The 60,948-nt window shown below is 37.2% G+C and overlaps 5 protein-coding genes and 1 pseudogene across 6 annotated transcripts; 3 read left to right on the top strand and 3 right to left on the bottom strand.

The window, feature by feature from the left end:
- Nucleotides 1-10,987: 10,987 nt before the first annotated feature.
- Nucleotides 10,988-14,106, bottom strand: LOC132140548 (protein FAM104A). The gene is made up of 3 exons (XM_059549329.1): nt 13,577-14,106; nt 13,183-13,294; nt 10,988-11,925 (listed from the first exon to the last, which is right to left on the bottom strand). Exons 1-3 carry the CDS (start codon nt 13,591-13,593, stop codon nt 11,695-11,697), a joined length of 360 nt encoding a protein of 119 aa, XP_059405312.1. The 5' UTR covers nt 13,594-14,106; the 3' UTR covers nt 10,988-11,694.
- A 1,268-nt stretch (nt 14,107-15,374) lies between these two features.
- Nucleotides 15,375-31,588, top strand: LOC132140531 (protein HID1-like). The gene is made up of 19 exons (XM_059549303.1): nt 15,375-15,554; nt 16,662-16,811; nt 18,434-18,604; nt 18,808-18,930; nt 20,726-20,832; nt 21,043-21,159; nt 22,122-22,329; nt 22,466-22,522; nt 22,615-22,755; nt 22,836-22,926; nt 24,487-24,638; nt 24,744-24,822; nt 25,140-25,304; nt 27,789-28,016; nt 28,135-28,280; nt 28,358-28,450; nt 30,126-30,217; nt 30,298-30,456; nt 30,642-31,588. Exons 1-19 carry the CDS (start codon nt 15,489-15,491, stop codon nt 30,703-30,705), a joined length of 2,409 nt encoding a protein of 802 aa, XP_059405286.1. The 5' UTR covers nt 15,375-15,488; the 3' UTR covers nt 30,706-31,588.
- A 47-nt stretch (nt 31,589-31,635) lies between these two features.
- Nucleotides 31,636-35,516, bottom strand: LOC132140541 (proton channel OTOP2-like). Its single transcript, XM_059549316.1, has 6 exons — nt 35,045-35,516; nt 34,798-34,934; nt 34,654-34,712; nt 34,134-34,282; nt 33,008-33,822; nt 31,636-32,175 (listed from the first exon to the last, which is right to left on the bottom strand). Exons 1-6 carry the CDS (start codon nt 35,406-35,408, stop codon nt 32,005-32,007), a joined length of 1,695 nt encoding a protein of 564 aa, XP_059405299.1. The 5' UTR covers nt 35,409-35,516; the 3' UTR covers nt 31,636-32,004.
- A 3,251-nt stretch (nt 35,517-38,767) lies between these two features.
- LOC132108607 (pre-mRNA splicing regulator USH1G-like) lies at nt 38,768-44,248 on the top strand. Its single transcript, XM_059515255.1, has 3 exons — nt 38,768-39,102; nt 42,082-42,532; nt 43,214-44,248. Exons 1-3 carry the CDS (start codon nt 38,939-38,941, stop codon nt 44,018-44,020), a joined length of 1,422 nt encoding a protein of 473 aa, XP_059371238.1. The 5' UTR covers nt 38,768-38,938; the 3' UTR covers nt 44,021-44,248.
- Nucleotides 44,249-46,155: 1,907 nt separating this feature from the next.
- LOC132108487 (protein amnionless-like) lies at nt 46,156-47,682 on the bottom strand (annotated as a pseudogene).
- Nucleotides 47,683-48,480: 798 nt separating this feature from the next.
- On the top strand, nt 48,481-51,381 carry zgc:112148 (uncharacterized protein LOC550424 homolog). Of its 2 annotated transcripts, none has more exons than XM_059515060.1 (7): nt 48,481-48,552; nt 48,766-48,836; nt 49,269-49,413; nt 49,735-49,824; nt 50,651-50,776; nt 50,939-51,067; nt 51,151-51,381. In XM_059515060.1, exons 1-7 carry the CDS (start codon nt 48,541-48,543, stop codon nt 51,175-51,177), a joined length of 600 nt encoding a protein of 199 aa, XP_059371043.1. In that variant the 5' UTR covers nt 48,481-48,540; the 3' UTR covers nt 51,178-51,381. The 2 variants fall into 2 exon arrangements, with proteins under 2 accessions (XP_059371043.1, XP_059371111.1); XM_059515128.1 differs by having other exon boundaries at nt 50,939-51,080; nt 51,173-51,381.
- Nucleotides 51,382-60,948: the final 9,567 nt, after the last annotated feature.

The following is a 60,948-nucleotide window of genomic DNA, read 5'->3' as shown; positions in this document are numbered from 1 at the left end:
AATACTAAGTCCAAATGCTCCCGAGTACATTATAATATGGACTTTGACTCGAGACTGAAAACCAAGGACTACAACACTGTCACGAACAGCCAAAGGGGAGTCACATCCCGAGCTGTTGCTATTTCAGACCTCAGCTTATCATCTCTCGCAGTAATTCAGTTGAACTGGGCCTTGACTTTATGTAGGTCATCTCTATAATGAGATCAGCGCAGGGTTGTCATTCATCGCGATACACACAACATTCACATAGTGCTTTGTGACACTTCTTCTGTTCTTTTCAGGATGATTTGATTATTCCCTGTACATAAATCAGAATCTATACAAGCTCCTTCACTCGCATACTTCAGCTGGGCTTTTGACCAAGGGATCGATTTGGCAGCAGTCGACATGGAGATACATTTCACCTCGGGTTGTATGTTGGGAAGTAGATGAGAAGAGTTTTGAAATTCTAGCCTCGAGGATCTACTGTAAGAGCATCTTGAACAGCATTCCTCTCATTACATGCTGCTAGCTTCCTTTATGCTGTCCGTGTCGTTCTGAAAACAGGAAGCTGAGAAGCAAGAGCATTTGAGGAGTACTCCTTGTCTGTTTTAGACAAGAGAAAGCAAGAGTACAAAACCTGTTGGAAGTGCGAGGGGTACAAGCGATGAAACGCCAAGCTCCCTGGAAATGTTTTGTTTTATATTTGCTGCCAGGAAAGAAAGCAGCGTCGTGTAGCGTCGAGAAAAATAACTAAGAAATGCTGTGTTTGTATGTGTTGCGAGCGCTGATCTGTTTTGCTCTCGGCATGAGCGTGGGGCTCTCACTGAAGCAAAACACTGGAGTACAGGCCACTTATTAAAATACTGACTGCGGTGAATGTTACCGCTACATGATAAATGTTTTTAATAAAGGCTTCACACCGCCTGCATTTGCCTCCATTTAAAGTTGCTTTCATTAAAGGCACACTTTCATTATGGTACGGTACGATGAGGAGTGCAATGATACACGTGTCTAACGCTGCATTATTAGCAGTCTTTTTAAAAGAACAATACATGTCAATGCTGTTGGGTTTTGATTGGCAAAAGATTCTTCCTTTTCTGGACTATTCTAGGCTGAAATAATAGAAGATTTGAAGGTTTCATGCTGAAAATCTCTAATAGACATTGTTGGGGAAAGTTACTTAAGACGGCTATAGCATGGGTGCTCCGATGGTGTTTATGGTAAAGCATGTAATGCAGTCTTTTTGACGCAATCGTCCCAAGTTCGAATCTACCTTTTGCCAAACTCGTTCTTTTTGCTTTTCACATCACATTAGAAAGGCATTTATTTTCAATAAAAAATAACAGAAAGAATCGAAAAGTTAAAGATAAAGTACTGGGTATAGGGTAGGAAGGCTGTTTTTGTCCCAATAAGGCAGCTTCCATTTTATAATTTTAATAAAAATGATAATTTACACAATTCATTATTGCATACTTTTTATAATATATCCTACTACCGTATATTTGCACATAATAGCATCTATCGCTAAGAAAAAATGCAATTTTTACTTAGTGTAAATAGCATATACCATTACTTACACTTAGTGAAAATAGCCACTAGCTAAAAACAAAACGTAAAGGTTATATTTTTACCAACTATAAAGGCCGTTTCTCATCAAAATTGCAATGATTATGCCTTAGGCTAAGGAAATGCCTCTGTCTGTGCAATTCACTTCCGATTTCTCTCAACATGGAAAAGGAGATGTTTTAGTAAATAAATGGGCAAACAAGGTAACTTATTTGAAAATATTTTGTTGTACATTTAAAAGTAATGCATTAATTTACTAGTTAAGTAATCTGATTGCATAACTCGTTACTTTTAATGCGCTACCCCAACATTGCTAATAAACAACCACAAAACCTGCGGACAGACTTCTTTTTTGGAAGAAACAAAATATATTACAAACCAAAATAATTTTTTGCTGCATGGTCCCAGATTTTGTGTTCTGATTAATGCCCATTCTCTGCCCCTGTATCCATGTGCCTTCAGCTGTAATGTGGCCATGCTTTGGGGGGCCTATGTTTTATTAATTTGGAGATGAGCTCAGCTATTGATGGGGTTGGCAGCCCATGGGTTCAATTAGGATAATATGGGGAGTGGAGGAGATTATGGACTGCTATTTAAGTGGGGGTATATCTCTTCCTGACAGTTATAGTCCAAATGGTACAAATTGCACCTTGTCTGCCGCCAGTGTGCAGCTCAGGAATGAGCACATGGTTACTACACAGATGGGACATGCCAGATCTACCCTGCTTCTGAACATGAGACGGTTTAGGTGGGTCTTTACAGATCTGTGTGAAATACTGAAATGCTCTTAAAAGTCAAGACTCTTGAATGGTTCCTTACAGCACCTTAGGCTCAGCAAACAACTGCCTTGTAAAGAAACTCTTTTGGCTGTACATATAGAAATCTTGAGTTGCTCAATGGTTCTTTAGAGATGGAAATGTTCTTGGTGTTACATTTTTAGGTTCTTCAGATCAGTGTATGGAGCATAGTTGGTTAAATTCACTGAGCAGATAAGTTCATCCAAAGCAACTTACAAATGAAAAAATCTTGACCAATGACAAAATCTGGTCTGATTTGCAATGTACTCATACGACGTCTTACTAGAGAACTCAGTTGTTTTCGGTCAGGGACATCACACCTACTGGCTAAAATCTGTCTTTTGTCAGAGATTTGTCACACCCTCTAATCAAGAATGTAAAATCAAGTTAATTCTCTGACTTTACTCTCCAATTTCAAAACTTTAGTATAGGAACCAATCCTTACTATTAACTAGTTGCTTATTAGCATGCCTTTAACCAACATATTGGCTGTTTATTAGCACTTATAAATCACATATTCTGCATGACCATATTCTACACCTCTAATTCTACCCAATACCTTAACTTAACAACTACCTTACTAACTATTAATAAGCAGCACATTAGGAGTTTATTGAGGCAAAAGTTGAAGTTAATGGTTTGTTAATAGCGATTAAGTCCAATTAAGGTCCAATTAAGTCTTTATTTTTCCAATTGCTTTCTTTTTTTTCTTTTTTTGTGTCATTTCTTGATTATGTGGTTTAATACAGTTTTTTATTAAAAGGACTGTCTAATCGAATGGATTTTAATCAGCATTTGTTGAGATTGACAGATTGTAGGCATGCTGTATGAAGCTGAGACTACTCTTATAATGAAATAGAGAATAACAGAGTGCACTAGAAGAAAAAACTCAGTCACACTAGACTTTTCACAGTAGAATTGTTTTGAAAATTGCAACTGTCATAAGAAATAATACTCTATGGTGTCTTTTATATAAAAAATATACAATTCAACATGTAACACATCTAAATTAATATATATATGTAACAACGTACAAACTTCATATTCACCGAAAGGAGGAGGCGGGAACCGGCGGACAATCAAATCAAGACAACGCATCAGCCCCTCACGGACGACTGACGACTGAAAAGCGTAGTGTGGCCGGCACTTAAGTTTACAGATATTTCCTTCAACCCTAACACAAAACACAAAAATAAGCAATGCATAATTAAACATACAGGTAAAACATGAGATTAGTACTGTATGGAAAATTCCTTATTAACTCAGTAGGGCCCTATTTTTATGGACTTTCTTAGTGTTATGCCAACTTACTAACATTACATGCAAACAGACCTTACAGTCAAGATGGATTGTAAACATGTGGAGTACGTGACTAAAGTCTTGATGTCTTTAGACATTGTTTTACATTGTTTATACCCAAATGTTTAAGCACTCACACCTATCTATCTGAAACAGTAACAAAAGAAAAAAACTGGCCCACCACCATCAGCGCACCTCACGACCCTGCAAGTCAGCCAAAACAAACAACAGCAGACATGGAAAACAAGCATGTGTTTCTAGAGAAGTACAGCACACAAGTCACTTCAGCAGGCCCATCACTCAAGAAAGCCCAGCCAAGAAAACAGGCTGCCATCGCTTTTGCTCTTCCACTAACATGAAACAAATGTAGGTTTTCTTGACATAATGGGACTCTTAAAGAAAGTTTATCCAGAAATGATATGTCTGTCATTTACTCACCCTCATGTTGTTCCAAGCCTGTCGGACTTTCTTTTGTGGAGCACAAAAAAGAAACACCATAAAAGTGCTTAGAGTGCTTTTTTTTTTGAGGGGGGGGGGGGTAGTTGTCTATCACTTTATTTCTTATCTTTTTCATGATCAATTCACAAAAAAATTTTTTGGAGAGGGTAATAAAATACGAGATGGGAGAATACTAGAAAGAGCCTTTCAGAGTCTGCAGTCAATCAAACATTTAATTGTGTTTAAAAAAAAAAGAAAGAAAAAATAAACCTACATCTAGACTTTATCACTTGACTTTTTAAAATCAATGCACATGGAGTGCCTCAAATATTTGTGAACAGAGCTAGAAATCATGTGCTACACATCATATATTTAAAATTGGAGATTTTTCATGTTTACCATATTTGATGCACTCAATGCATGTCGATCATTGGAAAATATCGCCATTTGTGTTTCAAAGATGAACAAAAGTCCTATCCTATATGAAAATTAACAGTGGTTTTGACTACAAAAAAAAAACAATCTTAACCATGGTTTTGCTACACTAATCATAGTCAAACCATAGTAAATCTGTGGTTATACAAATGGTAATCAATACGCCAAAAAACATGGCTACCTCACTTTTACTGTAACAAAACCATGGTTAATTTTTGTAAGGGATATATTTGGAACACTTTAAGGGTGAGCAAATAATGATGGAATTTGCATTTTGAGGTGAACCAATGCTTTTATTTCATATAAGTCATCATATTATGGAAGCTAAAATGATCAAATAAAATGTTTCCCCTTTTTTGTGTTTTGCATTATCAGCTTTGCATGATAACTGATAAAGGGAACTCTTTGATTAGCTAACAAGATATCTGTAAAAAAGCTATTTCAAATGTGTATGTCTAATGGGTTTAAACACTATCCTGTGGAAAGTTATTATAACATCCATCTAGCTGATGTTAGGTATGCATTTGATTTCTATGAGAAGCCCTGAACAGTTCCCAGAAGTGTTCATTAGATATGGCAATATAGTTATCCCAATCAGAACATCCAGCCATTAATGTTTCCATCTAACATTAGACTGCATTTGCATTCCTCTCTTCTCTGTATGGAGTCCTTCGGAGGTTATAAGGCTTTAATGACAGGAGTGGCCAGTCATTAGCTGGGGATGGAGGAGGCCGTGAAGAGCTTTATTTCCACTGATGGAGTAGATGTTAGTGTTGGCTCACGATTGAAGACCAGCAGCTCTTGTGCCAGCTTCACACCAGGCTCGAAGAAAAGTAGCTAAGCTGTGTGTACAGTCAGTCTGATACATCCTTTCAGAGCTGTGAGAATCCAGTTTCACATACCGGCGTATAGCATGAATCTTTTTGCCAGAGCGAAACTTTTAAATGTGATCCGCGTCTGGAGAATGAATTCTATGAAATCTATTTTCTAACCAGTGTCTATATGTGACATGTTACTCAATGGGAGGACTGGAAAAGTATCAGGGATTTGTGACAACAGCAAAAACTGAAAGGTGTTGTCTTTGAAATAAATTGCATTGATGCAGTATTCACTGTAAGAGAAGAAATGTTTATTAAGAAAGTAAATCACAGATAGAATCACACGTTGATTTCATGTTGACTGTGATGATTTTATTGGCCTTGATAAATATGCATTCAGGCCTTATAAACTGCTATAGTCGTGTATTCTGGCTGCAGTCTCTCATTTCAGGAGCGGGACAAGGACCAAAAGGCCTTGAGTGTAACCCAGATTTTACTGGTGGATGGTAAAAATAAAACAAGGTATGTGCAGCAGACACCAGAATAAGGACAGCTGATTTAACTCTCTCCTTCCTCGCTGCGTTACACACTTTACCACAACACACGAGCGTCAACATGGAGTTAATATATTAATCATAAATGCTTTTTTGTCATTTGTTTAATGTTACAAATAAAATAGCTGTTTTGACTTGAAATGCCAGAATTTCACTTTCACAATGAATTTTAAAAATGCTGCTGCCATCTGCTGGTCATCTATTGTGATGCTTTTAGAAGGGCATGGAAGTAATTTTGATAAAACACTTGATTTAATACCATTTAAGTTTTAGCTAAAGTAGAATTTAACCAAGACAAGACATTTCTAACGTAACGTCATTATTTTTCTTTGCACATAAAAAGAAGATGAACAAATGTATTAAATGTTTGGAACAACATGAGGGTGAGTAATTAATTACAGAATATATATATATTTTTTTTGGTGAACTATCCCTGTGTTAAATTATAGTGAATTATTTTCAATTATAAATTATAGTGGTGTACAACATAATTAATTAATTAAAGGGATACTCCACCCCAAAATGATTTTGTCATTAATCACTTACCCCCATGTTGTTCCTAACCCATAAAAGCTTTGTTCGTCAGAACACAATTTAAGATATTTTGGATGAAAACCAGGAGTCTTTTTACTGTCCCATAGACTGCCAAGTAAGTTTCACTGTCAAAGTCCAGAAAAAGATGAAAGACGTCGTCAGAATAGTACATCTGCTATCAATGGTTCAAAAGCAAAGCGACAAGTGACAAGAATACTGTTTGTAAGTGAAGAACTATGTCAGCCGCACTATGTACAACAAAACAAAACTAGAGGTATTTCGTATTGCTTGGTGGGAAAGTAACCTATCCTACAGAAAAACATTAAAAACCACTAGATCTGATTACTTTTCATCTATTTTAGAGGAAAACAAACATAACCCCAGGTATTTATTCAATACAGTGGCTAAATTAATGAAAAAGAAAGCATCAACAAGCATTGACATTTCCCAGCATCACAGCAGTAATGACTTTATGAACTGCTTTACTTCTAAAATCGATACTATTAGAGATGAAATTGTAACCATTCATCAGCTACAGTATCGCATCAGACAGTGCACTATAGACCCCCTGAGGAACAGTTCCACTCATTCTCTACCATAGGAGAGGAAGAATTGTATAAACTTGTTAAATCATCTAAACCAACAACATGTATGTTAGACCCTATACCATCTAAGCTCCTGAAAGAGGTGCTTCCAGAAGTCATAGATCCTCTTCTGACTATTATTAATTCCTTATTGTCATTAGGATATGTCCCCAAAACCTTCAAACTGGCTGTTATTAAGCCCTTCATCAAAAAACCACAACTAGACCCCAAAGAACTAGTTAATTATAGACCAATCTCGAATCTCCCTTTTCTGTACAAGATACTAGAAAAGGTGGTATCCTCACAATTATATTCCTTCTTAGAGAAAAATGGTATCTATGAGGATTTCCAGTCAGGATTTAGACTGTATCATAGTACTGAGACTGCTCTTCTTAGAGTTACAAATGATCTGCTCTTATCATCTGATCGTAGGTGTATCTCTCTATTAGTTTTATTGGATCTTAGTGCTGCGTTTGACACAATTGACCACAACATTCTTTTGCATAGACTTGAACACTTTGTTGGCATTAATGGAAGTGCATTAGCATGGTTTAAATCGTACTTATTTGACCGCCATCAGTTCGTTGCAGTGAATGAAGAGGTATCATATCAATCACAAGTGCAGAATGGAGTACATCAAGGCTCAGTACTAGGGCCGCTACTCTTCACGCTTTACATGTTACCCTTGGGAGATATCATCAGGAAACATGGTGTTAGCTTTCACTGTTATGCTGATGATACTCAGCTCTATATTTCTTCTTGGCCCGGTGAAACAAACCAATTTGAAAAACTAATGGAATGCATAGTTGATATAAAACAGGATGACGAGTAATTTCTTACGGCTAATTTCTGGAAAAAAAAAAACAGGAGGTGTTAATTATAGTACGTAAAAACTCTGCTTGTAATTACCTAGAACACTGTCTAAGACTTGATGGTTGCTCTGTCAATTCTTCATCATCTCTAGGTGTGCTATTTGATAGCAATCTTTACTTAGAAAGCCACGTTAGCATTTGTAAAACTGCATTTTTCCTTAAATTATATCTAAATTACGGCCTATGCTCTCAATGTCAAATGTAGAAATGTTAATCCATGTATTTATGACCTCAGGGTTAGATTATTGTAATGCTTTATTTGTTGGTTGTTCTGCACACTTAATAAACAAACTCCAGCTAGTCCAAAATGCAGCAGCAAGAGTTCTTACTAGAACTAGTACTCAAAACTCAAAATACCTAGAATATCAAAATCAACCGCGGGCGGCAGATCCTTTTGCTATTTGGGGCCTAAACTCTGTTCGGGAGGCAGACACACTCTTGCAGTTTAAATCTAGATTAAAGACCCATCTCTTTAACCTGGCTTACACATAACATACTAATATGCTTTTATTATCCAAATCCGTTAAAGGATTTTTAGGCTGCATTAATTAGGTAAACCGGAACCGGAAACACTTCCCATAACACCCTATGTACTTGCTACATCATTAGAAGAATGGCATCTACGCTAATATTTGTCTGTTTCTCTCTTGTTCCGAGGTCACCGTGGCCACCAGATCCAGTCTGTATCCAGATCAGAGGGTCACTGCAGTCACCCGGATCCAGTACGTATCCAGACCAGATGCTGGATCAGCACCTAGAAAGGACCTCTACATCCCTGAAAGACAGCGGAGACCAGGACAACTAGAGCCCCAGATACAGATCCCTGTAAAGACCTTGTCTCAGAGGACCACCAGGACAAGACCACAGGAAACATATGATTCTTCTGCACAATCTGACTTTGCTGCAGCCTGGAATTGAACTACTGGTTTCGTCTGGTCAGAGGAGAACTGTGATGTGTCTATATAAGACTCAATGTCACAAATTTTACATTTCAGAAATATAATGTTCTGAGTGAATATGGTCCATTGAGTCCTGAAATCTTTATTCAGCCCTTTATATATGGATCTTTGGTTGTCTAAATCAGTTAGCAGGGAATTCTGGGAATGTCAATTTAAATCTTTTTCATTGCAAATTATATTATGACTTCTTTATAACTTCCTAAATCTGGAAAGGTAAGTTGTATTTTACTGTAAAATTGCATTAAATGTAAGGTTAGACCTTTTACAGTTATTCACACAACTTATTTAGTCTTTTACCATTGAAATTGCAATCACAATTTTTTACAGCATGGGTTTAGTCATAGTTTATCTGGGTGATAGAGAAGCTCTGTAAAGAATCATCTTGATTTTGAAGTTAAGCTATGACATTAGAAAGATTGATTTGGTTTGTTCACAACTGCATCTGCTGAACTCTTTAAAACATCCCATAGACTTTAATCATTGCTGGAGACTCTGAGATGGGCTATTAAGCATCTGCATAAAATACCCTTCAAAATGAATAGCAAATATATAACATAAAGGTTTAGAACACTGCTGCAACAACCTAATGTAGACCCATGGCTTTTGAGGCTGTACTAACAATACTAACATTTTTGGCAAAAATCTTGTGAGTCAGTATTGAATATCAATATAAATAAATGTATTCCTCAGAGGACTGATAAACTGATCCAGGGTCATTTTAGAGACATCTATCATGCTTGTGCAGTGAAGGAAGGCCTGTGATTTCTGCAAGAGCTGTAATGAGGACGCAGAGACAGGGAGCCGTGCTTACCAGAGACAAATTAATACATGTAATCTGTTATGCAGCGCAATGTGACAAGGACATGTAGTGCTCTAATTAAAGTGACCTTTTCCCACAACTCCTTGAAGCACAGGTCATCTCTCATTAATGGCACTGAGCTGTAATTCACGACACATCCAGAAAAAGGACGTTTTTTTCCCCCTTGCCTGTCATTTATTGCACGCATGTGCTAATGCAGGAATATAAAAGTAGGAGAATAAAGCAGAGCAGCCACGTATAACAGAGCTCAACTTTGACTGCCCACTTTTTCATTCATTTCATATATGAAAAAAAAAATCTGTTTGAAAATCAGACCTAAAGACAAAGATACTCTGTTTCTGAGTTGTTTTCCTAAGTAATTTCCAAGAAGCATTCCAAGTGGCAATCAAATCAGAAATGACAGTACAATGCCTCACCTCACCTTGTGGTGTATATATATATTTTTTACACATTTTGTTAAAGATAATCTAAATATATGCCATTAGATACCTCAATACCTCAAATAATCTCCAAATGTATTATGAAATATTATGATTACAATTTCATATAATTAAATGCATATATACACCTACTATAATCCAGAATTTTTCAATTTAAAATGATTCCATAATAAAAAAAAAACAATACCTATCTAATACCATTTTAAAAACAGACATTTTATAAAATGTTCAAGAAATCCTTATATAAAATCACAAACTGGCTTCTCTTCCCCTTTCCATAAAATTGAATTAATGAATGCCATTTTGTATGTATGACCTGGTCATATCTATTATAGAAGTTTGTTATATCATTAATTATTTTTCATTTATTAAAAAGTACAGATTCTCTATGGGTTTAATGTCAGATGGTGGAACTTTAAAAAGCTAAAGTTATATTAATGTCATCACTATGAAGAATGACAAATCTTTTAATCTTTTTATCAAACTATGGAAGTTGCAAGGTTTGAGGTAAAATAAGGCTGTAAAACTGGACTAATCCATTTAGACAATTGTTAACTTGTTAGTCTTTTTCAGGACAAGACAAAAAAATAAAAAATAAAGGCTAATACAGATGTATTTTATATTGTAGAATAATACTTGAAAATATCCTGAACTCGTGTTAACCACAGACCTTATTTCAGGCATTTAACCAGAAAAAAACAGACTAACTTAGGACTCGTTCCTGAAGAAGGTAGCAGTAACTTCTCTAAATGCTTCAGTTCAGTTCAGGATTACTGGTAGTGTAGCATTTAACTGAGACTTTTTTTCTTTTTAAAACATGGACATATCACTTTTACAGGATTTGTCTTCCTGATGTTATTCTACAAATCACACAGGTTAAACACACAGGTTTGCTTAAGAACATCCATCTTTATTTAGAAATGTAGATGATCTGAATGTAAAATGCAATGTACATCTTTCAATACAAAAAGGTATAGTAAAATAAACAACAATCTTTAAAATGCAGAATTTTGACTAGCACACAAGAAAACCTCCGCAGGGCTTCGAAGGCCTGATGCCTGGATGAGCAACCAGCTTCAGTGATGGTGGGGAGGAAAGAGATCCGGCAGATTACAAAGACATTTTCCAGATCCGCCCATCAGCGCAGTCTTTGATATTCAATCGACTGCTGTCTCTTTAAGCATTAGTGACAGAACTGGAATGGAGTTCACTAATCAGAGGTGCATGGGAATATTTTCGCCTCCCATCTAAATGTGCTCAGCTGGATTGCTATATGCTCCACATCAATATCCCATCAAGTGCAAATCCCCACTAAACTGCATTTTAATTCTCAAGAGCTGTTTTCAGAAGAAACGTACACAGTGTGAAAGTCACAAAAGTTTGCATCATAGTCAAGCCGTTATTGCTTACAATGAGCACTTTTGTGCTCTAGTTAGTCGAAGAGCTTACAGTACCAGGGCATTTTTTCCATCCAATAAAAAATTAACATAACATGAGCTTTAGCAGAGAGATCTAGAAAGTAGGAGCAGGTTTGAGCGAGGATGGAGATGAAGAAGTTTTACCCCGGTCTCTACGGGGTTTGTCTGTCCCTGAAAGTCACCTGTGCTTGGATTGAGCCCGGCTCTGTAAGCTTTGGAAATGGGCTTCCCTCAGGACACGGTTGATGTGCTGGTAGGACAGCAGGTCCCCGGGGTCCGACTGCTTCAAGGCACTGTGGGGACTGCAGGGGCCGGGGCCGCCGCGGGGCCCGAGAACATCCACTCCGCTGCTGCTGCTCCCTGCGGCGCGATCCGGACTGCTGATCCAACTGCTCTCGCTACTGGAAGACTGCATCACATGATCAAGATCATCAGTGAGAGGGGATTCAAAAAACAACAGCCCTGGAGCTGTCAAAAAAAGTCCCTTTGTACAATTCAGACAAGATTCAGAAATGTGTAGCTCAAACGGTTTAGATCAGATGGAATTGACCGGTCATCTTGTTCAAAATAAACTTGAGTCACATCTTTCTAGCACTGAGAGCTTCTGTCAGCCTTTAGAAGTAAAATATTTACTTGGAGCACCCCTGAGAGAAGTTCATATCTCAGTCATTTCAATGTTGACACTTTCAAAAGTTTTCAGCTCTCCGTTTTAAATGACAAATAAAAATAAGTATTGAACCCGTCACCATTTTTCTCAGTAAATATATTTCTAAAGGTGCGGTTGCCTTATAATATTCACCAGATGTCAGTAACAACCCAAGTAATCTTTGCATACCAAGTAAACCAAAACACTTAAGTTCAGAAATTAAGTTATGTAATAAAATGCAATGACGCAGGGAAAAAGTACTGAACACGTGAAGAAAGGGAGGTGCAAAATGACACCAGCTAAAATCTATCAGCATTTAGAAAGCAACCCTGCCCCAAGTCAATGGAAATTAATATTAACTGGTTCAGTCCCCCCACCTACAGTACCAGGATAATGAAGAAACAAGGGCAGACATTTCAACAGTGAACAAACCTCTCGATTGGTTTCAGAGAAAGAAAATAAAGCTGCTAGAATGGCCAGCCAATCACCTGACTTCAAATATAAAGTAAGAACTACAGATCAGAGATTATATAAGAGGCCCACAGAACCTTCAAGATTTAAAGAGAGTGTGGGGAAGAAAGGCCAAAATCCCACCTGAGCAATACATGTTTCTTCCCACAGGAGACACAATCCCATTCATTTCAGCTGGTGATTTCCGGTGAAGCAACTTCAATTTAATGCAAATGTAGAGCGATTTTTTGGAGCAAGAGCCAATAGGAAAGAAGAAGATAGAGCTTGATCTTCCTCCTCTCAGCACCGTAGATAAACATACACAATGGAAGAAACTATTCTCTGGTTCTTATTCATTTTTGTTTGTATGTACGGATTTAGTTTAGATGTAGAATATATTTAGTATTTTGCCTCCAAAATGTTTGTGCTTAGTGGGAAGAAACCTGATTCACTGTTAAGGCAACCAGTATTGAGACGCCCGCTAGAAAACCTCTTCGCCAGACAAAAGTCGCTGCTAGTGTGAACGGGGCTGAAGAAGTGTAGTGATGTGTTGTTGACTGCGCTCCCTACCTCAGACTCCCAGGACTCTCTCCCCGTCTCTGAGCTCTGGAGGGCTGAACTCAGTCGTTTGGCCTGAGGCATCTGAGCATCTTCATCATCTCCTTCAGCGCGCTGACGTTTCCTTTACAGCATCATTACAGGTTAAAGACTATCAACACAGTACTAAAGCAGCTTCTTAACACTGATGGCACACACTTACACATATTAATCATTGTGTATAACCATATTTATGTTTTTCACATACCATTATGTAAACTGTATTATATTTGTTGCAACAATGTTACATTCTAGCGCATGCCACTTTGTCACAATCTGTCTCTAGACCTAAAAATTGCCCCTCTGTGATTCATAAAGACATGTTGGTTAAATGATGAAGGAATGTATCAGCAGTTTGTAGACTCACCTGTTTTCTGTAAGCATTTTTGCGACTCCCACAGCAGATTAAGGGTCTTGAATGCTGGTCTTGAGTGTGTGAGTGTTTTACTGAGCCTCATTCGCTGCTGGATCAGCTGTGTTTCTCTGATCAACAACCTGCTGTGTCATGCTACACTCAATACAGCACAACACGTTTAGACACTAAATACTCTCATCCCCGTCCAACTGAAAGCGGGTTTATGAATTAGTAATGAGACAATTATAAATCGAAATAAGTGAAAGTCGTATTTAGTTGATTCTACAGTGATAAATGTGTCAAACTCTAAGTCCTCCGGCTAGTCTCTGTCATAGCTGCGTGCTAACTGACACTTTCACAAATTCACGCGTCCTGTTCTACTAATTTAACAATTTAAATACTTCTTCTTCCAGACTTACTTTCATGAACGAAGCAGATATAATAAGGTTCTCTGTAAATATAAACCGATTGTTCGTCTATTTGATGAGACTGCGCGACACCAAACACACCACCGCGGTTGGTGTTATTTACATGCTGGTGCGCATGCGCGGACATCAGACTGTAACACGAGGGCGGCGCCGGATTGGCTGGTCGTGCGATGACGTCACGTCCGATGCCCACAGCGCTTCTGCTCAGCCAAGAAAATATATTTGACTTTTATCTGGATCGGCACCAATTCAGCTTTACCCTTATTTATTTATTTATTTACTTAGTTGCTTCTTTAAATTATTGAAAAACATGCACATAGATAAAACAAGTATAATCAGAAACAACAATTTGCTAAAGGAATGTATTTAGGCTACTATTACATAAAGACATGAAAGGTAATACATGCTTGTACAGTTTTTGTTATTTACACAAACACACACACACATATATATATAAACTAAAATAAACCATGTAATATATATATATATATATATATATATATATATATATATATATATATATATATATATATATATATATATATATATATATATATATATATATATATATATATATATATATATATATATACACCCACACACTCACACACAAACATATTTTATTTTAATTCATTATTTATTTTATTTTTGGGGGCAAGATTGATTCGACAATGAATTACTTTTTTAAACGCTAAAAGTATGCTTTCTTTTTATGTATATTAGAATTAGTCAAATTAAATTAAGTCAGTTTGTCTCTCTGTTTTAGCCATTAGAATTAACTTACTCAAATTAAATAAATTCCGTTTGTCTCTCTGACTTACAAAAATACCCAGTATAATGCATCTGAACACATTTATGACAACTGATGTTTCATTTAAAGGCTAAATGACTAAACGTTTGATTATTAAAATGTGTCCAATGCTTTTTTGTCACTTAGATTTTATTAAAACGGAAATGTTATTACTTCAGTTTAGTTATGCTTTTTGAATATGGATGTCTCTGAAAAGTAAAATATTCTGAGGGTGAATTAGCTAAACAGTGTTTTCCTAGCAACTGCGTTTGGGATTTATTAATCCTACTATGGTAATTTAGGCAGAGGCCTGGTTTATGAATATTAATTTGAGCAGACTGTCGTTGCTTGGTAACTTTTCTTAGGCGTCTAGTTACGCAACCTAAGTAATATATTTAGTAATATTGAAGAGTCAGTCCTGCTGCGTTATCAACGCTTCATTAATTCTCAGACTGAGCCGCTAGACTCGCTTCTTGTCGCTCTGCCCAAGTGCCGTTAAGCCAATCCGTTACGCCTATTACCTTGACGTCACACCGCCTAATTAATATTCAGGAGGAAGCCCTGACCATAGTAGGTTTATCAGATCCTCATCCCGGAAGTGTGTGGATTTAGCGCAGCTCCGCCGCCTCCGCAGATGACACACGCAGAGGAGGAGGTGACGGGGATTACAGCAGAGCCTCATCATTAAACCAACATATCAGGAAAAATGGGAAATACGGATTCGAAGCTGAATTTCAGGAAGGCGGTGATCCAGCTGACCACGAAAACACAGGTTTGTGTCTTGGCTGATACTCGAGGCTGTTATCATGAGCCTGTGTGTTTCCAGATGGATACTGCGCCTCACTCCAGACCTCTGCAGCACCTCACATCTCACATAATCAGGATAATACAATCAGAATTTAGTCTTCATCATACACTGGGTATGGCTGCGATGGTCATGGTATTTAAATCAGAATAATGATGCTTGTGTTCGCCCATAATAAGACAGCTGTGCAGGTGTCATGTGTTTATCTGCAGATGTAAACATCTGCGTTATGTTCCTCATTCATATGGAACGATTTCATTTTTTATTTTTTATTTATTTTTTTTTTTAATGCTATCGTAATAACAATAAACAATGCTGTTTATTTTATTTTATTTTTTTTAATCTATGTGAAAATGTAGTAACCGCTAAACATTTTTAAAACAAAATGAATTTACGTAGAGCTTAACTGCATGTGAGAACATATGATTTAATATAACTGTATTTTATGTACATTTTATTTCCCTTTGGTTTCAGGATAAACCTCTCTAAATAAATTAAAACTAAAGCTGTATATCTTGTTTTATACCATTTATTTGAGTTTTTTTGGTTGTTGTTGTATGTTTGTTTGCTTGCTTTTATTTATTTTTTTTGTATATGTACAGTAGAAATCATAAAAAGAAATGATGAGGTATGTTAGATCCCGCCCCTCTTGACGTGACGTCGTTTTTTAATTATCAATTCATCCAAAAATATCTTAATAATAAGTGTATAGGGGTCGTTGAGAAATGAAATATTTTATTTAAAAAATATTCTTTATAGTCACTCAGTCAGTATGAGCTCACAAACCTGCGTTTACGATAATCATATAAAAATCAGTCAAATGTTGTTTAAAACAGTTTTTAGAGGATAATACCATGTCAAGACCTGACTGTCATTTTTAAACATGATTTTAACTGAAAATATGAAATGATCAACTGTTTCTTGTCCTCTGCAGGGTTAACGTGAGTGCTTTGTTATTTTCAACTGGTAATTAAATATTGATGTGTAGATCAGCCCAGCTGTTGCTTCGGTCTGGTGTGTGTTAAAAGGATTTACATATGCATTAAAAACCTTATCCTCCTCACCCATCCCTAGCCCGTGGAAGCCACAGATGACGCATTCTGGGATCAGTTCTGGGCTGATACTGCCACCAGCGTGCAGGACGTGTTCGCCCTGCTCCCCGCCGCTGAGATCCGAGCCGTCCGGGAGGAGTCCCCCTCCAATCTGGCAACACTGTGTTACAAGGTAGCATTCAGTGCTGAAACATGACACCTGTTACATACGTGCAGCACTAACAGTCAGTAATTAGAAATTGCCTCATCAGTAACAGGCAGTGATTGCATGAGTTTAAAGTTATCGGTGGGACAGGAAACAGCTGGCGTTTTCCCCTTCCTGTCTCAGTCCCTGGACTTCCTGTTTAAGGCTGTCCATCAGAAAGGAAACCTGATTAGAAACCTTCATAGTCTTCAAGTGCGCATCCTGCCAGTGGAGTTCGCAAAAAAGAGAAAGAGAGACGTGTTGCTTTACTGTGTACTCAAGGAATAAAAGCGTGACATCAGACCATAAGTAAAGAGATTATATTGTGTAACAGTATTTAGAAATGATTTAACTTGTGTGCACATGCACTCCGTTTAGTTTCACAGTGGGCCCAAATGTATTTAGCACTTATCTGAATAACAAAAGGACATCAAAGGGAATGTAATAAAAAAAAGTAGACTTTCAGCTAGGGTACTTTATAGACTTTAAAGATTATATAAAGTTGCAAAAATCAAAGAATCCTTTAAAAAGTATTACATTTTCTATTGAAATATTAAGGAGCACTGATAATAATCAGAAATATTTCTTTAGCAGCAAAATCAGCATATTAGAATGATTTCTGAAGGATGATGTGACACTGGAGTAACAATGTTGGAAATTCAGCTTTGCATCACAGGAATAAATTACAATTTACAATAGATTTAATAAACTGTTACTTTAAATTGTAATAATATTTATCAGTGATTAAATAAATGATTAAATTTGTTGAGCAAAAGAGACATCTTTTAAAAACATTTAAAAAATAATAATAATTCTTACCAACTCCAAACTTTTGAATCCAAACGTTAGTGGATCATAGTTAATATGTTTTATTTGACATATTCAACATAGTTTTTTTTTTTTTTAGAAATCAAATATAATATCCTCATCCTATTTTTCCCTTAAGTTTTGGTTTTAAACAATATACGTATATATATATATATATATATATATATATATATATATATATATATATATATATATATATATATATATATATATATATATATATATATATATATATATATATATATATATATATATATATATATATATATATATATATATATATTTTTTTTTTTTTTTTTTTTTTTTTTTTTTTTTTTTTTTTTTTTTTTTTTTTTTAATGATTGGACCTTTATTTTAACCAATATAAGGTGTACATTTAGGCTCTCTCTCTTTCTTTAAAAAATTGTGCTTCTGCACATATCTCATAAATATCTATTTTTATTTTATGTGAATATATTTGTATCTAGGTGAATGTGTACGTGCACGTTTGGTTATACAGTATATGCACGCATATGTATATCCTATTATTATTTTGATTTTGTTTTGAATATTTGTTTTCATATTTTGACAAGTATTCGTATCTAGCTTTTATGTTTTTACTTGCATTTTGACCTCCTGATCTACTTTCTGGATTCATTCAGCCACAGTATCGCTAAGCAGAAAAGTAAATAAACTTCAAGACTCAAAAACTCGACATTTTGATATGTTTTAGGTGTGTATGTGCTCATGTCCATACTGTCTACTGCGTGTTTGGTCACGAGTGTACGTGTGTTTTCCCACAGGCGGTGGAGAAGTTGGTTCAGGGAGCTGAGTCTGGCTGCCCCACAGAGAAGGAGAAGCAGATCGTGCTGAACTGCACTCGTATGCTCTCTCGGACCCTGCCCTACATCTTTGAGGACCAGGACTGGAGAGGCTTCTTCTGGTCCACCATCCCTGGCGCTGGCAGAGCGGGGGTGAGGAGGACCACTAAATAATACCCACTGAGTGCTTGCTACTCACCTTCAAAACTGGTCGATATTCAGCAGTGTGACTTAAAGCTTGTGTTTAAGTGCATTTAAAAATAGCAGTGTAGGATTATGAAACACACTCAAGTGAATTTCTCTCAGCAAAGGTGATGCTGTATATTAGTGATTTGTTTACTCTTGTCTCTGCTCAGATGGATGATATGGAGGATGAAGATGAAGGCGCTCGTCCGCTGGCAGAGTCTCTCTTACTGGCTGTGGCTGACTTACTCTTCTGTCCAGACTTCACTGTTCAGAGCTACAAGAAAGGAAGACCTGTGAGTTCATACATATATATATATATATATATATATATATATATATATATATATATATATATATGTGTGTGTGTTGAAGTATTCATACCCCTTTATTTATTTCACGTTTTGTTGCAGCCTTCTGTTAAACTGCTTTAAATTTCTTTTTTCCCACATCAGTCTACACTAAATAAAAAACTGACATAAGTACATAAGTATAAGTAAGTATTCATACCCTTAAATAGATATTTAGATACCTTTACAGTCTCAAGTCTTTTTGGGTATTATGTGACAAGCTTTATACATCGGCATTTGGCAGTTATCTGTCATTCTTCTCCTCTTCTCTTCACTTCTCAAGCTCTGTCAGGTCGGATGAGGGCAAATGCACATTTTCAGGTTTCTCCAGAACTATTTGAAGCTGTGGCTGGGCAACTCAAGGACATTAACAGAGTTGTCTATAAGCCACTCTTGCTGTGTGTTTAGGGTCACTGTCCGGTTGGAAAATCAACCTTCTGCCCAGTCTGAGATTGGTCCAATGATCTGGACTGGGTTTTCTTCAAGGATATCTCTATAGTGTGCTGCACTGAGTGTTCCTTCTACTCTGACGAGTCTCTCAATCCCTGCCACTAAAAAACAGCCCCACAGCATGAGGCTGCTACCGGCATATTTTATTTTTGGGAAGGTACTCTTCAGATGATGAGCAGAGCTGGTTTCCTTCAAACATGATGCTTCAATAGAGCTCAGCTAGAGTGACTATCAGGTTCTTGGTTACCAGTCAAACCAAAGCCCATCTCCTTCAGTTGCTCCTGAGCTAAATTTGAACTTCCTCAGAATACTTATGCAATGGTTTTGCAAAATCTTTTTTTTTTTTTTTTTTAGTAAATTTGCAAAACTGTTTTTTGAGATGGCTAAACAGCTAAAACACATCTCTACACTTGAACCTCTAACACTAGCATTCTCTCTTCTTTTTAATCATTTTATTTATTATAAAAACAAAACTTTATTTGTAAGTCGCTTTGGATAAAAGCATCTGCCAAATGACTAAATCTAAAAGAGACATTTACAACAACAACAACAACAAAAAAACTTCTGTAACAGAACTAATGAGCTGGATGTGGTTTAAATAACCTGTTAATAAGGTTTATGTATTTGAAATCAATAAATCAAATTTGTTTAAATCTCACAGATTTAATTAATCTCATCAACTAACTGACTATAGCTTGTTTCACAGCTAGCCATATTTTAACAACGTCCATACTTTTTAACTAAATTAATCTAGTTTTTCTAGAGCAGATTTCTGCTGTTTTAAACATTTTGAATAACTTTTAAAACCAATTAAATAAATGTGTTTTAAAGATACAATTATTTTAAATCCAACAAATAGATGCAAATAATATTTTATTTACTTTTTCATTTATAACTGACAAATATGCATCACATCAAGTTCAGAAGTTTGTGTTAAATCTGTGTAATCCAAATAGATACACAATTTAGGCCTAAATATATTTGAGTGTACAGGGCATGAGACCCTAGGGTTAGTGTTTTTTTTATTTTTTTTATATTTATTAAAGTGTTATTTTCTTTAACATGTTGCTTAACATTGCCTTTAAATTGCCCCCCCCCCCAGGGACAAATTTAATTTAATTTTAATAAAATAAACGTGTCAGTTTTACTCAACCTCAAACGGTAACCGGTTAACCGCTTAATAAAGAATTTACAATATGTCTGTTTTTGTAATTAAATGTTTTTAGTTAATTAGCCCCATGCAGTTACAGTAATTTCAGTCTCAGGTTGAGTGTCTGTTTCTCATGTACAGGACTCGGTTGAGGACATGCAGTCCCTGGACAGCTGTGAGTACATCTGGGAGGCTGGAGTGGGTTTCGCTCAGTCGCCTCCGCTCAACTACATCCACGATATCAACAGGTGAGAGCCGCGAGAAGTGTGCCAGTCTCTGTTCCCACAGCCTCATGTGACCTTTCAATCAGTAACCACACAAGACGCTTAAAAGCCCGCACCTGTTTTCCACCCAGACTCCAGATTCAGATCACTCATTTAGAGATCAGATGCGTAGTTTAAATGTGTTCGCCGTCCAGTGGCGCATGTTTCACTCCTCTGTGTGTGGTGTGTTTACAGGACTGAGCTGTTGAGGTTACTGCTCACCTGTTTCTCAGAGGCCATGTACCTGCCGCCAACATCTGAAAACTGTATTCTCAACCCCTGGGTCACCTTCTTCTGTTCCTCTGAAAACAGGTCAGTCTCTGTAGACAAGAGCGCAAACACAACACTCCCCAACTAAATACTCGGAGACTTCCTAGCACTGTTTGCTAAGTTAAACCTCTAATCCTGAGTATTAAACGCTAGTCTGTAAATTTCAGTGTGGGTGCTTTTGATTTGGGCCTGGAAAAAGTCAGAACACACTATTAACCATTTGTTAGAAATGTAAGATCACAACAGCCACACACACACAAAAAAAAATCTTTGTATGTTTACAGTGCATTCTTAAATCAGTTTAATACAAAAGTTTATGAAGAAGATATCAGATCTTGTTTTCAGGAAAATGTATAAAACATGTATGCTAAAAAACCTTCTTGTTGATAATAAGTCAAAGGGAAAACAAGAATATTTTTCTTAACCCACTTGCATGTATTTTGTCTTGTTTTTAAGAAAACTCATTTAATTTTTATAGATTTTTCAGAATGCAAACCTACACAGTTTTGTAATATTTCATCTCTTCCTTCACTGCAAAATAAAAAATATTTTCTTAATAAACATGTTTGACTTGATTTTGACTTGAGAAGAAAAATTACTTTAGATATTAAGATATTAAGTCTTGTTTTCTGAAGAATTTATCAAAATGTTGCTAGACAAAATATCTGGCAGTGGTGTAAAAGAAAAGGTATGTTAATTCCAAGGGAAAACGAGTTTTCTTGCCTTATTGGTAAAATATTCATTTTAGTAAAAAAACATCTTAATATTAAAAACAAGATTTATATCTTCAATCATTGAAAAAGTAAAAAAAAATATTATATATAAAATAAAAAATAAAAAATAAGTACGTTAACTGTCACAAGAATTTCTTACCCTTTTGGCATATATTTTGTCTTTTTTTAAGAAAAAAGAAAAAATAATCTGTTAATGTTGATCAAACATGGCAAATAATGTTTGAAATAAAAATGTAAATAAAAACAAGAGTGCTGTGAACATTGTTTCAGACACGCTCTCCCTCTCTTCACCTCGCTGCTGAACGTGGTGTGCGCATACGACCCGGTGGGCTACGGGATCCCCTACAACCACCTGCTCTTCTCTGACTACCGCGAGCAGCTGGTGGAGCAGGCTGTGCAGATCCTCATAGTGACTCTGGAGCACGAGGGCGGACAGCCCTACCGCCCACCCTCCCCCTCCAACATGGAAGACCAGGATGTAAGCACACCACCACACCCCATAGTGTACACAACATCCACTCAAGTACAGCGAATGTCAAAAGAAGTCAAGTGAATAATAACAGTCCAATGGTCGTTGTGTGAGCAATACCTTCTTTTTTTCTTTTTATTGGTAGTCTGTTGGTCCGAATAACCTGTTTGTGAATTACCTGTCCAGAATTCACAGGGAGGAGGTATGGAGAGCCATTATCTTAGCATATGTCGAGAAAATAAGAAGAAACTGCATTGTTCTCTTGATGTTTGAGCTGTTTCCTTGTGTCTGCAGGATTACGACTTCGTGCTGAAAGGTTTGGCGCGCCTGCTGACCAACCCACTGACTCAAACATACCTGCCCAACTCAACCAAAAAGATCCAGTTTCACCAGGAACTGCTGGTCCTCTTCTGGAAACTCTGTGATTTCAACAAAGTAAGAGATTAGGTGCTTAAATACAGTCATCTCTAAATAATGACGGGGGAAATTCACACATACTGTATTTCCTCTTGCAGAAATTCCTGTTCTTTGTGCTGAAGAGCAGCGATGTGTTGGACATATTAGTGCCGATCCTGTATTACCTGAACGATGCCCGAGCCGACCAATGTAAGAGTACCAAATGGAAGATTTTAAAGACATAGTTCACCCAAAAAATTACAAATTCGGTCATTTACTCACCCTTCATGTCTTTCCAAACCCATAAAGTGCCCCATTATGGGTAATGAAGGGTTCATATTTTGGTTTTGGGAGTCCCCAACAAAACGCTGACATGCATGCAAGGTCAAAGAACACTTTCATTGTCTTATAATATGTATTTATTTTTACCTTACTTGCTCAACGACTCACAAACAATTTGCTCAAAGATTCATTTTTCCAAACCCCACCTTTGCTTGACGCTAATCCACGGTGATTGGTCGATTGGTCTCATTTTAATGTCATCATGAGCCTGTAATGTCTGATAAAGCAGCGTTTGTGAGCGCAGTGCTGCTTTGTTTACAGCGTTACCGGGGTAACAGCAATATTTACTGCTCCAAAAGCAGCATCTAGTGGCAAAGAATGAATTTGCATTTTCATTCAGACCAAAGCGAAAAGACCAACAAGTGGACGGGCAATATGCTAATGATTCATGTTGACGTCAATTATTCACTGTGCACTTTCAGATTTAAAACTTCGCAGGATTTTTTCATTCACTTAGAGCTGTGTTACACACTGCATGAAAGGTAACTTTCAAAAATCCATAATAGGGGCACTTTAATGAACATTTTGAAGTTGTACAATTTTGGCTGAATGGGCTTTCAATGGCTGGACAAAAATCTCTCAGGTTTCATTTTGAAAATCATGAATAAGGGGGAATAAATGACAGAATTTTTATTTTGGGATGATCTATTCCTTTACAGGAAAACGTCACCCTTTTTTCCATATTCCACTATGTTCTTCCCTCAACTCAATCGCTGTAGTGCGTGGCGCCACTATGTTAGTGTTTAGCTTAGCACCATTCATTCCTTAGGATCCAAACAGGGATGAATTTAGAAGCTACTAAACACTTCCGTGTTTTCCCTGTTTAAAGTCGGTTGCATGAGTAGTTACACGAGTAAGTGTACTAGGACAGCACTTCGACCTCAGTGCAGTAATATCATCACTCCTGAAAACTCTCCCTCTAATTTCCGTCAATACAACCAATGTGAGGAGTTTGATATTACTGTGCTGAGGTCAAAGAGGTGCGGAAATCGCCTCAGGAAATCGCCACTGTTTATTTTGTGTCACCATACTTACTCGTGTAACTACTCATGTAACTGTTTTTAAACAGGGAAAACATGGAAGTGTTTGGTAGCTTCTAAATTCATCCCTGTTTGGATCATAAGGAATGAATGGTACTAAGCCAAACGCTAGCATAGTGGCGCTGCGCACTACAGCAATTGAGTGCATGCACTGAGATGGGAGAGGTACGTGTCAGCTCGCCTAAGTTGAGGGAAGAACATAGTCGAAGAAGGAAAAAAAGTGGAGTTTTCCTTTAAGGGTGGCACTTTGTTGTTGTTTTATCCCCCTGAAGTCCACTTAAAATGTTTCTTTTACATCAGAAATGCATTTTTGTTACTGTACCTTTTAAGATCTCTATGTAAATGACATGTCAATTTGTTATGATCTCTTGATGTTGCTGAACTTCAGCACGGGTCGGTCTCATGCACATCGGCGTCTTCATTCTGCTGCTGCTAAGTGGAGAGAGGAACTTCGGTGTGCGTCTGAACAAGCCGTACTCGCTTCATGTCACTATGGACATCCCTGTATTCACGGGCACACACGCCGATCTGCTCATTGTGGTGAGATGCATGTCTGCATCAGTTTTACAATTCACATGAAAGTGTCTGGTTTTGTGTCTGACTCTACCGTTGTTTTAAACCTCTAAAAACCGGTTATGTCTGAAGGTTTTCCACAAGTTAATAACCAGTGGCCATCAGCGTTTACAGCCTCTCTATGACTGCCTGCTCACTATTGTGGTGAATGGTGAGTATTAAGATTGTCTGGGTTTGCGCAGGGCTTTACTAGGATTCAGATTGTAATCTGTTGTTACGCCAGAAAAAAATAAACAATACTGGAGGTGACACTTTTCATTTGGTAAGAGACTAAATGATTTATTCCATTTAAGGTGAGGGCATTTTCATAAAAGATAACAAGTCCAGTTGGTTTCCTGAGATCAAAAATTGCTTTATTTGAAATGGAATAGTTAGATTAATGTCAAATGAATGATTACTGTTCAAGAATGTTCATCTGTGTAGTTTGGTGTCTGACAGTCAAGCACATAATACTGTGTTCTTTTTTAGTGTCTCCCTACCTGAAGAGTCTTTCCATGGTTGCGGCCAACAAGCTCCTCCATCTCCTGGAGGCGTTCTCCACTAACGGGTTCCTGTTTTCTGCACCTCAGAACCACCATCTGGTCTTCTTCTTGCTGGAGGCCTTCAATAATATCATTCAGTACCAGTTTGATGGTAAGATCAACACTCTCATTCATCTTTGCCAGATTAAGAGTTTTAGACATTCTCTTGCCTTTCTGCCAACTCTGTTTATGTAGGTCCATGTGGTACTTTTGCAAATTATTAATGTAAATCTTGTTGTCTGGTGCAAAAAGTTTAGATAAAGATGACTCCTTAATCTTAATAATAAACTTTTCCATTAAAGGACAATATTTGATCTCTTGAATTATTTTCCAGGGGCATTTTTTGCCTTTGTTTAGGAAATTATTAGGGATGCACCGATACCGATACTGGCCTTGATATCGGGTCCAATACTGAGCTCCTGAATTCTTTTACTTTTACTCTTTAAATTGCCCCAATACCAAATGCCGATACCACACAGCATGTGATAATTCCATATTCAGACAAAGAATTACCAACAACAGACAGAATAATGGAGTTACTATTAGAGATTATGGATGTCTGTGAGGTATATGCATGCAATTAATATAATGTTAAATGTGTTAATGTTAATATGACTGGGTTATGAGCGAATTAATGAAATGCGTTTCAAATCGAGCTCGGAGAAAGAGCAGTTTCTCTTCTGCGGCTCAGTACTCTTTCAACTAGTTTTTTTAGTCTCGAGCAAGACTGTACGACATTCACATTACATGATTTGACTGATTTTTATGTAGAAAGGGTGACAGCGCAGCACATTAAAAGAAATGATCATTCATGTTTTCACAACCGTTGTCCAAATTCAAAAACTAAACTAAAATTAAATCATCTTTGAGAGCAAGGGGACCACCCGGTGTTTCGGAGGCCCTATGCAGGCTTGCATATGTTAATGTATAGGGAGGATCAGCTCTGGATAAATCTATTTGATAAATTATGTTAACCAACTAACATTATACATATTCTTTTGGTTTCTGTATCCAATATTGAAAAAATTTACAAATACAATGAAAATACCAGTATCAGCAAATACCAATGTAACAAATTAACTCCATGACCACGCAAAGAAGGAGGCGGGAACCGGCGGACAATCAAATATAAACTTTAATTCCAAAATAAAGACAAAACAGCGCGTCAGCCCCTCACGGACGACTGACGCGCACAAATAAAAACCAAACACAAACTTAAATCCAGGCCTGGTCCTCTCTCGTCCTTCACTGTCGTCGCTCCAGTTTTATATCCTTCCATCTCCTCCGTGGGACTCGAGACCGGTGGGTCGAGCAGGTGTCGCTCATCTCCAATAACTCCACCGGCCTCGCTCCGTTCCCACGTCTCTCGGCACCGCCCCACTCGTCACAACCAAAAATAGAAGGAGGTTCGGTATTGGCCAAGTGCTGGAAAAAGTGGTATCGGAGCATCCCTAGCAATTATTGTAATTACCCTTATATCTAATTACTTTACTAACTCTAATACAATTACTAATACTAGTTGTATTTTATGCCAAATACTTAAATGTAACCAGTTTCTTCAGAATACTATAAAATGTTCCCAGTTACATTTTATCAGCATCTACGAAAGCCATTATTACACTGCAAAGGGGGAACAGAGGCTCTGACACGGCATTTACGTTTATTTACAAATACATTTACATCAAGTAAATTGCCTGCATGAAGTATCTAAATAGTTATAAAATATATAAAAAAGGGTGAATAGATTATATACAGAAAGTGAGTAAAAAAAACATTCCATATCACTGTAGTGGGTCATGACCATCAAACCACCAAACTCTAATTAATGTGCCTCTTAATTACATTATATCTGTACTTTATTGTTAATAATGGGAAATTTTGTGCAGAATTAATAATTTCGAGCTGTAACCTCTGATTAGCCATTGCATTCATAAGATCAACAGAAATGTGTATGATTGGTTCTACTGCTCAGCGCTATGAAAGAAATCAAATGCACAATGAGCAAAGTTCGCAATCTACATTTTTTATGTTGTTTTCACTTTATTGGGGCATTTTTGAGTATGATGAAATGACAGTTTAAAGTTGACAGTGAGCAAAGGGGGTGGGATCAGGAAAGGTCCTGACCAGGATTCGTACTCGGGACGCCTGTAGCGCAATGGCATTATATGACCTTCATTTTCACATTTAACTTTAATCACAATAGCCTGTTAAATTTAGTTTCATTCTGCAGTAGACATTATTTCGAATTTGGGATGGATTTTTGATCACTGTGATAGTAATTTCCATTCATTTCACTGATGTGCATGTTCTAACAGATCCTATATTTAGTCACTGTTGTCTTTTTCACTGTTGTGCTGGTTTAATTCTCTAAATGTGTATAGATCGGTATAGAACCCCTGTTAGTAAAACAAATCAGTTTTGACATTAATTTATCCCCTCAGCTGTAAAGTTTTTAAATTAAAAGTCAGCACTTTTTAGGAAGGAAACTTCCTTGTAGGCTGCAACCAAATTGCCTTCGGGAAATGAATAAAGTCAAACTGAATTGAACTAAACTGATTTCTTCCCCTGACCCCAACTCTGGTAATGTTTTGATCAGGTAACTGTAATTTGGTGTACGCTATCATTCGGAAGCGCAACATCTTCCACCAGCTGGCCAACCTGCCATCCGACCCCAACACCATTCAGAAGGCCTTGCAGAGGAAGAGGAAATCTCCAGACGCTATTTCTCGCACCAGCTCGCAGGAGACAGTGTCCATGGAGGGCTCACGGCCGGCTGTGCCTGCTGAGCCCGGCACTCTGAAGGCCAGTCTGGTGGCCCTGCCAGGTAGCTTTGCTAATTGCTTTCATGTACTGCATAATAAATATTTGTATAAGACCAGTTTCTATGAGACAGTGGCACTTTGGGTGTGAGTTGATTTGATAGGCAGGCTAACTCTCTTCAGGCATCGATAAACTGACAGAGAAGTCCCAGGTTTCAGAAGACGGTACTATGGTAGCTGTGCCACCGACAGAGTCCCCACAAACTCCTGAACACAGCACTGCGGCTGGAACCAGTGACACAGAGTCCATCTCAGGAAGAGACAGTGAGGTTAGAGAAGCAGGCACACAATCACATTCACAACTAGCTCATTAAAAGTAGGTGGTAACAGTAATGCTTCTCCCCAGGATGTCTTCTACACTGAGGCAGAGATGGCAAGGAGACGTCTGTCCAACTCATCATCGTCTGCCATTAGCCACTGGAACCCTAAGCCAGACTGGGTAAGAAGACCTTCATCATCGCATGAAAAAATACTATAGTCATTTATGGTATATAGTATAGTGTTTTCTGAACCATACTTGCTCAGCTAGAACAAGTTGTGGGCATTGGAGGAATCTGCATTTAGTTGGTTTCAGTCATATCTGAAAAATAGAAGCTTCTCAATCTAAATTGGACGATATTTTTCTGGGTCGGTCCCCCTGACTTGTGGTGTCCCCCAAGGCTCTATTCTGGCCCCTTTATTGTTTTCTTTATGCTTCATTGATTATTTCCTTTATCTCTCTACTTCCTTTAGCTTATATTTTTGAAATTCATAGCTTGAACTATTACTGCTATGCAGATGATACTCAACTTTATTTGCCCCTGAAGCATAAGATGCATGTAGAATCCCTCCGTGCCTGTCTTTCCGATGTCAAAGCCTGGATGTGTTTGAATTTTTTTTATCTAAATGAGCGATCGTTGACTTCATCAACAGAGCTCATTGTGTTTGGCTCTTCTGAAGTCCCAAACATTTAAAAATTTAAAATATCTGCTTCAGTTAAATCAGGTGTAAAACCTGTGCGTCTTTTCAATAGTGCACTTAAATTTAATAGGCAAATAAATTTAGTTGTCAAATCACGTTTTTACCAATTAAGAACATTGGCTAAAGTGAAGACCTTCCTTTCTTTTAAGCACTTTGAAACTGCAATTCATGCTTTTATTTATTCTAGAATTGATTATTGTAATTCCCTGTATCTGGGAATAAACAGTTCTACAAATTGTGCAAATGGTGCAAATCTTTTAACCAGTGTTCACTTTACATTGGCTCCCAGTATGCTTTAGAATTGTTTTTGCTTCTTTTTTAAATGTTTAAATGGACGTGCTCCCCCTTACCTTTTATGTGAATATTATCCAGAAAAAAACTCTTGGGTCTGCCAACTAGAGTCTGTTAACTGTTCCAAAGTCAAAATTAAAATCTAGGGGTGACTGAGCTTTTACCATAGACGCACCTAAACTTTGGAACACGTTACTGATCCATATTAGAACTGCCCCAACATTACACATTTTTAAATCAAAGTTAAAAACATATCTCTCACTGCAGCCTATGACTTGTGATGTTGTTTGTTGCCTGATGTTTGCTTGGTTTGTATACATGTTTTTATAAGTCTTGCACAGCACATTGTTAAACTGTAGTTGTTTTTAATTGTGCTTTATTAAATATAAATTGAGACTTACTGTATATATTATAGTATTTACAACACTTTGTTAATGAATGCGACAGCATACTGTAGTATTAACTATAGCGAACTGATAAACTATTATAAATACTGCAGTATACATTAGTTTTTACTGCTGTACAGTTAACTATAGAGTATTGTTTTGTTTTAAACAACATGAGGGTAAGTAAATAATGACCGAATTTTCCTTTTTTGGGTCATCTATATAACCCTTTTGTCTTATTACATGTTTTAAAGGATTCTTAATGTACTCTGGCTCCTGGGTAGAGATTTTAAGTTTTACATTTTACATGTATTAACCCTTAAAGTTCTTATTTGCATATGTAACAGGTTAATAAGATACATTGTGCAAGTGCAACATGCAATGAGCATGTTACCTGTTTTACTAGCAGTTTATGATGTAAGTGCACAGCTCTTGATAGAGGAATCAAAATGATTCAGTAGATATACTTTATTGCAGGTCCTGTCCTGGAAGAGCAAACTCCCACTGCAGACCATCATGCGTTTGTTGCAAGTACTGGTGCCACAGGTGGAAAAAATCTGCATTGACAAGTAAGAGAAGAGTTTGTCATTGATAGCTGCATGTGGTTTGGTTTGCCGCTGTGAAATATTACATTATGTTTTTACATTAGGGGTCTAACGGATGAATCGGAGATCCTGAAGTTTCTTCAGCACGGCACTCTAGTGGGTCTGCTGCCTGTGCCCCATCCCATTCTCATCAGGAAATACCAGGCCAATGCAGGAACTGGCATGTGGTTTCGCACATACATGTGGGGAGTCATTTACCTGCGGTTAGTATGACATTGCAGTTTTCTTTTATCAATTCAAACCAAAAAGTGATGTGTTTTTAAATCCAACGGGTTATTCAGACACAGAATATTCATTTAGTAATAATGTAGAGGAGGATTTTGATTTGTCAGCCAAGTAAATAAGATATGTTTCTGAGTTTAACATTGTTCCATCTTTTTCACTGTAGTAATGTGGATCCGCCCATCTGGTACGACACAGACGTGCGTCTCTTTGAGATCCAGAAGATGTAAGAATGAGCTGTAACCTGCTTCAAGACTTCATTTTGCCTTATCATTTTGCTTTATCCCATTCATAGACTGTGAGACTCCACGAGAAGTGCCCGGTCTGTTTGCTCGGGCTGGTGTACAGATGACAAAGTGTCTAAATATAAACCATGCACTCTGATAGTAAAAGCATACTGTGGTCGGCAGCTTCGGCAGCCCAGTCATGTGAAACTCTCTCACTGTGGTTTTTATAGGAACAAGGTGCTTGTTATAAAAGGAATGCTATTTATAGTATTGAAAACCTTGTGAAAGATGTTAGATTACAAGCATTGACGAAGACTTCTAGATTGTATTATCACCACAAGAGGGCAATCTTACTAGATCCTTTTTTGTGATCTGTGTGTGTGTGTTTACATGCATACTCCCAAATTTCACTTTAGTCAGGTATGAAGAATAACTGGAAGGAAAAGAACTGGAAATCAAAAGCTGGTTTAGATTAATTCCACCAGTATTCATATAAAGGTTGTTTTCCAAAATATTATACATATATCGCGGTTGTTTGTAGGCATAGCCTACCAATATCTCTATTTTTGTCTGCATATCAGTTTTGCTATTGAGATACTGTAAATACTGCTTGATATTTAAAGTAGAAACGCTGTCTAGGTATATGAAAGATATGAAATTATCCGATGTTGTCAAAATGATTAGCTTAGTTGCTGAATTTCTGCATATTTTCGTCATATTGTTTAAAGTGCAGATGACTGTAAACTGAATGTTTTTCTTTATTTGTGGCAGTATTTATAAGAGAGCTTGTGAAACAGATCAAGCGTTTGTAAATGTATTTTAATGTTTGTGTATCTGTGCAAAAATTGTCCAAATATATCGAGAGGACGTAGAGTCCAAAAACACACTTGTCGTTGACATCCATTTAAGAACAAATGCATAAAAAAACTGAGTAAATTTGCTCATTTTAATCTTGGTACACAGTGACCAGAATAAACAGAAATTGGGAATTCACAGGTGCCAATGAAAAGACAGATCTCTGGTAACACTTCCAGAGGGATTCACTGCGTTGCTAACAGTCAAATGCCTGTAACAGGATTAGGCCATATTTCAGATGATATTGTGACATCATTCACATATTCAAACGGACGGTCTAGATCTCCACACACACTCACATATACACATTGTTGCATTATACAATAAAAATGTAGTATAAAATAAAACTATTTCTCTTCAGCTAGACAAAAAATATAATATAAAAAATAGATCTATTTTACAAAGATTTGTGCATAGGCTTGAACAGTTCCTGAGCGGTCAGCTGATTTATGAGGTGAGGCACACCTCAAACAGACTAGCCACTGAGTGCATCCGGTAGAAGATCCCAAATGGCATTCCAATATTCACAATTGCTGCCCACGTTTCGAATACATAAATGTCTGATCCGACGGTGTTGTCAAACTGAGGCCGGGCTCCAAAGGCTGGCATAATCCAAAGCTGCAAAACAGAAATGCGATGTACAGAATTAGATTTAAAACTGGATTCAGAATTCTGCATTCAGAATGGAGCAAAAGGCAATGGATTTCTAGCCTTTTTTAAATACACGGATTGTAAATTGTTAACCACAAAATTTTTGCAAATAAGACAATGATCATGCAGCGATTATAAATAATCAAGGTGCTTTCGCCACTTCCAACTTCTTTTAATTTTGTTATGTGATTTGTAATAAAAAATAATAATAAGATACGATGTGTGGGTATGTTAATGAAACTGTATCCTGTATCCTGTGTGTATGCCCTCTAACTAGGGTTGCAAAGTGGCAGAAAAAAATGAAATACAAAATATTTTTAAGTTTCAAAAAATTCCAATTTTTTTTACAATTTTCCAGATGTTTCCAAAATTTCCAAAATCTTTCAAAAATTCTGGAAATTTGCTGTAAATTATCCACCTCTTTACAACCATTCACACCAAGCACGATAACTATAAAAATAACAATAAAGATATAGTTCTAAAAATCGTTCTCAATAATAAATAATAGCGGAGTCCACCCCACAACTATAACAATAAAGACACAAAGAAACGATATCGTTGGAATAGTTTTCTGAAAGATTATTATTTTTCATCGGATGAACGATACAAACATTGAAAGACAATCAGAATTCATCCTGCCATAACGAGCTTGAGAATTTAAAGCGGCAGACGCATATGCGCTTAGAATAAACAGGCGATATTGTTCGCTGGTGTGGACACTAATATCGTTATCTTATAGTTTCTGTTTTTGATGTGAACGTGACTTTACTCAATAAAGAATATGGAGTCAGGTACTTACAATGACATTGCAGAATAACAGGAAGCCACAGATCTCCTTAAGGATCCTCCTCTTCCAGGACAGTCGACCCTGGAGGAATGTCAGCGGGATGGGTAGCGTGTGAGCTGGGACGATAGAGCTGCTCCGTCTGTCTGGGTCTCTCTCTCGTACGGCCATGACGTTGGCGAAGACAGTGGATGTCTCAGTCTCTTTGAAAGGCTCCCGATGGAGGCCCTTGATGAGGAAGGCGTTCTGTAGGCACAACTGGATCACAGTCAGAATAGAATTGGCCAGGTTGAGCCCATTTATGTGCCCCTGTACCCCTGATGCCAGAACAGCTACTATGGTGAAGTAACAGATGAGGAACTGGCCCAGAGACGCTCCCACAAGCAGTCCCACATCCAGACTCCTGGTAGGGTTCTTCCCAGACACCTGCTCTCTCTTATCCATCCGGAAGATTATGCAACCGATCAGAGTTGTGATGGACATGAGAAGGATGGCGACTATGTTCATGATGTAATGCATTATCAGAGCGTTCTCCTTCTTTTTTTGGTCCCCTTTGGACACGTCCACTTCGTACACCACAAACGTAGCCAGGCCCGCCACCAGAACGATCATGCCAGCAACCGGACCAATCAGAACGTCCCACAGGCTAAAGCGCGGACTGTGGCTATGGTGTTCATCCACCTGCCGGCCGACGTTTTTCCACATGACGTAGGCCATGGCTGATGCGAAGAGGCTGTACTCGATGTTGAAGGGGTACAGATAGTAGTAGGCCTTCTCAAAAACATCGCACAAATTATGGCTACACTTGCAGTCGCTTTGTCCGGCACGGTCTGAAAGATAACAACAGAGAACGTCAATGAAATGCTCTACTCAATCTTCAGATTAAGTAAATCAATACAGGATGTTCAATATTTGCCAATGTAAGTTAGCCTAAGTACACAACCATGCTGAAAAAAAAAACAGCTTATGCCGTTAGGTATGTTTTGAAGCACTGCAGCTGGTTTGAGCTACTCTAGTTTAAGGTGGTCCTGAGGAGACAATCGTAGCTTAGGCAGCCATGCTTTAAAACATACCTAACCAGCATATGCAGCTTTTTTTCTTTTCAACAGGGAAGTCTCAAACTTGTGCAATATTAAAGCACCTTGTGATGTGACATCAATTTTGTAACCGCCATTTGAGGAACCATTGTATGAAGGGTCGGCTGGAAACACTGTTTGATGGAGCGACTCCTCTGTCACTGCCGTCATCCACACCATGAGGTTCGTAGACAATGTCAACATCAGACCACAACTGCAATGAGAGAGTTAATATTACTATGCAGTAATGCTAGTGGCCCTGTTCGGTAGAAGTGTAAACTCAATGCAAGAGGCACATTCCGCTATCCTACCAAACCTTCAGTCGGGTAAACATTTGCTTGAGTTAACTTAAAAATGTATGCTCATTGCTTTCTTATACAGCTCTACAGTCAATGCACTAGTCAAGGTCGCTACAAATAAATCATTTCATTTATCGTTCTAAAAGGGTGTGATCATTTGCCTACATTTGTCAGATTTTCCCATTATTTTATCTTCCTGACTACACGCTGAGGTCAAGATAGCAAAAGACAAGGAAATTAACAATAACCACATAACATCCAAAGTCATCGACCCATTAGAACTCACCGTGTGATTATTTGCTGTATCTGCACACAGTCTTTTGCATGAACCCATAGGATGTATGTCTGGAATATGAAAGAGAGTATGTTTAAATTATGAATAAATACAAGAACAGATAGCCTTAAACCATTTTTTATAGTTTTAACCTACCTGTACAATGACAAAGAGAGCTTGCACAACAGGGAAGGCTATTTTCACAGGCGAATCGCAGTGCATGCGACCCACGTAATAAATAATCTTGAATATATCCATGATTACACTGCAGACGCCAAACAGAACCAGTCCACCTGATGAAGACACAAGCAGAATATCTGAGACTAGATGTCTACAATATATAGAAGATGGAGAGAACAACTCAAAATGTTCTTTCTCAAATAAGAAATTGGTTTGAACATACCTCTCAGCCAAATTGGTCCAGCGTGGCTATCTTTGTAGAGCACTGCACGGTACACCCTCGAAGTATGGATTTTGTAGTAAACCATCCATATGGTGGTGAGAATGACAAGAAAAATAAGGAAAATCTGAAGATGAGCAGAAGTGATCTGGATCTTGTTGAAGACGCTTCCGCTGACTATGGCGATTCCCAGGAGAAGGATGTTTAAGGAGATGAATCCAGACAGAAGCCATCCCCAGTTGCGACCCTTTTCCACTGTTTTGAACCCGCCATGGGCAAGTCCCGATTTGACCGTCTCTCCATGGGAGCTGACTTGGATGGTGGATATCTGGTTCTCCATGGCTTCTACGTCTTGCTTTGTCGTCATGTTGCGTGAGTTAGAAGAGCTGTCCACAAGAAAACACAAGTCAGTTTGTTAGTGGAACTCTAAGAGTCCAAGTTGAAAAGAGTCTGCTGGATTTGTATAGTATGAAGCAAGTTGTAATGCCAAATAATTGGAAGGAGCCTAGTTTCCTCAAGCTGTATAAATACTTTAACCTGCATCAGTATCCAACCAATCAGTCTTCTCTTCCGCTTACGTATAGCTCTGCGTCTATCCCACATCTAAAGAAACCTGCATCCTCAAATCTGACTGGACAATATTGGGAATCTAAAAAGATTTCACCTTTGCTTGCACTGGACCAAAGCCAGCCAATAGCTCCCTGCTATTGTGATAACAGTATTTAACAAGAGGGCTACCTGCACAGTCTCTACACTCTGTTTGGTGACAAAAAAAAACGTGAAGTACTGATCAGACACCATCAGCTCTGAGTCATCAACAAATATTGAGCTTTTATTTACTTCAATCAAATCTGTTGTCAAAATATTGAGCCTTTATTAACTCAGCTTATATCGGTTTTCACAGTCATTGCGATATTCAGCCTCACCTAATTTCATTGTAAATATCTGAGCACAATAGAGCTGTGCATTGTTTCTTTTGTGTGCTGTGAGAGCAACGTATTAATGGCGATTATTAATGTTGAGACACACAATATTAACAGGCACTTTCAACCAAAGCATCTTGCAAAAGTTCCACAATGCAAAATTTTGAAAGTAAACAGTGCAAAAGCTAGACTCTTTGTCATATACGTTTATTCAGTTAGCGGAAAATAGCACTATTCAGTATAGCACGATTCATACTATTATGCATGATGGTTAGATGTCCTTCACTTACCACGAGTAGGAACCGCTGGCCTTCTGAGGAGCGTGCCACCTCATGGCATATATATATATTTACTTGGTGACACAAAGATTTACAGCCGTAACACTGAGGGACCTGTAACCTGTCAGACACAACACACAGTACACAAAGAATAAGAACAAAATGGATGAACAATTTGAGATTTCCCAAACAACATGCAATTATAGGCATTATAAATCCACAAAAATCAGTTAGGTATGTGTGATAATGCCACAGTGATGGGAAATCATGATATATATATATATATATGCCATCTAAATAAAGCCCTCATAAATAAAATTTATTGCAACTATTAATCCAGGTTATAATGACTGATGATTCACAAATACATTTAAAAGTACCGTGACAACTTTTATGTGAAAATAATAGTTTACATTCCCTTCCGAAAATTAACCATGGTTTTATTACAGTAAAGTTGTAGTAACTGTGATTTGCCGAATTGACTACCATTTGTATAACCACAGTTTTACGACAAAAGCCATGGTTAGTGTAGCAAAACCAGAGGTGTAAAATACTTGAGTCATTTTACTTGATTACTGTACTTAAGTATTATTTTTGGGGGATTTGTACTTTACTCATCTACAATTTTAAAATGACTACTTGTACTTTTACTTGATTACATTTCGGCAGTAAAAAAACGGTATAGTTTTTACTCCTTACAATTTTATTTCATTTTGAAAAGTACATAAGATTTTTATTTTATCTTATGCACATTAAATATGGTAAACAGAAGCTCAAATGTGTGTGTCTGACGTGAGAACTAATGATCGTTGTTTTCATGCATCAAACACACACATTTCTACTTCAATTATGACTTTCATCAGGTAAATGTCTGGCTTCAAAAGTTCACCACCAAATCTGAGGAAGCACATTAAGGTAGCAAAGTTTCAACCCTAATTTAAATACAATTAATATTTTTTGTGGGATTTGTTTTTTATTAAATGTGACAAATCTCCAAAGAAAGTGTTTAAATAAACATTATATGCTAAATTGTTTCATGTTTAGTGATGTTCTTAGGTGGTGGATAAGTTACAATGTCCTTAAATGAAACATTAAGGGTAACACTTTAGAATACTGTTTCTTACTTACTACATAACTAATAAGGAATTATTGAAGAATTAACAGGTAATTTTTCATTGACACTTAACTCACTACTGTTAACTACTAAGGAAGATATGTTAATTAATCAGTATGTAATACAATTTTATGATTGTGTTAAGTAACAGTTAGCTAATCAATAACTAATGGATTTCTGTCATACCTCCTGAAGAACTACTATTAATTATCAACTAGTTAGAGTTCAAGAAAAATAACTAGGACAATAAAAGATTAATTGTCCTTTGAGACAGTGAGGTTGAATAGACAACACAAATAAAGTGGCCTTTAAAAACTTTAACGTTGTATGTTTTAATTGTATGACTCTCCTCATTAATTCAGCACATTCTTGTATTCGGTCTGGGATATGTTTCTACACTCTCCATCACATCTTGCTCTCGAAAGGGATAGTTCACCCAAAAATGAAAATTCTCTCACCATTTACTGAACCTCTGTCATCCCAGATGTTTAAGACTTTCTTTCTTCACATGAACACAAGCAAAGATTTTTAGTCCATATAATGCAAGGAGACAGGACCACTTCAGAAACCACACAAAGTGAACATGACGGTCAAGATTAAAATATTGGTATTTGTATTTTTATTACATATGCTTATAGTTTCACTTAAGTCAAGTCAAGTCAAGACACCTTTATTTATATAGCGCTTTAAACAAAATACATTGCGTCAAAGCAACTGAACAACATTCATTAGGAAAACAGTGTGTCTTAAGGAGACAGTGATTCATTAACAGGGGTTGCATGAGTTACTGTTCTTCTGTATGTCTGTCAGAAAAAAAAGTAATTCTACTTTTTTAATACTTGAGAATAATTTAAAGTTGTACTTTTATCACTTGTACTCAAGTATTTTTTGACCAGATACTTGTACTTTTACTTGAGTAAAAATGTTGAGAACTTTTTACACCTCTGAGCATGGTTAACCATGGTTAATTTGTGGTTACAATGGTTTAACTATAGCGACCAAAAAAAAAAAAAAAGGTTATCTTTCATAAAGGTTAAATCACGATAATACACCGGCTAACTCTTAAAATAATTATCCACTAAAGCCACAACTAAAAACATGATGCCAAATATCAAAGCAATCGTACAATACAGCACAAACCTAATTTCAGGCTTAACATTTCACGAGAAAAAAAATGACTTCATGTATCCACTAAAACTGGTCGTGGTCAAGTTTCATTTGTATTTATTTAGATGTAGTTTCAGAGTCCTGGTGCGTTTTGGTGCCACTTCATTTGAATGTTTATGAAGCAATAAACAACTGTTTATTAATGCTGTTCGTGTGCTTATGAGTTTGGAGGGGAAAGCAGGGCTCTTTTAAAGATTGTCATTCATTCACCCAATAATATAATATTTTAAATCCCAAATGGGAAAAAGATTGCGTTTAGTGAGGACCGAGCTGAAGCCACGCCCTCACGAGCCGCATCGTGTCCGAGGTGTCCTTGGAAACACCAAGTGCTTCACGCGCGCTGCAGCCGGTCGGGGCTTCAACTAAATGCACAGAGCCGATGAAAGAGTGATGGAGGCTGAGGTTCGAGATCACCATGAATGACAAATACCACAAGGCAGCCCGGGATGGCTACCTTGACTTGTTGAAGGAAGCGACGCGGAAGGACCTGAACGCTCCGGATGAAGATGGCATGACACCGACCCTATGGGCCGCTTACCACGGCAACCTGGAGGCGCTGCGGCTGATTGTAGGGAGAGGGTAAGACTGCCCCTCTTTCCCTACATTTGATCAATTGCATTGTGGATTTAACGGAAGTTTAACCCGTATGTTTGCATGTACGCCTCATTTGAAATGGCTCACGCAGGGACCGGCATGGCGCGGATCTCTGGTCACCGTTACTGTATATCACCACAACCCTATACTGGTGTCACGACGACTGGTGCTTCACATGGCTGATGACTTTATTAGCTTGATTGGGTGTGGAACGTGCTGTTCCCTTCAGTCTACTTCCTTAAATAACCCTTTCTCGTAATGTTTATAGTGGTGTTATGTATCAAGTTTGCAGAGGGCCATGTCATTTTAACGTAATACCATAAAAGGCAAGGTTTTTTCTCACTGTAAAAAGTAACCCAAAAAAAATATTTCTGGTAACAAGGAAATTACCTGGTTTTAGGTCAAATAAGTAAATAAAACCTATGAAAATACGTTTTTGAGAGTCAGTCAGACCATGAACTGCAAGTTTTTGCATTTTTGGGCATATCCAACTACCAGATTGAAATTCTCATTAAAAACTAATAATAATAATAATACTTTGTAGTGGTATTTTAAGGTGTTGATTGTTTTGTCTTCACATTTTCATGTTCCTGTAGCTTGGATTGCCAGAGCATGCCATTAACAACAACACTAAGGTCATAGGTTCAATTCCCTGTTAATGCATGAACTGATTAAAAATGTATACCCTGAATGCACCTTAAGACGGATATACAGCCGTTGCGGGGCAGTATAAGTGGCCCTTATTCATTTGCTGTGTCATTTGAGTTATTTTATCACTAACAACACAATAAACAATTCCACATTAGGCCACTCTGTTAATGCCGATGACAGAAAACAGATAAATGTGAACACACAAAAGCTTTCATCAGAGCTGGCCTGGTTTCCTCTGTGGCCCTTTGTAAAAGCTCTTAATTGTCAGAAGTTCTCCCACTGTTTGGCAGTCCTGAATGCATAATCGGACTGTTTGACCATTGAAAGCCACTGGCTATCGCGTGATCTCCTCCACATAAAGCAAAGCAAGCATCACATTTCTGTGGTTAGAGCCAACTTATGCTCATGTACACATAGGGATACAGTAATTAATCCCTTAATTTGGGTGTTTGATTTCTCGAGTGATTCATTCAATGCACAGCATGGCACTGACTGATCCCTGAAGCACGATTTCCCACGATGATGCCCAACGTTGACAGAAAAGGTTTTCAAGAGGTTATTAGTGCACTATGGTACATGAGAACAGGACCTGACCTGTCATGAATCATGTTATAAGAAGTTGTTAACAAATAGGGACAATAAAATGTTTGTAAATAGCAATAAAGGTAAAAAAAAAATATATATAGACATTTATTGGTGGTGGGTATCATATAGCAGTCATAACTTCCTCTATAATACTCCTCTTCAACTAATTTTACAATGTTCTGATGGTCATATGTCTTATTATCTAACAGTAGCCTATTAGTGGGGTAAGAATGACAGCTTATTACTCATGTAGACTATGCGTTATAAACTGTTATTTTTACCCCACTAATACTAGACAAGCTGCAGTACATTGTGTCTGATCGTGTTACATAAGGATCAATAAGTCTCTCTCATTTTATAAGGCAATACATTTGTATGCTGATATATTTGATGGAAGTATTGGCATGCCAAAAATCAAGGTCAGGCAGGTTAACGGGTCTTAATCCAAATTCTGGCTTGACCCAGTAGTGCACACAGCTCCCTTTGCTAACTGTGAAAACCTTGCAGCTTTTCTCATCCATAATGCATCACTGCAAGGCTTCACCTGTCACCCATCAAATATTAAGTAGGCTCAACTAGCCCTCGATGCAGAAAACAGAGAGATATAGCTTAACTGTAAAGTGCAAATTAGAACCGCACGAATCATATAATATAATCTGATATATTTTGTCATACATTTTTTATTTTTCACTATAATATATTGTGCACTTCTTAAAATTAATAATTTCTAAATGGTTTTATAGGTGCATTCACATTAATCTCAACAGTTAAATTCTATAACCAGCATTTCTTCAGTGCAGTTTAAGTCATCTGTAGGTGGGGCCACACTGTACAGAAGTAAAGCTAAGTTTAATCGAAGTTTAAACTCCGCTGTACTGAGTCATTGCAAAGAGTGCCATATAGCAAGTAATATTAACACTGAATTCTCATAGAGATATGTCATAATATTTAATAGAAAATTGCATGCAAGTTAGCTTTTTATACTGTATCAATATGTGTTTGTAAATATCTCAACACAAAACTTCAACAAACTAGATTTAAATGATAGTATGCGTTTTCTAGAATGCATATTGAATAGTTATATTATGAACAGTCATTATGCACTGTATGTCGTTTCTAGCAGTCATAAATAAGAACTTTTCTTATAGTTTTAGACTTGTTTCTTTGATTGTGTCTGAACACAGGAATTTAGTGTGACATCACATGTGAAACTGTATCATTCTTGCTCGTAAGGTGACACCCAATAAGCTCCCACTTATTCAAGCAGGCGATCAAATTACTGATCCAGTGGTTTGGATCGGCATTAGGAGAGCTAAACCTGGATTACTGGCTTGAAAAAGAAAACTTATATAAGTAAGAAAAATAAGAGATTGTTTTATATAACACACCTGTTTGTCCTTCTTGTGACCTTCTTTTATTATTTTCGATATATCAAATTTGTAGAGCAGGTTGTTTCAGTTTTTTATAGACTTATGCATTATTTACTGGCCTTCACAGATGACAAGCCAGTGCTAAAAAACATAATCAAAAAATCATGGGATTGCCAGTGTGGTCTCACCTACCCTTGGGATATAAAACGAGTGATAAATTACAGTTTATAAAAGCTGTATCCAGTTTCACTTTACACATAGAAGTGTCAATTAAATATGTTATATATAGTCTATGGGATAGTAGTGGTCATTGTTAAATTCCACACCTGATATGGATCTATCACGTCTTTACTTTCAGGGGGAACCCAGATAAGTGTGACATATGGGGGAACACCCCGCTCCACTTGGCTGCCTCCAATGGCCATCTCAACTGCCTGTCCTTCCTGGTGTCATTCGGTGCCAATGTGTGGTGCCTGGACAATGACTACCACACGCCGCTGGACATGGCTGCTACCAAGAACCACATGAATTGTGTGCGTTATCTGGACTCCATCGCTGCCAAGCAGACAACCCTCAACCCAAAGCTAGTAAGCAAACTGAAGGACCGGGCTTTCCGTGAAGCTGAACGCCGCATCAAGGAATGCATTAAAATGCAGCAGAAGCACAGACGCCGCATGGAACGTAAATTTCAGAGAGAGACAACAGAAGCATCGGTCTCTGATGCCATGAGCTTCTCCAGCTACGCCAGCAGTACATTGAGTCACAAGCTACACCACTTCAACACTGCCACTAGTGTGCCATACTCCCAGGTCAGATTGCTCTGCAATGCTTATATATTTGTGGCCAGTATTACTAAACAGGGCAAAGTAGCACAAGAGCAAAAATCCAAAACATCACAGATGGGCGTGGACATTTCTGCAGGTGATTTACTAACAAAGGTCAACTTGATGAACACAGATGCAACATCTCATTTACATATGGACCAATGCAATATACCAAGCATAGTGCAAATTAGAGTAGTCGCAAATAAAGAATAAAAAAGCCACAGTAAAAAATGAAGGTTCGCTTTAAGTGTTGATAGATCTGGTATTGCGTGACTCCTAGTTGAGGGTCCAAAGTCGTCTTTAATTTTCTGAAGCAAATTAAAAATAACGTGGCCATTTCAAGCGCAAAATAGTTTAAGACTTACTCTTTTTTTTGCGTTAAATAATGGAGCATATGCCAGTAATTTAATGAGCGCAAACATTAGTAAAATGTTTGGCGTGATTCATTTGAATACTTTACCCCATAAATTTTGTGTCCGAAAGGGAAACTCCTACAAATGCATATTCAATAAATTCAGGCGAAAAAATAACAGTCCACACCTCTACAGTGCAAATTCTTCACTGTGCGTCTTTAGACAGCACTATTTTAACGCCAATAGTTAAAATAGATGTTCAGTTAGAAGCCGCATTCACTAAAGCTATACTTGTATTATTTTTTCGCTCTAGGCTACTCTCCATGCCACAACCAGGGGCAAAACTAAGATCCAGAAGAAGCTTGAGAAGAAAAAGCAAGGTGATGGGACATTTAAGATTTACGAAGATGGCAGGAAGAGTGTCCGCTCTTTATCTGGCCTTCAACTAGGCAACGACGTCATGTTTCTGAAGCAGGGAACATACGTCAACCCTAAGGACCGATCTCGTCGTAACATACGTGACATGTTCCCTGGTGACAACGAGGATGCCATCTCCCGTGCCATCAGCGAACCCGACTTGCATGGTCATGATGTGGACTACTCGGAGATCAGCACCGACTCGGGCCATGACTCGCTCTTCAACCGTCCCGGCCTTGGCACCATGGTTTTCCGCCACAACTACGTGAGCAGTGGACTTTTTGCCATCGGGAGCAGAGATGAAGGGAGTCTAGCAGGCAGCAAACAGGTCGATAATGTACGCCTCCGCAGCCGGATGCATCGCATGCCAAGTCTGGATGACGATAGCATCGGAAGCGCCCATAGCCTGCAGGAGAGGAACATGCAGGAGCTGCCATGGGAAGAGGTAGAGTTGGGGCTGGATGACGATGATGAGCCTGACAATAGCCCTCTGGAAGTGTTCCTAGCCACACAGAGCATGAACGAGTTCATTCCTATCTTCAAAAGAGAAAAGATTGACCTGGATGCCCTTTTGCTGTGCTCAGATGATGACCTCAAGAGCATTCACATCCCCTTGGGTCCTCGCAAGAAGATCATAGACTGCTGTCAGCGCCGATTGGAGACCATTGAGGACCCAGGCTGCATAGAAGACACTGAGTTGTGAAGTTCTGCCCTTACTCCAATTTTTAAACTGGTTAGGCATGTTTTGAAGCATGGCAGCTGGTTATGAGATGTTCCTGTGCAGGAGCTAGGTCCTTAGGACCAGCATATGACCAGCTTAAACTAGCTGTTATGCTTCAAAACTTACCTAACAAACATATGCTGTTCTTTTAACAGTGAAGTCTGTTTTTTTCACCTCAGTGAATGTTTAAACAAAGCAAGAGTTTACAGAATAATTGTTCCATTTTTCTTTAAAGATTATCAACATTCAGCCCAATGCACCAGAAATGATAAAGTCTAAATCAGTCCAGCTCCTGAAGAGCCAGTTTTGCTCCAGAGTGTAGCTCTGGAAGTTTCTACTGATCCTAGAGACCTCAATCAGCTGGTTCAGGTGTGTTTAATTGGGAAAGTCAATTGAATGAAAACAATATGTGATATGAAGAGAAAGTATCTTTTCATAAATTTTTTATAGAGGACCAATGTTGAAAGAGATGAAATATGACCTCTTAAGCAGCTGGCTACATTACCTCTTTAACTGTCACAAACAACGCATTATGCATAAAAATGGTAATTCAGTTAAAATGTAATGGTTATCACGTGTCATGTGGCAAATGCAGAGAGTGAAAATGAGGTCACATCTCATTACACACGCTCTTAATCTCGTAATATTCCAGCCCCCATGGGGCATTGATCTCAGTGCCTGTGGTTTGTGTGCCTGCACATTTCTAGACAAAATGTCATTTAAGACATAACTTGTGTATAGAAGTTGACAAATGTTTCCTAATTCCTTTTTTAGACAGCAAAACTCATTTTGTGGTACACATGGTGGTACACATTGTATAGTTGCTATTCTTGTTAATACACAGATTTGGTTAGTTGTTGGAGAGCTGAATTGTGAGCTGTAAATGGCTACATTTTCAGTAAATGTATTAACTGAATCTGACGTCAGTGCTGCTGTTGTGGGGACTGTTTGTAGGTTAAAGGCACCCCCACATTATGCTACACATACTTTAATGTTTACATGTATCTGGCCATAACACGTTCTTTTGAAACACAAGTAATTGGATGAGCTATGTGATGCATGGTTGAGTTGGCGTACACAGAGAACCCTTTGTTGATCCTGGAGCTTTAACTTGAGGAGCGTAGACCTCATTACCGCTGAGTCATTTCGTTTATCACAACAGTAGTTTCTGATTGAGGTACATTGTCAGTAAACAGTTTAGTACAGCAGGTTCTTGAAAGCCTATACATGCTTGAGTTTTTACATGAAGTCTTCCTTCAATATTTATGAGCACAAATAGCATTTACAGCCATGTTTTATAATACATACATCAACTTAGTTCATAATGTTATTTGTTAGTATGTAACTATTAAAATTGAAATTTTTGTAAAATGTGTTTTCGTTTGATCATTTGTCATGAATAACATGTTGACATTTAAAGTGCAAAATGATCTTTGTGCAAACTGCAATAAATAGAGGTTGGGTTATTATACGTGTGATCTCTTACAGGGCTGTTCAAAGCCTTCAGAGATGTAAAGGCTGTAAATGTGATTTCTGTAGAAACCAACAAAGATATAATGAAAAATATTCCCTTAGGAATTGACACAAATTATGCTAAGCATCCTGCCTGACATCCAAGGATAAAGCTCCTGTATGATTCAACAGAACTGTCCAGAAGACAAAGCTGCGTGCACAAAAGGGCAGAACTAATCTGAAATGTAACATCAAGAACCTTTAAAAAAATCTAAATAAAATTTTAGCAGCTTGAGAAGCTCATATAGGTTCTTGATTGCTGAGCATGCAATGTACCACTGAAGAATCTGTCAATTTAAAGTTGAATAATTAAGTATTTGTGGTAAACAGAGTCAGTCTTGCAATCTAACAACATGGCTAGAATCCAGCATTACACTTTGAAGTTGTAACCTTCAAATCTGAGATTTAATTATTGTACTTGTTTGTCACCATGGAGTCATTAGCTAAATGTTGTGGCAACAAACTTCACGTGAGGAAGACTGGCAAATGCACATGGTATTATTTATTTATTAATCAAATACATGTTTGTATCTTAGAATTTAACCCTGAATTAAAAGTAGTAGTGAAACAATAATATAGCCAAAAATAATCTTAGATTCTTAGTTCATCAATGATTATGTTAAGTTTTTATTCATATTATTTTATCATCACATCCCCTAAATCGGATCAGCTGATACTACACCATTCATGCATTGAAATCAGTTTCATCATAAACAGGATTTACGAAATGCACTCCTGATTGAGTTAGAGTTATCGAGTTTATCATTTCTGTCCCGTAAAGCCCTGGTTCCTCAGGCATCATAGTTGGTTTGTCAAACATGGGGTTGTCAAAGCCGTGGTCCAAGGGGCCACCAAGCTCCCCAATCTCACTACTGTTCTTCCACTTGCTGAGTGAGGGGATGCTAGGCATTCTGGGTATCTTAACGATGCCACGGCGGTAGAGCATAACAACGGCTGCAAGTAGACCCACTCCAAGCAGGGAGCCCAGCACTGCGCCCACCACGACCCCTGCACTGTTCAAGCCGCCTCGCTGCTGCTCGCGCCAGATGATGCCTGGAACTCCGCGCTGGTGATGCCGATGTTCAATCCGTGGTTGTGCACATCCTGCACCACGTCTCGAGCGAGAGCTTCAGCCAGCTTCCCGGCTTCCTGATCTGTTTTCTGGTCCAGAAGCAAAACATGAATCTCCTGAGTGGCTCCAAAAGGAATCACTCGCAGCAGCCTCAGCTCTTTTGACACTTACGACTAGGCCATCTGTATAGATTTATATCTATGCTGGCTGAGAAAGAGGTGCTGCAGCCGTTGGCGATATGACTCAAAGTTGAAGCTCGAAGAGAACTGAACATTCACAACAGCACCACAGACGTTGCAGCAGTGTCCCACCGGGTTCAGAGGTTTCTTGCACTCCAACGAATCACATTTCACATTTGAACAGATCCTGTCTCGATTTCCAGAGTTGTCACAAATGCACCCCATAATATCGTCACACCCTGAACCACCAACTTTAAGGGATGAGGACCCATGGAACTGCAGCTTGCCGGAATTGGATGACATGTATTGAGAAAACTCATAGCTGCTGGTGAACTTCTTCCCAAGTACAGACACACTCTTCACGGGCACGTCATGATCTGATGAAACGTCCACACGGAATGATGTGGTCTCTCGAAATACCACATCATCATACTGACACGGGACACTCTCTTCGTGGACTGAAAATTGATATATACCTCTGTGCAGGTCATCTATTGTCATTGCAGTCACCCACAGCAATGGGTCGAACCATTTCTGAAATTCAGGGTCTTTAAAGTGTGCCGTGACCCCAGATCCACAACCAGGATCTCCACCCTCCCTTACAGTAAACCCAGCGCCGGATGCCAGAATCAGTTCTCCATCCACCGGCAAGCTCATTCCAGTGATAGTGTGAGCTGTTTCTACATACACAGATACTTTCCTTTGAGCTAAAAACACAACTTGGTCGTTCCCGCAGGGTACAGAGCCTTTATCCCAGTTGGTAGCGTTGTCAAAATTGGTTTCTTGAATCCATTGCTTGTAGAGTGCATTTGTAAAAGGTAAAATGTAAAGGAAAAGCAAGACGTTGTGTTGAAGAGCCATGGTGAAATGAATGGTTAGGAAGAAAGACGGAGCGACCTTTGATCAGTCACCAACTAACTGTCATGCTTTAGCTTAGTGACAAATTGACAAGAGCTATTTTGCCAGTCAAACATCTACTAAAATGACAATAAAGGCACACATTAAGGCTACTGTAAAATATTTAATAGGAAAACTGTGACGCTCTGTTGCGTGCGTCTAGCGGTGGGTTCCACGAAACCATGATAGGAGAAAAAGTGTGTGGTTACATTACCTCCCTCTCTCTGTCCTATCTATGTTCCTTAAATGTGCCATGTTGGCAGAATACCTTGTAACTTTATTATATATGATATTATCGAAAGGTGTTGTAAGCGATTGCCACCATTTTGCTAACTTAGCCACTGAATTAGACTAGCCCCATCACTTAAGCACTCTGTCCAAAACCTTGCCCTCTAAAGACATGACATCCAATTCAATATGAGCAAACCCAGAATGTACAAAATTATTTAGAGGTAAATAGTTTCTGACTTATTATTTTCTAGAGATTCATCAGGTAATGGAGCGTACCATGATACAAAAATACAAAAACAATAACTTGAAGGGATAGGGCATTCATATACTACTATTAAATATGCTATTAAATCCATAAACACATCGTTCTCCACGTTACTCTGGTGCCAGAGCTGTTTTTTACAAGACAAACTTGTTGAAAATGATGTCCCCTTAAAACATTATTGGCTAATACATTTGCATGTAATTCTATTTAGGAATCATTATTTGAGCCACCACGCGCCCCCTAAAGGAGGATCGCTTAAATTAAATATTAGTAATGATTGCTTTTCGTAGAGTGGACACGTGTGTTTACATACACGTCAGCAGGAAACAAGACTACATTCACCAACATGAACAGACAGGTGAGTTGTCACTTATATTTCCTTTAAAGAAACCTGTTATGAAAGAGCTCTAAGTCACAATATGTAGAGTTTTTCCATTTAAGAGCATCTGTCTGCATGACTTGTGGATGAAGAAGAAAAAAGAAAAATCGCGGTTGCATTATACATACAATTCTGAATCACTTTGAATGTCGTAGTGTTAAAACCTGAACTGATGCAGTATTTGTTTTGTAGGATTCTCTCGGTGAAGTGCCATTATTTCATGAGGATGAAAATGCGTTTAGAGAGAAGAAATCAAACATCAAGTGAGTTTTTAGAGTTGGGAAAACACAGACTAAAAAACCGTTTGACATTAAGTGACATTTTATAACTTCTAAAATGTAGAGCAATCTTGAGCACTATATGTAACACTTTGGTATAAGGACTAATTCTTAATCTTAACTAGTTGCTTGCTAGCATGCCTAACATATTGGCTGTTTATTAGTACTTACAAAGCACATATTCTACATTATTCTACATCCCTAATCCTACCCAATTACTAAATTTAACAACTACCTTACTAACTATTAATAAGCAGCAAATTAGGAGTTTACTGAGGCAAAAGTCATAGTTCATGGTGTGTTAATAGTGGGAATTGGACCTTAAAATAAAATGTGATAGTTTCTACTTTCTCCTTTTTTGAACCATTCTTCAGTCCAAAAGATTACTGTATATAAATAATAGTTTGTTCTTCTCAGACATCCTCTGGCCTGTTTCTTTCATCTCTTCTTCCGCACAAGTGCAATCCTGATCTACCTCTTTTGTGAGTTTCTCAGCCGAAGTTTTATTGCCAACATGGTCACCATCATTTTACTTCTGTCATGTGACTTCTGGACAGTAAAGGTGAGCACGGGGTCAACATGAATTCTGGTCTTACTACAAATTTAAAATACTCATCTTTGTAAGCATTAATCAAACTAAATCAACTTTCCATTTTGACTGAAATCATGTTGGCGTGCACAGTGACAAGCATGTTTCAAGGGTTCCTTGCCTGCCTTTTTACCTGAATAAAATGAAAGTCTCATCCCATGTGTGTCCTCATTTAAACCTTTTTACATAAGTAAATAGAGCTTTTCCTTTTGACTTCAAGGATGTATAATGATCAGGTCTTCTCTAAGAGGTAGATTTCGGAACGTTTCTGTGATTTTTTTTTACATGTATCAGAATGTGACGGGACGACTGTTGGTGGGCTTGAGATGGTGGAATCAGGTCGATGAAGATGGTCACAGTCGCTGGATGTTTGAATCCAGATCAGTGAGTCTCGCCACGTACAACTTTACAAAACTGCGGGACATAAATATATATATATATATATATATATATATATATATATATATATATATATATATATATATATATATATTGCAACTACAGAAGGCAACCCTATTATAAAAATCAAGTTTATGATTGTGACTAACACTACTGAGGTAATGTACAACTTTAATATATAGCTATAGCTAACTTTTATCGCAGCTCGTTCAAAGTTTAATGATCATGTTTTGTCACTGTTAGTGAATGCCCAACACATTTAGCTGTGTCATTATTTTAAAGCATGAAATTTCCTCTTTTGAGTTACACTGTTCAAATATTAAAAGAACAGTTCACACAAACGTGAAATTCTGACGTCATTTACTAACCCTCCTGTTGTTCCAGACCCATAGTGACTGACTTTCTTTGTTCTATGCAACACTAAAGGTGAATTGTGAAGGATCTTCAAGCCAAAGAAATTAAAACTATTAAAATCACATGTTAGCTTTGTGTGAAAAACAGAAGCTGTAATACATATTTACTATATATAATAAAACAGTAAAAATGCCCTCTGCTGTACGTCTCAGATCTTATTATCTATTTCCACACATTTGAACTTGCTGATAATGAATATTATAGAGTCATTTACCCTTTTTTGAGCTTGTCAGATGAGTTCATATGTAAAAGAGCTGTGTTGAGATTCTTCAAAATCTCAGCTTTTGTGTTAACATCATACACGAGTTTAACAACGTGAGAATAGATGATGAGAGAATTTTATTTGATGACTGAACTGTTTCTTTAATGCCTAACTATTTGGTCTATTTCCTTAAAGGCAACCAGTAAAAACGGGGTCTCGAATTCCGATTCACGGATTTTCTGGATCGGCCTGATCGTGTGTCCGTTGTTTTGGGCTCTCTTTGTGTTTAGCTCACTATTCTCCTTCAACATAAAGTGGTTGGTGAGTTATTAAATTCTCTCAAATGCCTAATTTGGCTACATTTGCTGCATTGCTGCATAAGAGAGAGTGTGTGTGTGTGTGTGTGTGTGTGTGTGTGTGTGTGTGTGTGTGTGTGTGTGTGTGTGTGTGTGTGTGTGTGTGTGTGTGTGTGTGTGTGCGCAGGCGGTTGTGATCATGGGAGTTGTGCTGCAGTGGGCAAACCTATATGGATATGTGCGATGCAGAGTTGGTGGTGCAACCAAACTCAAGAACATGGCAACTAATTACTTTGGACTTAAGCTCTTCAAAAAGGTAACACTGAGTTCTAGAGGAATACAATAGCCTATATAATAAGCTCCTTGATATTGATTTAACTGTTCTTTATTCTCATACAGGTAGTAGACCAACCGGAGGGACCATGATTTGACTGTGGCTGGCTTAATTTAACTAGCGAGTTTTTTCTCCTTGTTTTGTCCGGATGTGCTGTCTTTTCAATCTAATTATTATAATTGTTTATGGTGAATTCTTCATTCCTCTTCATGTTTCCATTGAGCTTTTCTTTTATTGCTAGCTTCGTCAAACTTTGTGTTCCCTTATCAGTGGGTAATGTGATTATCTGTTAAAAAGATTTAACTTCAAAACATTAAAACGCATTAAAATATTTTGAGTTCGGCACTGAGTTGAGGAATACGTGTTAATATTGATTACAATTATAATACATTGTAAAGTCTCATTGAGTCAGTGGTGACATGATGCACACTGTGTTATTCTTCAGATTTTCTCCAGGTGCTGCTGTTGCTCCACATAAAATGAGCTGCTTTGGAAACCAAGTTAATTTACCTGTAAACATTACCTGAGAATATATGTACTAAAAGTTAAAATAGTGTGAATTTTGTCGACAGAATAGCGATATTTGATACTATCAACTTAGTAGTGCACTTTAAAATTTGCAGTCATTGAATCTCTTTCATTATTAGAATAATTGTATATCATTTTATTTTCTGTTTATATTTTTATTTGAAGTTTGGGGACAAATTCTCCCTATTAACTCAATAAACTCCTAATTTTCTGCTTATTTAGTCAGTAATGGGTAAGGTAGCAGTTAAAGTACCCCATTATGGATTTTTGAAAATTGCACAGCTCTAAGTGAAAGAAAACTTCCTGTAAAGTTTTCAATCAGAAAGTGCACAGTTCTTTCAAAGCTGATCTGAATGTAAATGCAAATTCATCTTTGCCACTAGATGCCTCTTTTGGAGCATAAAAATAGCGGTTTCCCCGGTAATGCTGTACAAAAAGCAGCACTGAGCTCACAAACGATGCTTTAACAGACATTACTGGCAAAATGAAATTAAAATGAGACCAACCGTACCAATCACTGCGGATTAGCGTCAAGCAAAGGACAGGTTTCGATTCAAATAATGGTTGAGCCAATAGTTTGGGAGTCATTGAACAAGTATGGTAAAATTAAATACATATTATAAGACAATCAAATATTTTTTTGACCTTGCATGCATGTTAACCTGCTGTTGGGGTCTCCCAAAACCAAAATGTGAACCCTTCATTCACCATGATAGGGCACTTTAAGTTTAGGAATGGTGTAAGATTAAAGGACCCAAAATATGGTCGTGCAGAATAAGGCTTGAATATGTGCTTTATAAGAACTAATAAACAATCAAGTAAATAAGCAACTAGTTAATAATCAGAATTGGTATTATGTGTCACCCTAAATTGTTTGTTATCTACTGAATTTTGCTCTCAAGGTAATCACCACACAATTATGAATCAAACTTCAAAAAGCTTTTTGTCCATATCTGACTGTTCTCTGAGCTGTTTGCCTGGTCTATTATGAATACTGCCATGTTGTTTGCGTTGCAGTCAATAAGCGGAGTTTGACCAAATGTGTAATGACATCTGTCCACAGTAAAATATGACAAATCACAACTTTATTGGATAGCTGCAAAATTCACAAATAGGTCAAAGTACACAGACTGTTATGAGAGTATATGAACAAACAGACATCACGAGAAACCACTTAAATGTGTTTTTATACTACGCTATTGTGAAAATACAGCTAAATGAAGCGTATCCTATCTTGGTCTTGTCATGTGCCACTGGCACTTATTTTTTTGGTCTACTCTAGACAATGTGATTTCTAGATATTCATCTGTCAAATCTGTAAAGATTCGATGCCAACTTAATTTAAAACTGCAGTCCGTAACTTTTTTTTTGTGTTAAAAATATACAAAATCTGCTATTGGCAGGGAGTTAATCCCATAGACTCCCCATGTTAATATGCCAACTTAACAGCAACTTAACAGCAGACAAAAACATGTTTACAGCCTGGTTCAAAAATTATTTTGGTCTATATAGCTAATTTGGCCTTTCATGACAACTGTGAGGGGGGTGAATTTGTTTATTTGTTAAGCCTTGAACAGAGATGACATCACTGAATTCAATGATGAACTGCCTTTAACTATCATTTTGCATTATTGACACACTGTTTTCCTAATGAATGTTGTTCAGTTGCTTTGACACAATGTATTTTGTTTAAAGCGCTATATAAATAAAGGTGACTTGACTTGACTTAAAATTCTGCATAATTAAGGGCGTGGCCACTTGTTTTGATAATCCGGGAGTGTCGCGAGGGGACGGCAGACTCCACCCACTTTTGGCTTCAAAAACGCTCTTCGGAAACCTATGGGTGACATCACGGACATTGCGTCCATGTTTTTATACAGTCTATGGCTTAAACATGTAAAAACGTGTTAATAAAATGATTATAACATGAAAAGACTAGTGTCCGAGCTAACTGTTTCTCATTTTGCTCTATATATGTATTTATGCAAATTTCTGTGGAAATTGTGCAGAAAGCCATTGTAACCTACAGTGTTGCATTCATTTGAACACTTTACCAGTGTTAGCAAGTTATGGTAGATGTCTTGTTTTGTTTTTTGACCAAGAGACCCTTGCTACTCTTTCCAAAACAAAAACAACTAGAATCACCAACACACAACAGCATCTTAAACCTTCCTCGAAAACCAGCAATCATAAAGTGGGCCACGTGTTGACATGCTGGTACTCTGTCGTAATCGTGTCACCCTTATTGTCCCTGTGTTCTGTCTGGGTCATGTGACCACACCAAACACGTACGAGATTATTATGAGGTGACAACTAAATAAGGCTGTTTTCATCAGAATGGACACTAGATATAAACCCGTATTGACAATATTACAACTGAGACAAAACAAATACATGCTTTGATAACAGAGATCTGATAACCGGGATAAACATATATATATATATATATATATATATATATATATATATATATATATATATTATTCTGCTATTGACTGGACAATGTATGCACTATGAATATTTGGGCAAAATATGAATACTTTATCTTAATGATCCTAAATGATTTGACAAGCAGAGTGTTCTTTCTTGTGTTGATGTATTTGAAATAATACATACATATAAAAAAATAATAATTATATACGTTTCTGAGCAGGAATCATCAATATTCTTGTTACACTTTTGCATAATAGGAAAGCGTATGTATTTTAAATTATATTTAGACATCCTCAAAGCTGAAAAACATGAAGTAACTATTAAATATTAAACAAGTTCAGATGCATATCTGTTCTGGTAAATGTCATGGTGATTCTGGATATGGCATGAGCCTCTTTTTGATGCCCTTCATGAAAGTGAGCAAAGATTAATCTAATAAGCTACAATAAAAAACTATAACAAAAATTTTTTTCACTTAATTTTTTGATGGTTCTTCTGTGGTGTTAATTATTTTTGTACTATTTATGATCCTGTAGTATCATTATTTCTGTAATTATTTACGTCAAGTGAATTTAAGTTTTTGTTATTTTTTTTTTAATTAAGATATTTTACTTCTGCAAGATAGGAAAACGCTAAAAGTTTCTGTAACACTCTGTAATGAAACATTCCAGAACATTGTCTGACTAGTCATAAAAGACAAAAATCATACTGCACATGTACATACTATGTAGTCTTTATAACAATTACAATAACTGCTAATAACTAGGTACTAACCCTGAACCTAATAATAATCCATGTAGTTACCTTGTACTACAAGAAATTTATTGGGTTAGTACACGGTACAATACTGTAAAATTACAATTGATAATTTTGCTTCCAAGCTGAACTCAAATGAATTGATGTTTCAAAGGCATTCTCACTTCAGTTCTGAATGGCTCTCAACTCTGCTGGAGGGAGGTCAAACTAATGTGCTTTATAGATTACCAGCATCACTCATCACCACGACCAGTGCCAAAAGAAAACCAAGTGTTTCTTGATATCAAGAGCTTCTGCTATCTTGGTATCAACATTGTTGTCTAATCAGATTGCAATAACACTTTAATCGCCTTGCACACCATAGCATGCAAAGGCACGATAGCCTTTTATCTATTATATCTGTCGCATCTGCAACAATATCCATCAAATTGAGATCTTATGTTAAAAAGCTGATAACATAGTCACGGGACAGACACCAATTAAGCCCTAACGGTTATATGAGACCATAAACAGTGACCCTCAAAATTAGGAAAATCTAGACCAAGTACTGGTTTTGTGTAAATAGGTTGATAAGACTTATTGGACTGAATTTTCCAACAGTAAAGGAAGAATGAAGTTCAGTTATTCAACAGCTTTGTTATCTTGCAATGACATCAACCTTAGACCCTCTTTCTTGCCCAAATGGTCCAGTCATGTGAAAGAGTCCATTTTATGTGTTCAAAAAGTAACATACTCAATGCACATGCAAAGATGCTACTGTATGAAAACCAGATCCCAATTTACACCATACTAAATAACAGGATTTACTCTATAGGGTTAACATTAAATAAAAGTTTAAGGACAGCATGGGTTATTTAGTGATGACAAACCATTGTTTTGGCCCCAAATTTTTTTATATTATATTGTACTATGGATCAGTAAGACTTGTAATATTTTTAAAGAAGTTTCTTATGCTCATCAAGGCAAAATTTATTTGATCAAAAATACAGAAAAAAATGTAATATTGCAGAATGCTATTATAAAATAATGGTTTCTATTTTGATAGCCTTTAAAATTGAAATTATTTATATAATGCAAAGCTGAATTTCCATCAGCCATTACTCCAGCATAAAGTGACACACAATCCTTAAGAAATCATTCTAATATACTGAGTTATTATTAGAAATATCAATGTTGGCAACAGTTGTGCTTCCCAGTATTTTTTGGGGAAACTGCAATACTTTGTTAGGATTCTTTGATGAATAAAAAGGTAAAAAGAACAGCATTTATTCAAAATATAAATCTTTTCTAACAATATAAATCTTTGATATCACTTCTTAATAATTTAACACATCCTTGCTTTAATTTCTTTCAAAAAATAAAATAAAAATATACTGACCCCAAACTTTTGAACAGTAGTTTATATTGTTAGAAAAGATTCCTATTTAAAATAAATTATCTTCTTTGTAACTTTTTATTCATCAAAGAATTCTGAAAAAAGTATCACGTTCCAAAAAATAAAATAAAATAAGCAGCACAACAGTTTCCAACACTGATCATAAATAAGCATATTAAAATGTTTTCTAAAGGATCATGCGACATTGGAGACTGGTGTAAGGAATAAATTAGATTTTAATGTATATTAAAATAGAAAAATGTTATTTCACAATATTACATTTTTCCTGTTTTTTTTTTTAAATAAATAAATGCAGCCTTGATGAGCATCAAAAAACATTAACAAAACTTTCTGATTTCAAACTTTTGACTGGTAATGTATATATAGTCCCCCTCACTTGCATTTTATAAGTAAACAATATCAAAATAAAACATTTTTATTTTTATTAAAAAAAAAAAGAAAAAAAAGATGACCAAAAAACTATAATTAATCATCTTCAGAAATCCTTCAAATGTACTGCTTGAGTCATTAATCTTAATCAGCTGCTTGGACACAATTCTCTACAGTGATGTGATTGCATGTTGGTGAATAGTTGTTTTGTGTTAATTCCAACAAATATTATGACAATGATTTGTGATTATAGCTCTAATCAGGATTAAGTTATCAGATAACGGATACAAGTAATGAAAACATAATACTCACCACCCTCCCGTGTCCTGAAAAGCAGAAAAATCACAGCTGGGCAGAATGAAGGCCTTCTTATAGGTGAGTCTCAGACTCTGTCAGCCACCTTTGACCCACGGGTCAGTCACGATTCTTAGAATATGAACATCAAATCCTTTCAGCAATCTCTGAATACCTCTTTGGCAAACAGTGACATTCCCAGAAGTGATCTCATTGGGTAGCTCACTTTACTCTTTTACAACACATGTTGTTTTTACGACCTTGAATCCACTCCTAGACCATTTTTCTTCACTCTATAATAATCGACTTTCATTTTTGCAAAAGAATTACTAACTTGCGTCATAAAGGCAATAACCCTTAAAATGCGTCATTCTTTCTTTTATCAATGGCCGGTACAGATCTAGAGATCCCCTTTTAATCCTACAGTCTGGACTGGTTTAACAGCTTCACATTTATGGTTGCTCATCAAAATCTCAAAATCTAGTCGCTTTAGGATCATTACATAATTATCGATGCCTCTGCGTTGAAAGTTTACGCAATAAAAGAGCACAACAAATTCAAATCAACTTCTTAACAACACAATGTATTACTAACTAGATCATATTCAGCAATTATAGCGCTTGTGAACGCCACAGGAGGGTGGGCTCCTATCAAGGTTTCTCCTTGTCAATGTTTCCCTTTGGTTGAGGACCTTAAGTCATTAATTTCTGAAAAGCTGCTTTGAATGAACACGGATTGTGAAAAGCATAAATAAAAAACATGAGAGCTAATCACTCTCTATTACAAAATCTGCCTAGTCTGCAGATTTAGCACTCATTAGTGAGTTCAAATAAAATGCACAGGGTTTGTAGGAGTTACTGTAGATAAATGATATCGGATCATTTTGATATGTTATCACGTTTACAGATCAGACGTGATATGGTTTATCTCTAGTCAATCGTATAGGATTTCTATGGGTGTGTCAAATTTGGATAAGTAAATATGCTTATCTGTAGCGCATCCTTATCTTTGAGTTCAGCCATTTCAGGGCCTTCAGGTTATCATTATGGTGATGGGCTGCATAAAGCCATTGGTGATGAAAGATGGAAAGATGGGAGAAGAAATAAAAAAACATTTACGAGCCCGACTTGAATTGGTTATGAAACAACCTTGACTTTTTGAAATGTTGGACGTCTGGGGCATGTTAGTGTGCTATTGATTGACCATGTGTACTTAGTTAAGCTTTGTGTACACAGTGTAAATGCAGTGACCTAACACACTTTCTGAATACTAAAACTGTTTGCACAAATTTGCAGGTGCATTTACTATGATCATTTTAATGATGTTAAGTGTGCAAACAATTTATACAGAAACAATTACAGGACAGTGCTAGAAGACGCACCATGATCGAGAGGGTCCTTCAGCCAGGGGCAATGAGGTCACGGCTGTGATGATTTCAAAATACATTTTCAAATGAAGTATTTTTGAATGCATAATTTTTGGTAGTGATGGAATGAATAGGTGCCAAATGGCTGAGCACCCACAGAAAAACGTTTCTATTCACTATCATACTGGCAAAACTAATCTGGAAAACTATCCAGTGTCTGTGATCTGGAGAGTATCAATAGGTTTCTGTGTTTTTTGCATTGTGTTGTGCAATGTAGCCAATCACAGACATATCTGTTGATCTCTTGAATGCAATTGACCTATCAGTAAGCCCCGCCCCCCTTAGTTACAGTTGCGAACTTGTACAAACAAACAAAAGAGTTGCTAACTGTCTTACAATAACAGCTGTCAGTGTGAAAACCTTGTCCCTATATCTTTTTGAAAAATTTAGACACAGAAGGACCACCATTCAAGTGGGACTTAAAGTGCCCCATCATGGGTAATGAAGGATCAATATTTTGGTTGTGGGAGTGCCCAAAAACAGGTTAACCTTCATGCAAGGTCAAAAAACACTTTCATTGTCTTATAATATGCATTTATTTTTACCTCACTTGTTACCTCACGACTCCCAAGCGATTCACTCAACGATACATTTTTCCAAACCCCTCCTTTTGTGTGACGCTAATTTTACATGATTTTGATCGATTGGTCTCATTTTCATTTCATCTTACCTCTAATGCCTGATACAGCAGCGTTTGTGAGCACAGTGCTGCTTTGTGTACAGCATTAGTGTGGAAACCGCTATTTTTACACTCCAAAAGCTGCATCTAGTGGCAAAGAATGAATTTGCATTTTCATTCAGACCAACAAATAAATGTTGTAGGTATTCATTCGGAAGCATGGGTTAACAGGTCACAATGCAAGTGGGAGAAGTCTCATTACGGTCACATGATCTCAGATAACAACATCCCAGATCAACACTGTTCATGTATCAGAGGGTACGACTAAATGTATTTACATTTATCCATTTTAATATGAAGAAATTGTGAAATGTAAACCTTCATTTATGTGTTTTTGCCCCACACTGTACAAGGCACAAGAACAGTCCGCTATTTAGTTTGTTTTTATTTTATTTTATGGACTCACAAACTTTAACGTTAGTTAGTTTTAGCCAGAGATACACTGCTAAAGCACAAGACGTTCTGCTTGAGCAAATGAAAATTGTAACTTAATGGGAGTATGACAACCAGAAAATGAAAGTTTTTGTCTTCATTGGGTTTGGGGATGAATGCTTTGGGACATTTTGCTCCGTTTTGTTTGGGTTTAGGAAATAGAATAAATTAGAATAAAATAGAATAAAATAAATTCCATTAGGATACCTGGAATCATTGATACAAGTACATAGCCATATCGGCTTAGAAAATCGCAACTTTTCAATTTCCGTCGGTCTTTAGTACACGATTTAACTACAGAAGAGTAAAGTTTTAAATAGGAAAAATATAGTAATATAGTACCTCTTTAGAACGTTAGCATCTCACTCAAAGATGACCAATCAAATTCAATGAACTATGCTAAGCTAAGCTAAAAGTGCTACCACCAGACCCAGAGATTTAACTCTTGGGGAGTTGAAAAATGAGCCGATTTTCTTTTTTTCTTTTTTGTTTAGTTTAGTGGAGTGTTTCTTTAATGTCAGTAATTATTTTATTACTTAAGAATGTCTAGCTTGATTCTTGGTAATGTATTTTGCATTCCATGATGTAGGTAGGGCAGCCACCAGCAGAAACATAATTTGGCGCCTATGATGGAATGAGTTTGCACTCTCCTTATTGGTGAAGTGTAGTGGTGAAGACCCAAGGCAGGTTACTGGTTGCTGGTTTGATCTTTGGGTAACACTTTAGTTTCAGGATGAATACTCAGTAGTTTATTTTTTTATAAGCATGCATATTACGAGCATATGGCTGTTTATTAGTACTTATAAAGCACATATAAATGTCTTATTCTGCATGTGCATATTTTAGATCCCTTAATCTGACCCCACACCTAAATTTACTGTAACAACTACTATTAATAATCAGCAAATTAAGAGTTTATTGAGGTAAAAGTTAGTTAATAGTGAGAATTGGTCTCCAAAGTAAAGTGAGATCTTTGCAAAAAGAGAAAGCCATTGGTTTCCACCAGTATCCCTTTGAGCAAGGTGCTTACAGAAAATATGAGATAAAAAAAATTGTGTTTTATGGCTTTTAGCCAAAGCCTGTATCATAGATGTCATCTGTGATATTTTATATGGCCTCAAGATAAGGGTCAAGGTATGGCAGGTTGACTTTAGCCACTGTTGGCAGATGCCATAACAATGGCACTGTTCTGACAATATAAAAGGAATTAAAAATAAGCTGTTTATTCTATCCTGTGGAAGCAGTTATTGGAAAATTGTTGGTGGTTGCTTAATTCTTGCATGTTTCAAGTGAAATGTCCAGTGAGTGGCACTAAAACAGTGTTCGGTTTTTTCTGAAACACATGCTTACAGGTTAAAGGTTTTGAATTTATTAAAGGGTTTCACAGGTAAAAAAGGTAACAAAAGCAAAGTGAGATAAAAAAAAAAACATTTTCTGAAGTAACCGTGCTATTTTAGCTTGCTTCTGCAAGTCATGGACTATGATAAAAGTGTTTTACAGTCATAACAGCATTGAACAAGGTACTGAGTGAAAATGTGTTTTTATTATTC

The sequence above is a fragment of the Carassius carassius genome, chromosome 1 (assembly GCF_963082965.1).
Source record: "Carassius carassius chromosome 1, fCarCar2.1, whole genome shotgun sequence".
In the NCBI taxonomy this organism is placed as follows: Eukaryota; Metazoa; Chordata; class Actinopteri; order Cypriniformes; family Cyprinidae; genus Carassius; species Carassius carassius.
This window is presented reverse-complemented; position numbering and strand designations above follow the sequence as displayed.

Excerpts from the sequence above, each read along its gene's own strand:
- zgc:112148 (XM_059515060.1), top strand. Across the intron at positions 49,825-50,650 it reads GGATGTTTGAATCCAGATCA|GCAACCAGTAAAAACGGGGT; the intron begins GTGAGTCTCGCC and ends ATTTCCTTAAAG. Across the intron at positions 50,777-50,938 it reads CCTTCAACATAAAGTGGTTG|GCGGTTGTGATCATGGGAGT; the intron begins GTGAGTTATTAA and ends GTGTGTGCGCAG.
- LOC132140548 (XM_059549329.1), bottom strand. Across the intron at positions 11,926-13,182 it reads GAGAGTCCTGGGAGTCTGAG|TCTTCCAGTAGCGAGAGCAG; the intron begins GTAGGGAGCGCA and ends CATGTGATGCAG.
- LOC132140541 (XM_059549316.1), bottom strand. The coding sequence starts at position 35,408 with ATGACGACAAAGCAAGACGTAGAAGCCATGGAGAACCAGATATCCACC. Across the intron at positions 34,283-34,653 it reads ATACAGCAAATAATCACACG|TTGTGGTCTGATGTTGACAT; the intron begins GTGAGTTCTAAT and ends CTCTCATTGCAG. Across the intron at positions 33,823-34,133 it reads AATTGATGTCACATCACAAG|ACCGTGCCGGACAAAGCGAC; the intron begins GTGCTTTAATAT and ends GTTATCTTTCAG.
- LOC132108607 (XM_059515255.1), top strand. The coding sequence starts at position 38,939 with ATGAATGACAAATACCACAAGGCAGCCCGGGATGGCTACCTTGACTTG. Across the intron at positions 39,103-42,081 it reads CGGCTGATTGTAGGGAGAGG|GGGGAACCCAGATAAGTGTG; the intron begins GTAAGACTGCCC and ends CTTTACTTTCAG. Across the intron at positions 42,533-43,213 it reads CTAGTGTGCCATACTCCCAG|GCTACTCTCCATGCCACAAC; the intron begins GTCAGATTGCTC and ends TTTTCGCTCTAG.
- LOC132140531 (XM_059549303.1), top strand. The coding sequence starts at position 15,489 with ATGGGAAATACGGATTCGAAGCTGAATTTCAGGAAGGCGGTGATCCAG. Across the intron at positions 16,812-18,433 it reads TGGCAACACTGTGTTACAAG|GCGGTGGAGAAGTTGGTTCA; the intron begins GTAGCATTCAGT and ends GTTTTCCCACAG. Across the intron at positions 20,833-21,042 it reads TACATCCACGATATCAACAG|GACTGAGCTGTTGAGGTTAC; the intron begins GTGAGAGCCGCG and ends GTGTGTTTACAG.